The sequence below is a fragment of the Protopterus annectens genome, chromosome 3.part1 (genome assembly GCF_019279795.1).
Source record: "Protopterus annectens isolate FY-2018-M chromosome 3.part1, PAN1.0, whole genome shotgun sequence".
NCBI lineage: Eukaryota > Metazoa > Chordata > Ceratodontiformes > Protopteridae > Protopterus > Protopterus annectens.
Genome location: NC_056732.1, coordinates 856,470,755 through 856,542,843, shown reverse-complemented (window position 1 = coordinate 856,542,843; position 72,089 = coordinate 856,470,755).

Sequence of the window (72,089 nt, the reverse complement as noted above, 5' to 3'; positions counted from 1 at the left end):
ACTACACAGCCAACTAATGTGCTGTTAACCTGTATGTACAAATCCAAAGGTGTGTCCATTTAACAGTAACATTTTATACACTCTCTATCTAAGGTACTTCCACCTGTGTACTGCTTGTATGTCTGGGCCCACATTCATGCCATGTCCGTCTTTCAGATGGTGACAGATATTACATCTAAAGAATTAGTACGGATTACGTCTGGATTATGTCTTGCTGGGATGCATCGTGTTTGGCACTGCAGTTGTGAGAACTTGGCCCTATCATCAACAGTACTGGCCACTGGCCACCAAGACACAACCTTCCATGCCTACATGCTGACCACTTTCACACAATATATAACACACAACAACCTAACACATAGAACCCTGCATATTGTACACATGCAACAATCTAGCCTGCTAATTTGGCCAGCTCAGGTAATCTGTGCTTCGCTGTTGTTATACCCACATGTACATGTTACTACATTCCTACTTAGGATTGTGGGGGACACACACCTGACAACTATAAACATTTGCTATGACCGTACTGGTATTTCAGGTACTCTGTTGGCTTCCATTTCATTCTGTACAGACTAGGGGCATACCAGTGTAGTACAGTTCTTAGGTTTTACTGACCTACATTTCAGTTTCAGACTTCTTACCTTTCAGAACTAACATCCCACTGCCTGACCTGTTGCAGTCTGTCTGTATAGGTCAGGAGGGGGGGGCTATTCTCCATTGCCATCAATCAGAGACCTTAGCACAGCCTTTCTTTGTGTTCGTCTACACCTTTTTTTTGGCTGAGACTGTTGTTGTGTATGTGAGCCTTACTGACATGCATGTGTGTATGCTATGGACACAAATTTGGCCCACCACATGTCCTGCAATGGGTTTTGTCACCTTCTCTAGTACTGCCTACTATGCTGACACCAATATTTGTTATGGATTTCATGCTGTCGATATAGGTGTCTACTATCTGCTGCCATCCCATTCAGCCACCCAATTCCCTTGCATGCTCACCTCCATACCATACATACAAGTAGCAGAACATACTACTCCATTCAGCAATTGATAGTGAGAGTGACTTACCTTGTGGCTGTGCCAGTATTGAGGATGGTACTGGAGGGCTGACTGTGTTGGATGCACATAGTACACTCCCTATACATGGTTAAGCACAGGTAGTGTCATGTTTGGCATCCCTTTTACTGTATGTGTGAGTCAGAGAGAGGTGTTATTCCCTGGGTTCCTACCTTGTCAGTGTATGTGCTATCTCTTTGCCAAGGCCTGGGCATACTGGGCACACCTCCTTCTGCCTCCAGGGGCAGGCTCAGGTTGTTCCTCTGTTGAGTCACTCTGTGCCTGTGCTGGCCTTGGCAATGGTGGGGGGCTGTGTGGCCCTGCCACATGCTGTTCCTGCTGCAGCTGTTTCTACAGGATCATATTGTGTAGCATGGTACATACAATGACAATTTGGGTACATGTTGCTGGTGAGTACTGCAAAGCTCCACCGGATATGTCCCGGAACTGGAACCGTATCTTGAGCATCCCAAACACATGCTCTATTATGATTCTGGTCTGTGCGTGTGCCTCATTATGGAGTTCTTGTTCAGGTGTGTGTGCATTTCTGATGGGTGTCATCAGCCATGGCTCCAGTGTGTAATCAGCATCCCCCACTAGGTGGCCATATGGGATGTCTCCATTGGGAAATCTCTGAAACAGCTGTGTCATATGCCAGATGTAGGAGTCGTGATAGCTTCCAGGGCTGCCAGCACACACATTCATTATAATGCCCTGGGCATCACACATGACCTGGCAGTTGATGGAGGGGAAGCCTTGCAGTTTATGTAGACCCTACTCTGCTCACCGGGTGGTGCTTTGATATGTATGTGCATGCAGTTATAGCACCCACTACCTCAGGGTATTCTGCTATTTGGTGGAAGAGATGCATATTTCTGGTCAATGCCTGATGGATGTTGTGGAAATGTATGTGCTCACCGGGAAGTGCTGACATGGCACCCAAGAACTGGTGGAGTACCCTGGATGCTGATGCCTGTGAGATCCCCATCATATCCCCAGTTGGCCTTTGAAAGGTACCTGTGGCTAGTATTTTTAAGCCTACACATATGTGGGTATCCACTGGGATGGGTTCCCCTCTGTTGGTTCTGTGTGTAAGGTGTGACTGGCACAGCTCAACAATTTGCTGTAGGATGTCCCTATCCACCCTATAGCACTCCACTATCTCCAGCTCATGTAGCCCCTGGCAGGTTACCCTGGGTCTGTACACTCTTCTCCTTCGCCTCGGTGTGGATTGGTCATTAGCATCGTCATCCTCACCACCCTCAGCCTCTTCCACATGTTGATTTATGAGAGCTAAAGCAGCCCTTATCATTTTGTTGCTTTTGTTAGGTACAATTTCCCCATTTGTGTACACCGGTGGTGTAGAGTTTGTGGGAAAAAACAGAGGGAAAGGTGTTTGCAGAGTTTATAGTAGTGTGCTGGGCTGTTGCCTGTGTAAGTGGCTGGTTCTGATACATTTTAACTGCCAGCTATGCTAGTTCTCCTTGATTACCTTCCTACTGCGATTTTCCCTTCCCATTGCCTTCATGTTTAAACCCCGAGGTGTGGCTTGCAAACCCAGTGCTCAGATTTGAATGGAGTTGCTATTTCCTGTTTTTTTTTTTTTAACCCGGTGCATGCTTTGCACACCCATTTAGGCAATGTAAACACTGTTTAGCAGAAACTGGCTCTCCCTGGACATGATCACACTCTGCATTTCTTACTGGTAGATAATACAGCCTTAGACACACCCCCTGCTTTAGCTGTGCTTAGCTAAGCGCAAACACAGGCCACAGGGCTCCAGTAAGCTTTCACCATGCATGACACACCCACTTATGAAGTCATTTAGCTCTTAGATTTACACCATAGTCTTAATGCAGCCACATGTTGGGTGGAAGCTAGTACTGACGGGAAATCTGTGATTCAGTATCACTGCCCTCAGTTGCATAGGATTGACTGCTAATGCATGGTTACAAATCCAACACTCGGCCTTCCCCCTTAGCAATCACTATTCATGGTCTTGTTGTGTTATGCATGCCATTGACTATAATAACAGAATTATGATTTTGGTTTAAAAGCATATTTCCAGCTTTTCTTTTTCTTTTCGGGCCAATCCCATTTGCACACCACTGCCCTGCATTTAAACATCTGAAATCGGCCAAAAAGCAAATAACTTAATTTTTTTAATTTTGAAACTAATTTTCATGCCTATGACCATATATTTGACCTTTGGCATGCCTAACCCTTTTAATACATGCATTTGTATGAGCTGTCATGCCTCCGTTTTGTAGTTTGCAGAAATGTATTCAGCTATTGGCTGAATACATTTCTGCAGTCTACATTATTCCTGCACGGATGTCTGCCTGCTTCCTTAATCTCTAATTCACCTCATTTGCATGGTTTTCACCAGCAAATGAGGTAATTAGCATAGAGGGGCTGTGTCCATGCAGGAATAGTGCAGGAGCGCTCGTGCACGTCCCAGAAGCTCATTCCTGGATGGCACAGCAGCCATATTGCCCACAGCAGGTCTTGGACTATTCCTGCACGCCGTGCAGAGCTTGCTGAATTCCGGGGATTGTATACATTATACCTATAAAAGTGCATTTTATATTAACTATCATCATTGTTATGATTAACATAATTTACACAAATGATATCTGAATTATGTAGCAATCATTAATGATGGCTGTGTTGCCAAATTCATGTTTGTAAGTGTCATTTATATTTAATGTTTCATTCATAATAAAATGAGTCAATGCTTATTCCAATCCCCTCATTAAAATTATCTGTAAACTGGGTTCAAACCATGCATTACCTGTGTTCTTTCTCCAGACTTACTGAGATTACAACTTGTGTCACAGACATAGGTAGCTGACTGGAGCATTTTCTTCCCTCAGTACTACCTTGACTGCTGATGGCAGTGCACTGGCACCAGTTTCATTTGCACTACTGATGACAGACCTAATTAAATTTTGGAGTTTTTGCCTTCAGTAATAAACCATTGTCAAACACTGTCAAGTGGTACACAAATGCAGAAGTAAAAAAAAAAATGTAATTAAAGTAAACCAATTATCATGTGTAGTTAGCAATGAAAAAGAGGAATTATGGCATTAACCTGACATACTCTTTCTTTTAAGGTTTGCTTGTCACTTCATAACTTGTATTTCTATCATACATCACCAGGCCTTTAAGTAATGCCAATTATTGAAAAAGGGGGCACAGAACAGATTACATTAGCATTAGCTCATTTGTGATACAGCATACAATTAATATACAACTAATAATTACATAGTTTTTAAGGAAATGCATTACTGTCATTAATGGTACTTTGGAGATATGGATAAGTAATCCAGAATATATCATACATATTTCCACGTTCATCATGTAACCGATTTTCTTTTCTCACACTTTAGAAACTGCATATTTTAAAACATATATTAGCCCACAAGTTAATACTAAACAAACAAAACAATAATCCATATAATCTGAAGTTATGGGAACAGATCTTCAATATCATTCTGGCATAAAATTTTGGCTGAGAAAACCTGTCAGCTTACATCATGGGAACAGATCATGTTTTAGAAACCAATATTCTAAGATATTAACCCTGGAGGAAACAACCTTTTTTCTCTACCACTAAGAAAAAATATGAAAGCATTCATGTAAATAGTGTAAATATGTTTTAAATATATTGTTGTTAGTACTACCTTAATTATCACCAGTTTACTCTCTTGTGAGTGTTTTGTTGTGGAAAATAATGAAAAACAATGAAGAATTATTATGGAAAAAAAAAGAAACTGCATATTTTACAGTGTGTGTAACAAAACCTGTTATTAATAATAGGAATAGGTAGGTTTCTAGCAACAAAATATTTGTAACAGCAACATATTTAGCATTTATAAGTTAAAATTTAATAGTCTTTGTATGTGTGTTATGCTTTTCTTAATACCTGATTTTGGAATGTGGGTTGCAAATAGATACTCTAGGTAATGTTCTCCTTAACTAGGATTTAGTTTGATCTAATCAGTAATAGTGTGCGGAGGTGGGTACTTGTTCTAAAATGCACTTTTACGGCCCTGTTTATATTATTTGCCACAAATAGTCTGGTTTAAAATTAAACAACACGCATATTTTCCACACCTACTTTTAAGTGCATTAAAGCTGATTTGTTTAACATTGTTAAAATATTTCTGATTTTTTGTTACTGAGGATCACTTGTCTGTGATGAATTAAGCATTGTTGCTTTGGAACACCACCTGGGTTTTATGAGCTTTAGGGAATTACTGTGACTGAGCTCACCAACAAGGCTTTAAGACCACTAGTTTTTCTTTTTTTTATTTTTTTCCTCAACACTCATGGCGGTGAGGTTGGAACTAGACAGACTCCTGTGCTTGTTCAGTTTTTATATTTAGTATTTATCACAGAGTTAGGATGTTTAAATTATAACTAAAAAATCTGTGACAATACATAATCTGTCCTCATAAGTAAAATTATCAATAGTCTAGATTTAAACCCAGCATTACCTCTGCTGTATCTCCTAACTCAATGCATTCACAACTTGTGCTACAGAGATAGGTAGCATACAGGCACAACTAAGTCATAAGCATTTAGTAATAAAATTATTAAAAAGGATATCTCCTAAGTTAGTCAATGTAATCTGAAGCTCTTTGGCAACGCTGTTTTGCCTGGCACCCCCCTCAGTAAGTGCATATCAAAGTGGTAAGAGTGTGAAACAATTATTCCTGTAGTAATCATTCACACTTGCAAGTCCTTAGCAAGCAAGACTTCTTCTCAATGGTCATTCTTGTAATGACAGGGAGTGTGCACAGCAGTTTGTAGGCTCTCTCAACATGTTTATGTACTCAGCACTTTGAGCAATTTGAGTGACACATGAATGATAATAAGATGACACCTGCTTTGCATATTTACAGACTTACAAGAGTTAATCTGCACTATATAAGCTTATCATGGTGGTTAAGGCACTTGTATTGTAGTAGGGGAGACTGAATGGATCCACAGACGTTGATACTTTCATACAACTTACATAAAGGTGTGTGATGTTTATTTGCAAAACAATTTTTTAAGAATTTGTGATTGCTTAAATTATGATAGAATTGGTTAATGTCTGCAATTTGTCCATTGGTGTTGTTATAAAATGTGTAGGAGTTGTTTTTTTTTTAATGCTACGTACCTTTATAGCAACATTTCTCTGAGAATGCTAACACATGACATAAAAATGTTATATGTGTAGTAGCAATGGCAAGGTTATATTTTAGTACTATATTAAGTCTGTTGTATATGCTTGGCATCAGCAAAAGCTTATCCCAAATTCTAACCTTTTTAAATTCCTTATATTTTGATTTATATTTTGTTAGTGGTAGTATCTATTATGGACTTACACATTATTGTTATCTTTAACAAGTTTGTCATTGATTTTATTTATTTATTTATTTTTTGGTTGAGGGGACTTTTATACTATGTAAAAGTTAATTTCTGTTAAAGATGCCTGCATACAATTCATATTATTTTTGTTGTTGGTTACTTTGCTTACTTTTCTGACACATGTATTTGTTTGTGTTCTTTTTCACCCTATAAAGGGATATGGCTCCAAAGAAATCTGGCCCATGTAAATCAACATTGTCAGATGCTGAAAATGAAGTGGCAGTGCATGTGTCACACATATTAGAGTGATGTATTCTAATTTTCAGTTTACAATTAGAGATGTTGTGTAAAGAACCAGGAATGAGAAATAAAAACAAAACTATGTTAACATCAGATAGAACAGGTACTTCTTGCAGGCATTGCAAGACATGCTTCATGATTAGTGATAAGAATAGCTTGGTTCACCCCATAAATAAAAAGGAATGTATATTTAAGTTATATGTAGACTGCCATATGGAGAATGTGGTATATCTAGTGATGTGTCAGTCATGTCGCAGTTACTATGTAGGGAAAACTAATTGTAAATTGAAAATTAGAATACAAAATCATTTGTACAGCATTCGACAGAAAGATGAATGAAATGCCCTGTATGTGCATACTTCTAAGAATATGAGAATCCAACACACACTTTTAAGTTCATGGTTATACAGGTTACTCGTGAGTAGAAGGGGGACACCGTGAATGTCACTGAATGTAATGAACTACACTGGATTATAGAACTAGCAGCAAACCATCCTCCAGGGTTGAATACATTTATACCTTTAAGACCAGCCCTTAGGAAAAGGAGGGCAGTGAGATGATTAGTGGTTGTGTTTTTAAATGTATTTAAATATATTCATGAAAGCTGTTTCATTGTCTTATGAAGGGTTACCCTGAAAGCGCTCACAGTTTTATCACCATTTTACCTGTTTTTATGGAATAAAAGTTTGCACAGCCTGTTTGGACTCAACTGTTTTCTTGTTTTTTTGGCAAGTGAGTCCTTAAGGAGAGGAAGAGAGAATTTTTATTTACTGTACACACATTGCAGATGATCACTTATCACTTGGACATTACAGACAACCTGACAGTTGATAGGGTGATATCTTTTCCTTATTCCTGTTGATATACCTCCTTCTCTCAGCAGGTGGAGTTTTTATTTCTATACATGTACAGTCTACGGGCACCAGAACCTCAGTAAGTGTGTTATGACATAGAACTGTCGCATGGCTTTTGCTCTCTCTGCCCTGGGGTACATTGAAACCAGATGTGATTCCTAACATGTAATATTACGTTTAGAATTTGATTTAATACTCTTGAAATTGATGCCTATAACACACTTAATATATCCCCTGTAGATCTGTTAAAAGTACATGTAGCTACTATATGTAATGCTGCACATACCTTTGTTTCCACAATTTCCCTTCACCTTCATGTGAAGGCAGCAGAGGCAGCATATTCCCTCTAGGGTATCCATGTCAACCCTTTGCCACTGTCCAAATTCTGTATCATGATGTCCATAAGAACTCATGTGTAGTCTGATCACTTTTCTCCTTCTAGGCTAAGGTCTGGCAGCAGCACAAGCAGCACCTTGTACTAAAGCCTTTTGCACGTACAGGTTAATGAGAACAGCGATGATGACTAATGTTTTTTTTTTTTTTTTTCTGAGTGTGTTTGTGTCTGTATTCCAAAGAGTATTAGAAATGAGAACAAAATGTAGCAACACTTGTACACACATGCTTTACGCATTCCTGAATAGCTTCTTTACATGTTGAATTACTTAATCAGCATATATTTCACTTACATATACCTTCATTAGCATATTGTGCCATTTACATTTGTTTTGAAGACAACCACAGTATGCAGAGCTGTTTAATAAACACCAATTACCATACACAGAACTACGAGACATGCACACATGCTTAGCTCTAAGTGCAGCAATTCATGAATCTGGCCCTATATTTCTTTTACTCCAGAATTTAAAGTTCTATGGAAGTAATTTTTCTTTTTTTTTAATTAAAAACTAAACTCATTTCACTTACATAAAGTATGACAAAAGTCAGTGATACATTTGTGTTTACATTTTTTTCAGGAAATTATTGCTTCTTATTTCAGGGACTAGTAATGAAGTGTGCATCTTGAAAATATGATTTCCAAGCAAATGCTCCTCAAAATTTGCAGTTAACTGAAAAATTCTTATATCAGTAAATTATAATGTATGGCAGTATGTTGATGAAGTAAACTAACTAAACCTCATTTATGTAAATATTAAAGGGTCTATATCAGAAGATCGAAGTTTCAAAACTTCAAATCTGATATGGTCGACACCATATGATCAAAGTTTTGAAACTTCAAACCTTCTAACAGAGATCTCCGTACAGGATGGAAAGGGAAGATTTCCCTTTTCTTCACTATAGTGCAATCTCGGAGTTGGAATATTTAAGTAGCAGGGGGCAGGGGGGCTTGCCACCCTGTTTAGAGCATTGAAATGGTTTATTTTTGTAGGTTTTTTTGTTTTATTATATTTTCGATGTTTCAAAACTTCGATTATATGTTGTCGACTATATCAGATTTGAAGTTTTGAAACTTCAATAATGTAATGCAGAACCTTATTAAAAGCATACCATAGTAAATAAGTCTTGTTTAATTTAAATTTAAAAAGCAATTAGAGTGCCAGTAGATTGTATTACTGTTTGGCAGCTATTGAGAAGGCTGTGCGTGCAATTCAGGACATTTAGCTTTTGAATCATTATTTATATATTTATGCATTATTTGGTAAGCGTTTATAGTGATTGGATTAAGAACCAATGTCCTAAAATAACATTCTGACAATCATTGTCTAAATCTGGGTCAGGAGTTTAATGTGTTTGAGTGTCTTACCAAAATTTTTCTGCATAAAATTCAGTATTTTACTAATCATTATAAATCCATATAATCCATATTTTCTTTTTTTTTTTTTTTTATTTTTGCTTCTGTATTTTTCAGACTGCAGGAAGAAACAAGTTACATTAAATCATGCAGAAAATAGGAAAAATGACAAAAATGAACTAACAGAAGGCTTTGTATTTATTGCCCAGGACTGGTCACTATGCTAGGGATTCAATAAACTCCATTAGCCCAAAGCCTACATGGAGTTTATGTGTCTGCATGATGAGCAGTGATGCTAATTGCATATGCATGCTGATCATCATGCATACAGAAATACAAGTGATGTTTCAATGCCAGAGACCATGTAAAGCAGCACAAAGGCATACAGAACATGCAGACACGTTTACTTATGGGTAAACTTGCTCTGAGGAATTGAGTGGACAGCCACAATGATCTCCAGGGCTAAAATAAATGCAATGAATGCAGTAGAAACACATTACAGTAGGTGCACTCAGTGCAATGCACACTGCATTGACAGATTTACTTGGGTGGCTAGGGGAGCTAGAGCTTCCCCATTAGCAGTACCAGCAGCAGAGTTGCAATAAAAGCCATTTTTCAGTCCTGATTAGGTTGTGTCCAAATCAAGACAAAAAAATCAGAATATTGCCATACCGCCAAAAGCTGCTGTGGGTTGAGTCAGATCCAGCACTAGGCAACAGTGGCTATGGGAGCCCACTCTGGCCAGAAAGCTTCAACACATATTAAAAAAAAAAGTATTTCTTAGCACCTATGTGTCTTCTCTTTTAAGGAGGACCATGCGTACATTGCATGCATGCACACACACCAGCACAGATGTAAGCACATTCCACACTCATTCAGGAATTTAAACTAGCTTTCAGTTATGACTGTGTGCATGTGAGTGAGTGTGTGAGCATGTGTGTGAGTGAAGGTGTGTATGAGCATGCAAACGAGCAGAGAGAAGGTAACTATGTGAGTGTGTGTGCGTGTGTGTGAGCAGAGTGTGTTTGTGTGTGTGTGTGTGTGTGTGTGTGTGTGTGTGTGTGTGTGTGTGTGTGTGTGTGTGTGTGTGTGTGTGTGTTGTGTGTGCGTGTGTGTGTGTGTGTGAGAGAAGAGAGAAGGTGTGTGTGAGCAGAGAGAAGGTGTGTGTGTGTGTGTGTGTGTGTGTAAAAGCAGAGAGGAGTTAAGTGCGTATGTGTATGCATGTGAGAGAGAGAGAGAGAGGGAGAGAGCAGAGAGAAGGTAGGTGTGTGTGTGAGAGCAGAGAGACTGTGTTTGTGTGTGTGTGTGTGTGTGTGTGTGTGTGTGTGTGTGTGTGTGTGTGTGTGTGTGTGTGTGTGTGTGTGTGTGTCTTTGTGTGTGTGAGTAGAGAGAAGGTGCATGTGTGTGTGTGTGTGTGTGTGTGTGTGTGTGTGTGTGTTTAACATACCTCTGAACTGTCCACATTTAGCCTCATAGTACAGTCTTGGTCTGTTTCTCATAAAATGTATGGCTTTCTGTCAAATCAGAGAACTGAAGTCATTAAATAATGACATATATATATATATATATATATATATATATATATATATATATATATATATATATATATATATGGATCTAGGACACTTGCTCGAAAAAGCAAGCGTCCGAATCCATATATACCGATCACAGTTTAACGAAAGCGCTTTAATTGAAAAAGCACTTCCGTTAAACTGTGAAAAAAAAAACAAAACCACTAAGTAAATGTTTTTTCAGGAGGGTACCACCCCCCCCCACTTAAATATTCTCACTCCAAGGTCGAACTACAGTGGAGTAAAGGAATATTCCCTTACTCGTACCGCAGTGCAACCGGCACCCCACTCACATATACCCGAAATTGCTGCTTTGATGAATAGAAATTTCGGGTATGTGTGAGCGTGAATTTGACTTTCGGTGAAAGTTAAATTCGGGCAAGTGGAAATTTCTGTGAAAGTTAAATTTGCGCAAGTGTCCAGGTTTTATATATATATATATATATATATATATATATATATATGTCACCTGGTATTAAATTATATCTACTGCTTTTAGCCACCTTGCTTTGCATTTTTTTTTATTTTAGTTATTTGCTTATTGTTGTGCTATTGAGGTCCATAGTGGCATTGTTGTTTGTTGGAATAACATTTTAAACAAACACCTAAGCCTTATTTTACTACACAAGTCAAGCAACAGGGAAGACATGCAGGCTCTGCACAGAAAGCACCCCAGCCAAGAATCGAACCAGAGACCCTTTCTGTGAGCTGATAACACTAACCACTGCACCACTGTGCTATGCCGCTATAAGTAGTAATCTGCTGGAGTTTTTCAACTGTTAAATGCTATTCATCATTATTGTAACATCATGTATACAACTTTAATAATACACTTATATGCATGTGCTTACTTGTGGAGTAAATCTCAATATTATAAATGATAAACTATGCTTATGCAAAAGTAACACATTACTTTAGTTAGTAACTAGTAATAATAATACATTACTGTTTTAGAAATGTAATAAGAAGTAGTAATATATTACTTTCACTGAAAATAACTAGTAATAGTAACACTACTTTTATAAGTAACTAGCACAACACTGCTTAATTCTATACTGGCTAGATGTATTTTCTTTGAATGTACGTTTTAATGCTATTTCAATGAATGTGATTTTCAAGGGTAGAGAAGTTTACTGCCCACGCTAAATCTGTTTTCATTGTGAGACTGTATTGTTTGTTTAGCAAGTGGCTATCAGTGTTTATGCTATTTTATTTCAATAGCTGTAATCATTGTAAAAGTAAATAAGAAAACAGTATGCACATTGACAGGTTTGAACAGTATTTATAATAACTGGGGAGAAATAGCCAAGTAACGGAACACAGGAATGGCTGGAGAGAAGGCTGCTGAGGGTGGGGATAGGGGGTTGCTTCAGGATAGGCTGCTGTGGGGGGGGCAGTTTGTTACCCTGCTTAGGGCCCCATTTGACCATGATCCAAATCTGGTTGTGGACCAAACTGTAATCCTGAATAAAGCCACAATGTATGCAGCATATGCATGAGAGGTCTAAGCTGGGGTGAGTTTCCATGTTGTGGATTGCAGGAAATACGTTTTTTTATTATTTTCCTTAATCCTGGCAGGACCAAAGAAGATATTGGTTGAAGCAGATACACCTTGCCATATTTGCTCAAAACCAACAAATAACCTTCATTTCAAAGATGATTGATTTGGGAAATCAGAGTAGGATTAAATGTTTGTAATCTCTTAGTCATGAGGCAGACCTTTACTGAGATTGTAAAGAGCACCAATTTACCTAAGAAAATAGATGAACATTTATACTAACAAGCTTAAAAAATTCTAATTTTTACAATCCTAGCACATTTGTTTATGGGTGCAAAAATACATTGCATTAACTGAAGTTCCATTTCCTTGAAATGGAAATGTACTACTTACTTGTTCTTGTAAAAGCAGTTAAGATATCTTCAACCATTCTTTAAAATTATTTATTTGTCTTAATGAAGTAGTTTTATAAGTCAGGAGTTTAAAGTATTTTGTTTTTGCACATAGTTATCTGTTTATACATTCATCATTTAATCTTCTTTTGGCTTTTCCCAGTTAGGGGTCACCACAGCAGATCACCTGTCTGTTCATGATTGGCAGTGGAGTTTTACAGTGTCGAGTTGCCAGCACAACCTTCCGCAGAAGGCACACACTCACACCTAGGACCAATTAGAGTGTCCAATCCACCTACAGCATGTCTTTGGGAGGAAACCCACACAACCACAGGGAAGACATGCAGACTCCACACAGAAGGCACCCCAGCTGAGGATTGAATCGGAGGACCTTTTGCTGTGAGGCATCAATGCTAACCACTGCACCACCATGGCCTCATATCAGAAATAAAAAAAAATATTAAGATATTTTGCATTCACAGACTTCAAATCTTGTTTAATGTATATCACACATTTTAACACAGCTAAATATTTCAGTATTTTTGGATTTTTGTTTGATTTTTGGCTTGTTCTAGTTGCCTTCTATTGAGTAGTCCAAATGGAAATTTGAGCAGTCAGAAAAAAAAAAAATCCTCTAATGTGTGCCTTTTCTCTAAGTGCATTCTAGGAACACTCGAAACAGGTCAGTTGAGGCAGCTAGTACTGAAGTGGCAGACACACTGCGTCTTCTAATTTAATAAGTTACTTGTGTGCTATACTCCTTGAACATTTATTTCTTGTATCAATATTATGCGTGTAAGTATACTACAGAGTTTAAGACTGTGCTCTAGTATCAAGTTAAGTTCTGTTTCATAGCTTCACTCCATTTGTAAATTATGTGAGTCTTGTGCTCCTTGGCTGCATTAACAAGACATTGATGCCTGCTAGGCTTAATCTGCTTAATCTATGAATGAGAAAAAATTCAGCTTTGTTAGTTACCCCCACAACTCTAGAGTGTACATTCTTATTTTAGGTTATAATGTTTCTGTTTGTTTAGCTTGTATTTCTTTCCATTTATTTGGCACCTATCATTCATATAGAGGCATCTTGTAAATGCTAGCTTGCCCAAGCTTTAGTATACTCTTTTAATTAACCTTAGGGTACCAAAACTTGGCAGATATATTTGAGAAACATGGCTAGGGTTAAAAAGGACCCTGGGTTTATTAGCCTACTGTACACCTATAAACCATGAGAATCAAGTTCCAAAACTGAAGACATTTTTAAAATGTACTTTAGTTTAAATAGAAAGGTTTTAGAACAGCAAGTGGTGCATCAACAAATGCTTTTCTAACAACAACAAAAAAAGTAAAAAGTATAAAACTCTAATGTCTTGCATTATTGACTGGCTAGTAATCCTCCATGTTTCTACAGAATACTGAAAACATTATGAGAGACAGGATGAAATATTAGACAGACTCAGGGATGTTCTGAAAACCAGGGACAGTTGACAGCTATGTTGGAGTGTACTGCATATGAGGGGTTTCTGTGGATGAAATGATTGGCCCTGATGTTTGCTGTTGCAATTATGGATTTGGAGGACTAATGCATATTGAGATGAGACAGGTGGGAAATACAAGCTGTACTGTTTATGTGAAACAAAAATACATTAATGTAATCACAAACTTTTTATTCTGACAGAATCATTCCAGACACTGCAAGGGGCAATGGATATTTAGGATCTGCCTGTTGATAAAACTGCCGTTCTGGCTTTACAGGTCTAATGTTATTTTGGTGAAGCAAGGAGGAATTGTAATTGTTGCTACTGTTTCTATGAAGCAAAAGTACATTAAAGCAGCCATTATTTATTTATTTATTTTATCTTGGCAGAGTCAAATCAAGTAGTATGGATAGGTTCTGGATATATAGGGCTATATGTGGATAAAATTATTGCTTTAGTTGTTTACTTTTGTAATTCTAACTTTGCAAAACTAATGTCCATTTGGGTGAAGTAAGATGGAATGGAATATGAGCTGTGACTCTTGCTTCTGTGAAACAAAAATGCATTATGTGATAACACCCAGGTACTGTTGTGTTCTTAAACACCACTATCTTTCTAGTTGCCTGCCCCTTATGTTAATTTGATCATATAGCTCATTTCCTCTCTGCTTTTACTGGCTGGTGTGAGTAAACATAAAAATCTGAAGTAGTTAACTTCATTTGTCCATCGACCTATGGGTTATCGGATCCATATCGGATCCGAGCCAGCAGCTTCCAACAGCTAAGATCCGAGCTCCAAGCTCCTCCCCATAACCCATAATCCCCTGCTATCCCTTCCTGACCTCAGATCTAATTTGTCACGCTTCTTTCAGCAGCTTGATCAAGCTTCCAGGCATAGTGCTGTCGATTTTGTGAGAAAAATCCTTTTTCTTGTCACTTTAAACAAATAGTTATTGTGTGTGTGAGTTAGCTTAGTTTCCCACTAGCATTAACGTGTTTTTTTTCTACTGTCTAGTTATCTTTTTAGTGCCCCCCCCTCGTGTATGCGTTAGGGTGTGTGTGTGTTTTTGGACCTACTGAGTGTGTTTTCTTATAGATATGGCTGAGGCACCCAAATCCTTCTTTTCAAAGTGTACCGAGTGTGGCCATAAGCTGTTCCCAGCGGATGGCCACACTCAGTGCGTTTTATGCCTTGGGGTTGAACATCTCACTTTTGGCTGCACTATTTGCGGAGCATTCAACCCCAGGGCCCTTAAGGACCGGAGGTCAAAGCTGATTCTGGCGGGACTTCTGCCCCCGGACCCGGCTTCGTCCTTCGGTCCTTCCATGGCATCTGCCATGGCTGCGGCAGCACCACCTGCTATTCCCCCTCCCCTGGCCGGGACTCAACCTCCCACCTTGGGCCAGGAGGAGAGGGACACCAGAAAAAAGAAACACCGGATAAAGCATCATAAGCGGCGGGCCGAGGCTTCTGCATCGACTCCACCAGCCAAACGGGTTTCTCCTCCTAGGGCCTCCGAGTCTTCTCCTTCCCGGCTCTGCTTTTTGCTGGGGCCGGAGGAGGAGGAGACCCGGTCTCCTTCGAGGTCATCGAGGTGGCACTCCTGGCCCACCTCGGTGGCCTTATCAAGGTCTACCCGCAGTATGTCAGATGCAGACTTGGACCAGATGATGCGCAGGTTTCTCCAGGCCCAGCTGCAGATGGGAGTGCTTCTGTCTCCCCCCCCTCTCCGGGGGGGAGCTTGACCCCCTTTTTTGCCCTGATTGCTCCTTCTCCGACCCACTACCAGGGTTCGGAGCGTTCAGAACTGGGTAGCGTTGGAGCCTGGGGACTGTCGGCGCTAATAGTATTGGGTACCTTTGAGCCTGTCGGGTCCATTTTCTTCAGATCCGAGCTCCCGGAGCTGAGAGCTGAGCTTCGGATCTGGAGGTGTCAGTATAGCTTCGGCTCCACCTCGGTCGGAGCATACTGGCCCTTCGGATCTGACCGCTTCGGCGCTGGCTCCGATCCGCATGTCAGATCCGAGGGAGGGTCTGCTCTTGGATCCTAGGGAGAGCAGCTTTCCTTTGGCATTCAATGTTGTGAGAGGGTTTTGTCGAAGGATTCCAGGCCCCTGGCTTCAGCTACGATTCCACCCTGCACTCCCTCTCAATCGGGTCCATCTACCATCATCCGGTCCCAGGGACAGCCTGCTCAGACGTCCCAGATAGTTCCATTGCTGGAACATGATGTGGTTGGTGAGGCCTCCTTGGACAGCCCCCTCGAGGAGGTTCCTCACAAACGCAAGTGCAAGAGGAGGCACTTGGACTCCCCTGAGTCCTTGACAGAGGACACAGATTTGGAGGAAGGGGAAGGTTCCCCAAGGTCACCCCCGAAGACGTCTCCTTCGGAGACATCATGGAGATGCTTCGGATCATGGGGGGTGGTCTGCCCCAAAACCTTCCTCTGATGAGTCTGTGTTTCTGGAGGTGTTTGAAGCAGGCCCGTCTACCTCTTGGGTTTCCCCTCCCGCCGATCCCCTGGTAGACCTGATTACTGCCAGGGCATGGAAGGAACCGGACATTGTGGAGCCCATCCCAAAGAGGCCGGACAAAATTCTCAGCCCCCCTTCAGACAGGTCATGTTGGAGCAAGGAAGCCCCAGTAGATGCCATGTTAGTGGTGGCTGCCACCAAAAAGGAACTGGCCCAGGAGAGTTCTTCGGTCCATCCTCCAGACAAGGAGTCTCGGACGATGGACCATCTGGGGAAGCGGGTGTCCGCTTCAGCCACCTTTTCTGTGAGGTCGCTGAATTATATGGCACATGTCATACGGCTCCAGCGGGATCTTATCAAAGAATACGCTGGGTCACCCCCAGAGTCCATGTCGGCGGAGGACAAGAAAGTGTACTCTACCCGGATGGCCACTCTCAAATCTATCTCCAATACCTCTATGCAGTTACTGTCCCATGCCACGGAAGGGGCCACTAGAGCTAGCAGAGCGGGCATTGTCCTATGGCAACAGGCATGGCTCCATCACTGTGATTTCATGGAATGCTTTAAGGCGTCGTTCGCAAATGCCCCGTTTGATGGGTCTGCCGCGACACACTGGTCCAGAGCGAAAAAGACGGGAAGACGTTGTCTGCCATCGGAGTCCACTTCTCTGCTCCCCAGAGGTCCTTCTCCAGGAACCAAAAGGGACAGAAGAAGATGTGGTTCTGGAAGTCTCAACAGTCCTGTTTCGCTCCGGACCCCTCGTCCTTCAGAGGCAGAGGAGGACAGGGTGGACGCCGCCCCAGAGGCAGAGGGTGCCCGAAGAACTTTGGGTCCAAAGAATCTTTCTCTGATCGGCCCACGCACCAACCCTGAAGGGTTGCCCGACTGTTTCACTCTGGAGGCAGTCGGGGGCATTTCTCGAGGCACTTGGCAGCTTGGGAGTCCATTACAACAGATCACTGGGTGCTTCAGATCATATCCAGAGGCTACAAGATCCCCTTTCTCAATCCCCCTCACAGTCCCCACAGCCTCCCTGATGTCCCACCCAAGCAAAGGGAGGTGGCAGCCGAAGAGATACACCAGCTGCTAGAAAAAAGAGCAATCCAGTACATCCCCCCAGACCAGTCCGGGTCAGGCTTTTACTCCAGGTTCTTCATGGTGCCAAAAAAGACAGGGGACCTCAGACCAATCCTCGACCTGTCGTTTCTGAACCTGTCAGTAGCCAAAGAAAAGTTCCGGATGGTCACTCTTCAATCCATTCTCTCCCTTTTGCAGGAGAATGACTGGATGTGCTCCATAGACCTCAAGGATGTGTACTACCACATTTTAATGGACAGATGATCCAGGAGGTTTCTCCACTTCTGGCTGGAAGCCAGCCATTACCAATTCAGGGTCCTTCCCTTTGGTCTCACCACAGCCCCCAGGGTGTTCACCAAAGTGTTAATGGTCATAGCGGCCCACCTGAGACTCCAGGAAATTCAGATCTTTCCTTACCTGGATGACTGGCTCCTGACCGCCCCCACCAGGCATCTACTTTGCACTGCCAGGGATTACTTTCTCCATCTAGCTCCCCAGCTGGGGATTACGATAAACATCAAAAAATCTTCCCTTCTTCCAACTCGAATCTTAGATTTCATCGGTGCCAGATTGAACACCAACCAGCTTCTAGCCTTCTTGACTGTGGACCGGCTTCGAACTCTGAAACTCCATGTACTGGCCCTTCTTCAATCCCCAGCTCCCCTGGCAGAATTGGTCCCGAGGGCTCTGGGCTCAATGGCGACAACCATCAACCTACTTCCCATGGCGTGTTTAAACATGAGAGTTCTTCAGTGGACCTTACAAGTCCAGTGGTCCTTGCTGCTACATCCCCTGAACTTCCCCGTTCCTCTCAGCAGGGTATGCAGGAAAGCCCTCTTATGGTGGCTCCAGTCCCTGGACCTCCAGAAGGGGCGCCTCTTCTCTGTGTCCCCTCTTCTAGCCACGGTGACCACAGATGCCTCTCACCTCGGGTGGGGGGGCACTGCTTGGGCAGGACCGTCCAAGGCACGTAGATAGGTTATAGGTTCATACTAGGTTCATAGGTTCATACTAGGCTATCTGCCCGAGGGCATTTACAAGCCTAGCCCATAGTTTTGTGGCTTAAGCCACCCCTTTAGTATGGGGAACTATACCCATTATTTTGCTGTGCCTCTGTTGAGCAGTGACACTGAGGTAATCCCTGGGGTATATCTGCGATCTCCCATCCATTGGTCAAGATTTCTCTTGAACAAGGCCAGCGAGGTGCTCTGCCTTACATATACTGGATTTTATTCCACAGCATAGGGAGTCTTTGGGTTCGGAGAACCATTCGGAGACCTCATTGCATATCAATGTCCTAGAGATGAGAGCGGTGCTTTTGGCGTTGCAAGCACTTCAAAGCCTTCTTCCCTTGGGGACTATTGTGATCCAGAAAGACAACATGTCGGTCGTCTGGTATATCAGCAAACAAGGGGGAACCAGGTCCTATCCACTTTGTCAGGAGGCCATGAGAGTGTGGGAATGGGCTACATCCACCAACCGCTTTCTCATAGTGATGCACATTCCGGGACGGTCCAACATTTTGGCAGACAGACTAAGTCGATCCATCCTGTCACCGTACGAGTGGTCTCTGAATCCAAAAGTAGCAAAGCAAATCTTCTCCAAATGGGGTCAACCTCGCTGCAATCTTTTTGCCTCTCCTTCAAACACAAAGTGCAGTGACTAATTTGCTCTAATTCCCCCACCCGGGAAATCCCCCAGGGATGCTCTGGTGCATGTTTGGCCACCCGGTCTACTTTATGCTTACCCTCCTCTGCCCCTGATACTGACGTTTCTACAGAAAGCCAGATGGTTGGGGAGCAGAATAATTCTCATTACCCCATTCTGGCCTCGTCAAGCTTGGTTCCCATATCTATGGTCTCATCTAGTGAATCCCCCATGGATTCTAGATCCCATCCCGGATCTGATTTCTCACCCTTCAGGCCTGTCGACCCCGAATCTGGACAACCTCAAGCTCACAGCTTGGTTGATCCAGTTCCATTAATAGCTAGTACTCCCGGTATCTCGTCCCGTCAAGGCTATCCTAGTAGCCGCTCACAAGCCATCTACTAGAAGAATATATAATAGTAAATGGAAGCCTTTTTCTATTTGGGCGGAGCATCAGAACCTAGATCCCTTTACAGCCCCATTGCCAGCAGTTCTAGATTTTTTGTCAGGTTTATTCGACCAAGGTTCTAGCTCTTCTACGGTCAAAGTCCAGTTGGCCGCAATCTTTCATTATCATGTTGGCAGTGACCTAGGCCCTTTGACTTCATCCAAATTATGTAAGACCTTCCTAAAAGGCACTTTCCTACTAAGACCCCCAGTAAAAGATTCAGTTCCTCCTTGGGATTTAACTCTTGTACTTCAGTCTCTAACAGCTCCTCCTTTTGAGCCTGCAACTTTGGTGGATCTAAAATACTTATCTTGGAAGATGGCTTTTCTTGTTGCCATAACCTCAGCCAGAAGGGTCTCGGAGATTCAAGCCCTTTGCACCAAGCCACCGTATTTGGTTTTCCACAAGGATAGAGTCACTCTCAGGACCAACCCCTCCTTTCTGCCCAAAATTGCATCGGAGTCTAATATCAACCAATCTATTAATCTACCAGTCTTCTTCCCAAATTATCAGAACAAAGGTGACTACAAGTTGCATTCTCTATACGTACATAGGCAACTAAGATTCTATTTGCACAGGACAGCTGATCACAGGAAATCAGACCAACTTTTTGTATCCTTTGCTAAGTCCTCTTTTGGAAAACCTGTATCAAAGGTCACATTATCCAGATGGATTTCCCAATGTATCCTTTTGGCATATGAGAGTTCGGGCCGGCCTACACCTCAAGGAGTCCATGCCCATTCTACCCGATCAATTTCTACCTCTGCAGCTTTTCGATCTAGGGTGTCTTTGGATGACATTTGTTCAGCAGCCACTTGGGCTTCATCTCATACATTTATAAATCACTACAAGTTGGATTTTTGTTTCCAGAGGGAGAGCATCCTTTGTCTCTGCAGTGCTCCGGAACATCCTTCCATGAGGACCTCCCAAGAATCAGGTAGCTGGGGACTCTGTCCCATACGTTGATGGACAAATAAAGTTAACTACTTCAGATTTAGAAGTTATGTACTTACCATAACGTTCCATCTGAGTAGGTAAACTTCATTTGTCAGCAACCGTCCCTCCCTCCACCCCCCTAACCTATATGGATGTTCTAAGGTCTCCTGCAGTCATGGCGGACTATTTCCTGGTTAGAGTAGGGAGGTAGTTCTTGGTATTTTATGGTTTATGGATAGGCAAACTCAATCTGAGGTCAGGAAGGGATAGCAGGGGATTATGAGTTGGGGGAGGAGCTTGGAGCTCGGATCTTAGCTGTTGGAAGCTGCCGGCTTGGATCCGATATGGATCCGATAACCCATAGGTTGCTAACAAATGAAGTTTACCTACTCAGATGAAACGTTATGGTAAGTACATAACTTCTAATTATCATTTTGTGAAATCATTCCCCTTCAATTATTTAAATTTATTGGACATCCTACTCTATTCTATAGTACCAGAATACAAAAGTGTCCACCCCCTTTCAATCTATCTTGCTGTTTTAAAAATAGTGACACTCCACTAAAACTTAACTTTTAGACAGGTAAAACTTAAGCTACCTACTTTCACAACTAACTCCTCTAGTGCACACTGCAGTGTTTAGGATAAACCATTTTTTTCATCTTACTTTTAAGTATCCATTGCAAGACCACCAGTTATTGCAGAGCCCATATTCTGCCTCTCAGTAGTCATCTTGGGATTAGTGCTTCTGTTTTCTCCTGGTGAGAGAAGGAGTGCAGTTACATTATTTCCTGGAGACTGATGATCACCAAAAAGCTTAATAACTGCTTTATAGATGACAGCTTATAATCTGTGCTTATATATTCTGATCCTGGTGAGAGTAGAAGCAGAGCGCATTGATTCCTAACTCTTTCAGGTTGGAGAGTGAGTGCCTGTGCTTAACATACCTGATTGGTCTGGTTGCTATTCGAGGCATCTACAGGAAAAATGCTACAAGCCTGCAGACCCTTGCATCATCTGGGACAGGACTGTGGATCACCAAACAGGCCGTGGCCTGCTTCTCTTCTTGGGACTGGTGCAAAAACTAGATAGTTTTACTAGAACTAGACAGTTTTTTAGTTTCATCACTCAAAACTGTTTTCTTGTGCTCAGTACTTGCTCAGAACTTGTGAGCACTAAATAAACTACAAATTAGTGCAGCACTCGACTTTCCTCATGTGTCAAGAGGAAAACAATTCTTAATACTTAAATTAATAAGCACCTATCCAGCCATGTCCATGAGTCAGCTCCCGGTGTTTTCTCCTGTCCACCTGATGAATCTGGGCATCTTGGGACAATGTAGCAATTGCCTTGTGCACTGACATGCACTTAAATAGCCAAACTGGAAGACAAGCTCTCTCCAGCCAAGACTGGACTAGACAGTCAAGAGGAAAAGGTTAACACCTGCACCACACCACACTCAACACATATTCCTTCAAAACCACACATAGAAACACAAAGCAAGCACCTACATTCACAGAGGCTCTCAATAAAAATCTGCCCAAGCAACAGAGACCTCCCAAGCTGAAACACAGACAACCACCACCCCCCAACACTACCCAAATGACACATAGTCCACAAAATTACTGTGCCACTCAACCTCAGCCCATAAGGCAAAACAATGTATCCAACACACTAGTCATAGGTGACTCTATAGTCAGGCACACTGATGTCCCACTCACCAGGCTAAACAAGGAGAAAGTTACTGTCAGCTGCCTGTCGGGTGCCAGGATTCACCACATAATGCACACACTCAGGTCACTCCACAACAAGTACAAATATGACTCTGTCATTGTTCCTGTTGTTGTGAATGGCCTGAGACATACCTCCCTGGACTATATGAAAAGAGACATGGAGCAGCTCTTGAATCTTGTAGCCCAGGCATGTATGACCCTAGCCCTGAGTAGCATCCTGCCATTGGCCAGAATGATACCACAGTACAAGGACAAAATGACTGACTTCAACAATTGGCTAAGCTTTTGGTGTCATTCTAAGGGAATCCAGTATCTGTCTACCCGGGATGACATGGTCGACAAACCACAATGCTTTGCCAGAGATGGCCTGCACCTGTTGCCCCTGGGATTCTGGATAATGGCTAAGGCTCTTCCCACCCCTATAGTGCCTTTTTTAGGGAAGGTTCAAATGCCAAATTCACCACTATAACAGGTACAAGCAAGCAAACTCTGAGGGTAATGCTACTCAATGCTAGAAGTCTATACCTCAAAATGCACTCACTCAAGGCACTCCTTAAAATGGAGAACATCGACATCTGTGCAGTGACAAAGACCTGGTACAAGGCTCCAGAGGTCACCCCTGTATTACCAGGCTATAATTTATACCACACATTTTGGCTACCTAACCTGGACTGAAACACTAAAGGCGGAGGCGTGTCCATATTCGTTAAGGATATCCACACTTCCAGGCTAGTTGCTCAACATAATGCATCCGAAATTATCCAAGTGCAACTAACATTGGGCAAGACTGCAATCCAGGTTGTAGCTTGTTACAGATCCCCCACCATGCCCCAGGATTCCCACTCTTCATTTGTTAAGATACTGGAAAATATTAAGGTATAACCCAATACCTTAATTATGAGTGATTTCAACTACCCCACCATCAACTGGGAAAACTACTCATGTACCAACTCATTCGCTCAATGTTTTCTGGAATTCATAAATTCCAATGCCTTGGATCAGCCTGTCCACACCCCCACCAAGGGCAACAATATCCTGGACCTGGTCATTACCAATATGGGGAACCGGTGTTCCACGACAGAGGTCAACTCTTTGCTGGTCAGAGCTGACCACAACCTAATCACCGTAGACATCCATATCCCACCCCCACCCCCCCATTAAGGAAGCCGCCATCAAAAACTACTCCATAGCCAACTTCATGTTTCTTAAGACAGAAGTGGCAAACTTCATGACACCCATGCAGATGGAAAATAGAGGTATGACTGCTGAATCTTACACAAATGCACTGTATAAGCACATACACAAGTGCATGGATCATGCCATCCCTAACAGAATGCTATCCTTCAAAAAAAGGAAGCCAATCTGGTGGCTACCTGCCATAAACAAATTCTACAACAGAAGGAAGAAGCTGTTGCAAAAAAATAATAAAATCCCAAGATTGGAGAAAGTCCCTGGTCAGCCTCAGCAAGAAGCTGAGATTCCTCATAAAATCCTCCAAAGCCAGTTATTAAAATAAAATCACCACTGATTCCAAGGACAACCACAAAGCATTCTACAGCTATGTCAAGAATCTCAATGGCAACACTCAGATCTGTTCTAAATATACAGAACCAACTGATACTGCCAACATCCTGGCAGACTGGTTTAGTGCTAACTTTACCCCCATCTCACCCTCCAAAGGGCCCATCTTAATACCAGAAGAATGCAAAGCCATTGTAATCACAGATGAACAAGTAAAGAATGCACTCTCCATGGGACCAGACAACATCCCAGGCTGCGTACTGCATGAACAGAATGAACTGGTACCCCACCTAAGTAGCATGTTAAATCATAGCATCACCTCAGGCTATGTGCCTACTGAATGCAGCACAGTGACGTTTATCCCACTCCACAAAGGATGGACCCTGGAAGTTACCAACCCATTAGCCTTATGAGCCTGGTCTGCAAGGCCATGGAACATATCATCTTGGAACTTACAAACAAAGACATAGGTAACCACCAAACCATGGACTCCACTCAGTTTGGGTTTGTAAAAGGTAGATCATGTCTACTAAACCTGATTGACTTCTTTGAAGCAGTCACCAGAGCCATAGATGAGGGCAAGGTAGTGCATACAGCCTATCTTGACCTCACCAAGGCTTTTGATACCATCCCCCACTCTGGAATTATAGATAAGCTCACTAAACTGGGCATAAATCCCTACATCACTAGATGGGTGGCCAACTGGCTCACTGGCAGAACCCACACAATAAAAGTAGCCAACTCCAAGTCTGACTTCAGACAAGTGATGAGTGGAGTACCACAGTGTTCGGTCCTGGGTCCTCTCCTGTTCGGCATCTACTTCTCTGAAGTGCAGGCCAACACAGAAGGTCTTTGGCGAACAAAGATCGCAGATGATTGCAAACTTGGAACCATAATAGAATTACCTAATGATGTAGACATTCTACAAAAGGGCCTCAGTGACAGATGCTTGGTTTCAAAGTCATGGCCTCAAGCTCAATGACTGGAAGTGCATTGTCATCCCCTTTGGGAAAAACTCGATACCCATGAACTACCACATAGGTGGTAGCTCACTAAACAGTGAAAGTGTGATAAGAAACCTCAGGACACAGGTGGACAGTAGTCTCTGCTTTGATAACCACATCGCCACAGTAGTCAGGAAATCCTTCTATGTGGCTCACCTCATCACAAAAGGGTTCTCCTTCTGGAAAAAAGGCGGTCATTGTTCCTCTCTACTCATCCCTCATCAGACCCATTATAGCGTACAATGCCGCATTTAGCATATATCTCACAGTGCTGAGTTGCCAGCCTAACGCACAACCTTCAAAGAAGGCACACCCATTCAGGCACACACCTACCTGCATGTCTTTATGCATCACTCGACCACGGGGAGGACATGCAGACTCCATACAGAAGGCGCTCCAGCCGAGAATCGAATGGGAGAACGTCTTGCTGTGAGGCGACAATGCTAACCACTGCACCATCGCACATATATTGTTCCCACAACTTAATTTTTTTTCTGTGTAATTAGCTCCTACCCTTTTCTAAAAACTTCACTTCCAGGTCTTTTGTCTTTGTTACAATAGTAAATACTAATACAGATGATTTAGACTTTGATTTCCATTTTGTAGGCATTGCTTTTTTGACAGCCACCAGAATTAAATATAATAAGGCCTTTCTATATCTAGAGAATTCAGATCTAGAAAAAAAAAACATCCTTAGTTGCATCCATTTGTTCACCCTTTATTTCTGACAGAGTATTCTGTATGGAATTTTTAAAGTCTGGCAAATCACTGCACTTCCAAAACATATGGTCCCGGTAACCTCTTTCATCCCCATCACACCTCCAATATTTGCCATCAACCTGAGGAAAAGAATTCTTCAGAGTCTGCTTGCGGTAGTTTCCGGGATCCAAGAAACACTTCCAACCAAAATAAATCTTCTAGACTTTGTTGCATATTTGAGAGCCTTACATATGTCCTCCCTTTGTTTCCTTGTGAATTGCTTACTCGATTTCTCTTTTCAATCTTTTCTAACTTTCTCTCATTGATTCCTGTGTTTATAGGTTAATAGGTTCATAGGTTGGTACTAGGCTATCAGCCCTAGGGCCTATACAAGCCTAGCCATAACAATTCCCTGGCTATTTCTTCCCACACTATTTACTTCCCTGGACTCCTGTCTAGCAGGGTGACTGATGTGATCCCTGGGGTGAATTTTCTTTCTCCCATCCAATCATCAAGGTTCCTATTGGAGAGGGCCAAAGAGGTTCTCTGCTTGACATGCATGGCCAGTCTATTCCAGAGTCTGGGGAGTCTCTGGGTCAGGAACCTATCCTTCCAGCATGTTTTGTTTATTGTGATGACAAGATTTAGATCCCTGGAGCATGTGGCTCTGAGGGATTGGGATTTCTTTAAGTGTAGCATGTCCAGCAGTCTGGGTTTGACATGGCCTTGTATGTTAATCAGAGATCACCTCGGAGTAGACGATATGTGACAGACTATAGCTGGAGTTTTTTAAGGTGGTCAGCATAGGGCATCTGCTGTAGGCCTGTAATTCTTTTAGTGAGGTATTTCTGCGGCCTTTCCAGTTGTTGCAGATGTCTTGAGAGGTACATACCAAGTGGGGCGTTGTATTCTATAATGGGTCTAATGAGGGATGAGTACAGTGGGACAACGACCTCCTTTTTTCTGGATGAAAAGCCTTTAGTGATGAGGTGTGCCACATAGAAGGATTTCCTGACTGTTGTGGCAATGTGGTTATTGAAGGTGAGACCACTGTCCACCTGTGTCCCTAAGTCTCTTATCACACTTTCGGTGTTTAGTGTACTGCCACCTATGTGTATTCATGGGTACATATTTTTTCCTAAAGGGGATAACTATACATTTCTTGGCATTGAGCTTGAGCCCATGGCTCTGGCACCAAGTATCTGTTTCTATAAGGCCCTTTAGTAGAGTATCCACATCATTTGGGGGTTCAATAATGGCTCCCAGTTTGCAGTCATCTGCAAACTTTGTTAGCCAGAGTCCCTTAGTGTTGGCCTGTACTTCAGAGAAGTAGATGCCAAACAAGAGAGGTACCAGGACTGAAACCTGAGGTGCTCCACTTGTCACTTGTCTGGAGCTGGATTTGGAGTCAGCTACTTTTACAGAGTGGGTTCTGTCAGTAAGCCAGTTGTCAACCCATCGAGTGATGTAGGGATTAATGCCCAGCTTAGTAAGTTTATCTATGATTCCAGAGTGGGGGATGGCATCAAAGGCCTTGGTGAGGTCCAGATAGGCTGTGTGGACTGCCTTACCCTCATCCACGGCTCTGGAGACTGATTTGAAGAAGTCAGTAAGGTTCAGAAGACAAGATCGGCCCTTCACAAACCCAAACTGGGTGGGGTCCAGTGTTTTAAGGTTGCCAATGTTTTTGTTTATAAGTTCCATGATAATACATTCCATGGCCTTGCAGATCAAGCTCGTCAGACTGATGGGGCGGTAGTTTCCGGGATCCAAGATGGATCCCCCCTTGTGGAGTGGGATAATTGTAGCTGTGCGCCACTCAGTGGGCATGAAACCTGAAGTGAGGGTATGATTCAACATGACACTTAGGTGAGGTGCCAGTTCATTTTGTAGTTCATGTAGTACACAGCCTGGGAGGTCATCTGGTCCCATGGATGCTGTATTCTTAGCTTTGGAGAGTGATTTTTTTTACCTGCGTGGCCATTATTACCAGAATTGGCAATCTTCCAGCACTGAGATGGGTCCTTTAGGTGGTGAGAGGAGGGTGAAGTTGGCACTGAATATATCTGCCAGGATATTGGCAATATCCTTGGGATCAGTATATTTAATGCCATTCTGTTGTAGCTCAGAGCAGATCTGAGCATTGCCATTTAGATTCTTGACATAGTTATAGAAGGCCTTGTGGTTGTCTTTGGAATCTTTGGCAATTTTATTTTTGTAGCTATCTTTGGAGGATTTTATGAGGCTGGTAAGGGAGTTTTTTTCATCCTGGGATTTTCCTCTTTTCTGCAACAGTTTTTTCCTTTTGTTGTAAAGTTTTTTTATGGCAGGGGACCACCAGATTGGCTTCCTTATTTTGGAGGAAAGCATCTTGGTTCTATTTATTTCTATTCTAAATGTATCTGTATTTTTTATTTGTGGAGCTTTTTTCCCCGGGCCTTTGCTGAAAAAGGGCCTTTTCGATTCAGTGAGACACCCCCGGTTAACAAATGTAAAATAAATAAAATAAATAAATAAATTTGGGATGGCACGATTCATGCATGAGTGGATGTGCTCGTACAGTGCCTTAGTGTAGGACTCAGCAGTCGAACTTTCAGTTCCCATCTGCATGGGTGTCATGAAGTTTGTAACTTCTGACTTGAGCAGCATGAAGTTGGCTTTGGAGAAGTTTTTTATGGAGGTTTCTTTACTGGGGGGTGGGGGTGGGATGTGGATGTTAAGGGTGATTAGCTTATGGTCTGACCTGACCAACGATGGGGTAACCATAGGTGTGGAGCATCGATTTCCCATGTTGGTAATGATCAGGTCTAGGATATTGGAGCCCCTGGTGAAACTATGGATTAGTTGATCCAGGGCATTGGAATTTATGAATTCCAAGAACTGTTGGGCAAAGGTGTTGGTGCACGAGTAGTTTTCCCAGTTAATGGCAGGGTAGTTAAAATCACCCAGTATTAGGGTGTTTGGTTGTATATTAATATTTTCCCAGTATGTTTAGAAAGGTGTAGTGAGACTCTTGGGGCATGGTGGGGGATCTGTAGCAAGCTACAATTTGGATTGCAGTCTTACCTAGTGTTAGTTGCACCTGGAGAATTTCAGATGCATTTTGTTGGGCAACTAACCTGGTGGTGTGAATATCCTTGGTGAATATGGACACTCCTCCACCTTTAGTGTTTTGATCCTGGTTTGGTAGCCAAAAAGTGTTTTAAGAGTTGTAGCCTGGTATTGCTGGAGTGCTCTCTGGAGCCTTGAACCAGGTCTCAGTTACTGCACAGATATAGATGTTCTCCATTTTTAGGAGTGCCTCGAGATAGTGCATTTTGAGGTTCAGACTTCTAGCATTGAGTAGCATTACCTTCAGATTTTGCATGCTTGTACCTGTTATGGTGGTGGCTTTGTCCTTTGAACTTTGCCTAAAAAAAGGCACTATAGGGGTAGCAAGAGCCTTAGCCAGTAACCTGAATCCCAGGGGAGACAGGTGCAGATCATCTCGGGCAAAGCATCGTGGTTTGTCGATCAAGTCATCCCAGGCAGACAGATACTGGATCCCCTTTGAATTACACCAGAAGCTTGGCCAATTGTTGAAGTCAATCATTTTCCCTTATATTGTGGTATCATTCTGGGTGAAGGTAGGATGCTACTCAGGGCTAGGGTCATAACTGCCTGGGCCACGTGATCTGAAAGCTCTTCCATGTCTGTTTACATGTAGTCCAGGGAGGTACATCTCAAGTCATTCACTCCAACATGGACAATGATAGAGTCATATTTGTACTTGTTGTGGAGTGACTTGAGTGCATGAGTTATGTGGCGGATCCTGGCACCCGACAGGCAGCTCAATGTAATTTTCTCCTTGTCCAGCCTGGTGAGTGGGACATCAGTGTGCCTGACTATAGAGTCACCTATGACTAAAGTGTTAGGTATGTTGTCTTGCCTTAGGGGCTGTTGCTGGGTGGCACACTGGTGTGGTGAGCTATGTGACACTTTGGTTGTGAGTGGTGTTTGTTTGCATTTCAGCTTCAGAGGTCCTTGTTGCTTGGGCAGGTTACAGTTAAGGGCCTCCGAAATATTTCATATGCCCTGCTAATTATCCCCTTTTTAACAGTTTCTGTTCTAAAGTCAACTACAAACTTTACCACAGCAGGCCTTTCACTGAGGATTCCCAGCCCTTTCTTTCTCTGCCCATACTCTGATATCAATCCCTGAAGGTGAAGGCAGTCTCTAGCCTGCAGTCCAAACAACTTCTTGGAACCTTCCCATTGTATTACCTTACCCTGTCTAGTTATTTGTCTCAATTACCTTGGTTAATTTGCCATTTTCCAGTAAATTCCAGCCACTCTTGCCTATTCTGTGTTCCTCTAATTGCAGTCATCCCTATCAGCAAAGTCTTCTTTCTCCATTCTCATGTTGGTTTAGTTGTTAGAATACTTTGTGTTACTTTACGAATAGAATATTCTGTATGTCTGTTGTTATTCTCCTTCAGAATCTGCATCCAGATTCCCACCCTTTCCTTATTTCTTAAAGTTCTTCCAGCTTCATCACCATCTCTTTCTACTTTGAATTATCGTTTTCTTCCTGTGTTGTGTATATAAGCCTTAAATGTGAAGCTCTGAAAGATTCCTTCAAATCAGGTAATCCTAAACCACCTTGTTCTATTGAAAGATCAATTTCTCCCACTTGCCCCTTGCCCCTTCCAGATAAATCTTTCACCTTTTTATTAGTCTATACAACTTCTTCGATGATACATGGAGGCTGTGTGCTGATCAAATAATTGGCCTTAATTTTGTTGCTGCAGTTTTGGCTTTTCTGGACTAATGTGTATTTGGGTTAATCAAGCTGGGACTACCATTCATGTGAAACAAAAATAAATTAAAGTAACGAATATATATATATTTTTTTTTATACTGGCAGGGTAAAAATCATATAATGTAGGTAGGCAATGGGTATGGGGGCTGTCTGAGGATGAAATGATTGGCTCTACTATTTGGATTAAGCATGCTGGAATGCAACCTATAACTACTGATCTGTGAAGCAAAAATATATTAATGTAACCATTATTTTTTGACAGGATGTATGTGAAAGTAACTGAGCTTTGTCACAGTAGTGAAGTGATTAATGTTGCTATGTCACATTGCTTAATTCGCAGAGTTTTTGTCTGTTTCTCCTTCTGTGTGCAGTCTATGTATCCTTCCTGTCACTGTGTGGATTGTACTAAGGTGCTCTGGTTTTCTCCAATTTGCTTATAAGTAAGTGTGCGTGTGTGTGTGTGTGTGTATGTGTGCGTGCATGCGCAATGTGTGCATGTGTGATGTATATGCATGTGTGTGTGTGTGTGTGTGTGTGTGTGTGTGTGTGTGTGTGTGTGTGTGTGTGTGTGTGTGTGTGTGTGTGTGTGTTGTGGGCGCACACACAACTCTTCCTGATGACAATACAAATAATCAAGATTAATTATCTTTCAGGATGGCATAATGGTACAATGGGTAATGTTGCCACCTCTCAGCAAGAGCTTGTCCGGTTTGGTTCTCACCTGGGATGTATTCTTTGTAGAGTCTGTATGTCCTCAATGTTCTTGTATGGATTTTTTCTGGATGCTCTGCTTTCTATAACATTTAAAAACATGCAACAACATAGATTGGGGACTATAAATTGCCCATAGATATGAATATATGGATGTGTAATAAGAAAGAAAGACCTGGCAACATACTTCTGATTTCTTCTTTGCCTTGTAAACTCTGCAGATAGTGGTGGTTGTCCTTAGCATCACTCTAGGAGTCAGATTTGCCTAAAAAGAGAGTGTTTGAGCAAATTATATTTCAAAAATAAAATAAAAATACATCACAGAGCATCTGCACTCTGTGTTTCTTGGGACTTGGCAACACCCACACCACCAGATGTGTAAGTGGATTTTGACACAGACTTAGAAAGGTGACTCAACCTCTTCACTAGGTCTCAGTCTCAAACTAGTCATGCCCAGGTTTATACTCAGAAGGGTGTGTTACAAGGTATGTGGGAGCTGGAGACAGTGTGACCATTTTTTCCTTAATATTTCTCACTGTCAGAACTCGAGGTTTGCACAGAAAGTTACTATAGCTTATCTAGAGGTAGTGCACCATGTTGGAAAAACATAGATGTATACAGATGGCAATCCTTTGGTGGTAGAGATTACTAGGTATGGTGTTTATATGAATAATAGCAACAGTGTAAAACGTATGAGTGTAGTCACTTGTTTTTTCACTTTCATCTTGATCTGGCACCAAAGTAGTTCATAGAAGGTAACTATTTTGGGGAGGTTAGGAAGGCAAACACTGTTTCTAGATATGACTTGCGTATCATAAACATTTGTCTTTTTATTTTATTGTGAAATATAATTTTAACCGTAAACATTCCACACAATTTATTTTTTCCCTTGGTCAAGCTTTTTATTCAGGCCTTCATTGGATTAAAAGATAAAAAATCATCTCTCAAATGCATGTTAGAGAATCTAGAACCCCAAAATTTCTGGTGGCCTACCAGCTACCCAGACCTCTGGCTTAATCAGTTTATTTCAGTGAAGCATTGCCCAGGTAGTGCACTGAAAGAACCAAAGAAAAAGCTGAAGACTAAGACAAGCTATGGAAATACAGGTTGATATCTGTTAGAAAAATATGTATTTGAACATGTATAAAGTGCTAGTTTAAAAGCAAATAGTATATAATGCATTTTATTCTATTTACAATATGGCAATAAGAATGATTTTACATGCAATTGCTTGAAGCTTTGGAGCTGCAGTATATTTGAACTCTGACCCTGGCAGTAGCCAGCTCAGCAAGCTTATGTTTTTCACTAATGATTATCTGCTGGGTCAGGAAATTAAATGTATAAAGCATTGAAAATTCTTCTTCCTTCCTCTGAGATAATTGGCCTTGTGAATGTTATCAAAGATAAGACACAGCTGCTAAAGTAAAGTTGCAAGAAGAACAAAGAAGTATATTACAAGACTGAACCAACTATTGTATTCGAGCAGGCCTGAAACCTTGAAGGAGTAACATTTTACAGAAGGACATTATAACTAACCAGGTGCTTTGCAAGGCTGTATTATTCCCATGGGAAAACTTTTAAAATGTATAACATCAGCTTTTTCTTATGAATAGAATATTGTAGACCATAGTGATGTAGGTGCCCTGTGACTAACCACGTCAGTAAGGTGGGCACAGCTTGAATGTAAGACTATATAAAATTGTGTATTTCCTGCATCATGTCAGACAAAACTCTTTACTTGTATGGTTTTTTGCCTCCTGGTGTACACTAGTGAACTTTTGCATCTGAGTCTCCTGTGTTGTTATCATTTGTTTTTATTTAACAGTTTGGTCCTCCTTGAACCGGAATTCCCTTGGTAAGCTGCAGATCAGAGTGTATCGGTGGTCGAATACTGCGCAGGAGAAGTTACCGAAACAGTTCTTCTTGAAACACAAAGACCTCCGACTGAATTGTCGTTTTGAGAGGCTGGACACTTTCTGATCTGCGGCCGAAGAGCGGTCTCGAACTGGTCGACCCAGGAGGCTCAGGTAGGAAGATTTTTGCCTTTTTTCTGTTTTAGATCAGGGACTAGGTTACAGTAAATGTCATTGTCAGAGATTTGTTATACAGATCAGGGACAAAAGAAAATTACTGTATATTTTGTCAGAGATCAGGGAAACAGAATAAGGTAGGCAGTTATTCTAGATAAACTGTGTAAGGAACTGAAATACCACGTGGTGAAAAGGGTTACGTAACATTTTCTTTTAGAATGGGAAATCAGTGCACTAAAAAATCGCGAGATCCGCCCCTAACTGATGACGCAAAATATATGCAATTACAACGGACTGATATTGTAAGGTATTATACAAAATGGGTTAATAAATACGGATTTGACGGTAAATTAAACAAGATTTCATTAGTTAAACTTTTAAAACAGCTTAAATCTGACGCAGAAGGTCAGGCAAAAAAACAACAGTGATTAGGTATTCCTCAGGCACACAGGTGGATTGAGGAAGTAAACCGAAGGGAACAGAAAACTAAAAATGCAAAAACATTACTTTTAGACAAAGAGGATAATAATACAGTAATAGCGACGGCCCCTCCCCCTCCGCCCCCTCCAATGCCTTTTTCAAGATATAAAGCAGGAGGACAAGCTGGTCCACCTCCACATTATCCTGAAGTTACAAGAGCACTAAAACCATTTGTTAGAGATCCTATTGAAACTAGGTCCCGGACACGTAAAACACTTGGGGACACAGACTTATATCAAATAGGGAGAAACACACTAGAAGAGAGTGAGGAAGAAATCTGTCCACTAATCGAGGTACCAAATCCTCAGGCAGGACAGGAAGGGCAGGACCCAACTCTTCTAGTATATAGACCATGGACACTGGAAGATATTCGGAAAGCTACAGAGGGAATCCCTCATCCAAAAGTTAATTACACAAAGTTTTTACAAGATTTGCAAGGTATGAGATTAAGTTACCACTTGAATGGGGAAGAAGTAGAAAAGGTAGTTAGACAGATTGTGGGTCCAGACTGGCACATGATTTGTGGCACCTGGAATCCTCATAATGCAGAGCTTAAACCACTCCCACATAGTGACGCAGAATTAGACAACAGAGTGAAAGGTCTTACAGACCGAATTTCTGAAAAATGGAAACCTAGAGCAGATTGGACTTGCATTAACCAATGCATACAACAAGAGAATGAAACTGTAGATGGGTACTATGGTAGATTATTGGAATGTTTCAATAACCATAGTGGTATGGCTATTCCTGAAAATCAGATACATGATACCTCGTATGAACAGCAACTGAAAGATGCGTTTTTGAAAGGTTGCATTGCACCTATCAGTAGCTTTATTACAAAGCATATGATAGATCATCGAACAAGTAGGCTACAAGCCTTACTTGAATATGCCAGACATGCTGAAAGACACTTTAATAGTAAAAAGAAAAAGAAGACACAGGTCTTCACAGCTGAAGACGGAGCAGAGGTCTTTGTAGTACAGTCAGGTAAAAGGGCTAAGAAAAATACCCAGGGAAATAGACAATCTGACAAAAGGTCAGAAGATTTTGAAGAGAGAAAAAAGAAAGGTGAGTGCTTTAAGTGCGGTAAGAAAGGACATTTAGCAAGGGATTGCAGGCTAAATAAAAAGGTGACTACAGAAAATAAAGGTGATGAGGACTGACTATATGATAGTGATGAAAATCAGAAATCATCAGGGAAGGAAAACAAACAAAGGGCAAACATAAATGTAGTGGAAGGAACAGAGGAAGTGCAAGCAGATGTAGAGGATGAAGAAAGTGAAATTTTAGATTTGGCATTACTGAGCTTGGAGCTCTATTTGGCAGACACAAAACCGGAAGTTACAATTCTGGTGGAAGGAAGGGAAGTGAAATTCTTGTGTGACTCAGGAGCGTCACGAACTTTGATACACCATTCAAAGTTACCAGAATATTCTGAATCACCTGACTATATATTAGTGAAAGCAGCAAATGGACAGCTATATAGGGAGCCATGGACAGCTATATAGGGAGCCACTCTCCCATGATATAGCAATAACTGACCCTGTTTCAGGTATGACTCAGAAAAGTAAAATTGTAGTTTCTGCAAAATGTCCAGTAAACTTACTGGGAAGAGATCTTATGCAGATATTTGGCATAGCGGTAGTTCCCACTATGCAGGGTATGGAAGCACAAAGACAAATGGATACTTTTGTGGTGCGACCGGAGGGTGAAACTTTTTACTGGTACAGCCAGGACCTAGTTACGACTGGTCCAGGGGCAGTAACCGAAGAACTGATGAATGTAGCCATCAGTAAGGCCCCTTCCCTTGACACTGACCAACAGCATTTGTTACATTGTACTCTATACTACTGTAGCATGCCAGGACCTGATAAAGAATATGAGCAAGAGTTGTTCAAAAATCCTGCTAACAGATTAGTATTACGAACCTTGTATTGGGATACTGAGGGAAACAGTGTGGTAAGCTGTTCATTACCTCAGGAATTCATGACACTGTACAAATCTAATAGACTACCACATGTCAGCTTGACAAAGAATAAGGATGTGAGATGGGCAGACTTAGGAGAAAAAGTAACAAGATGGGAAAAACAAACTGATTTAGAATTATCAGAACAGGGAATACAAAAACAGAAATTGAATTGGCTAGCACAGACACATCCAGCTGTACACTTACACACTAGTGAAGACAGCTGATTAGCATTCTTATTAGAAGAAGAAGAAAAAGCCTTGTGTGATATACCAGATATTCTTTGGTCAACAGGTAAATCAGATGTAGGACTTATTCAAACAGCAGGACCAGTATCTATTACACCACAATCAGCATTTAGACCACAGAAAAGACAATACCCCTTGAGGAAAGATGCAGAGCAAGGAATCAAGCCTATAATAGCAGCATTACTCAAGGAAGGAGTACTGGTAGAATCTCTTGATTCACCATGTAACACCCCTCTATTTCCTGTTAAAAAAGCAAACGGGGAATGGCGGATGGTACAGGATTTACAAGCTGTAAACAATGCAATAATACCCAGAGCACCTACGGTGCCAGACCCACACACCTTGTTGAATGATTTGAAACCACAACAAAAATATTTTACTGTGGTAGATATAAGCAATGCTTTCTTTTCAATACCTATACATCCTGATAGCCAGTATTGGTTTGCATTTACATTTCAGGGTAAAAGATATACCTATACTCAGCTACCGCAGGGATATTGTGAAAGTCCAATGATATTTGCACAAGAAATGGCAAGCAACCTGGCAGGGTTTACTCCATCAGGAGGTAGTCAGATTCTACTTTATGTAGATGACATCTTGCTAGCAGCCCCTACCCAGCATCAATGCAGGGAAAATACAATAGCATTATTGAAATTTTTAGCAGCACAAGGACACAAAGTGAACAAAAGTAAGTTACAACTTTGGAGAAAACAGGTTAGATACCTAGGATATGTAATATCCGATGAAGGTAGAATATTAGACGAAGACAGAAAAACAGCGATTTTACAGGCACCCAAACCAGCAACCAAGAAGGAAATGATGTCCTTCTTGGGAACGACTAATTTTTGTCGAAGCTGGATATCAAACTATGCTTTAGAATCTGCTCCACTGGCTGATTTAATATATAAAACACCAATGGCAGCACAAGATGTATTACAATGGACACCTGAAGCAGAAACAGCTTTCTGCAGACTAAAACAATCGATAGCTTCATCACTAGTTTTAGGACTTCCAAATTACCACAAAAGATTTTTTCTGACCGTAGATTGTAAACAGGGATACATGACGTCAGTTTTGATGCAACAGCATGGGGATAAGCAATGTCCCATAGCTTACTATTCATCACAGTTAGATCCAGTGGCACGATCATTACCTCACTGTGTGCAAGCAGTAGTCGCAGCTGCAATGGCAGTACAGGCTTCAGCCTCAGTGGTGTTGTTCCACCCTCTCACATTGAGAGTGCCTCATGCAGTCGCGATAATTTTACTGCAAGAGAAAATAGCATATCTATCTCCTGCTAGACATCTTTCATGTATGACCATACTGCTGAGCCAACCTCATATGGTAATTGAATGTTGTACAACATTAAATCCATCAGCGTTACTTCCAACTCCTGTGGATGGCACACCGCACAGTTGCCTGCAGGAAATTGAGCAAATAACTTTGCCCAGACAAGACCTCACTGATATGCCCTTGGATGATGCCGAGGTGAGATTTTATGTGGACGGTTCATGCAGAAAGGGTCCTACAGGGAAAATCTAGTAGGGTATGCAGTAGTCACAGATACAGAGATTTTAGAAGCCCAACCCTTACAGCATAACCTGTCTGCTCAAGCAGCAGAACTGATAGCCTTAACACGGGCTTGTACTCTAGCGAAAGATAAATGTGTGAACATATATACTGACAGTCAGTATGCTTTCTCTACAGTGCATGTTTTTGCACAGCAATGGAAAAATAGGGGAATGATAACATCTACTGGCAAACCGATTAATCATGCGCAATTTATTTTGAACTTGTTAGATTCCATTCAGTTACCTACTAAAGTAGCTATTTGTAAATGTTTAGCTCATACAAAACAACAGGATGCAATTTCAAAAGGAAATGCAAAAGCTGATGCAGCTGCGAAGCAAGCAGCCTCAGACTCAGAAACTTTACTTTTAACCGAGGAATTACAACCCTCAGAGATTTTAGATTTAGAAATGTTAAAAACGATGCAGACATTAACTACAAAAGCTAAGAAACAAAAATGGGAGAAACAAGGTGCAATCCTCGAAAATGGACTGTATATCTCCAAAGAGAAAAAAACAATATTGCCGTCTAATTTATTTAGATATGCAGCTTTGTTGAGCCATAGGCAGTGCTATGTCTCATCAGGGGGGATGGTACAGTTAGTAAATCGAATATTCCAAACATATGGATTCACAAACTTTACACAAAAATTTTGTGCAGCATGTCATATCTGTAACAAACATCATGCACAAGGAGCATTCAAACCCAAGCAAGGGAGTTTTCCTATACCACCATATCCGTTCCATACTATCTGTATGGATTTCATAGAACTGAACAAATGTGAAGGGAAAAAATACTGTTTAGTAATTATAGACATGTTTTCCAAATGGGTAGAAGCTTTTCCAACTAAAAATCCAGATGCAGCAACAGTGGCAAAGGCCCTAATCAAAGAAATAATTCCTAGATTTGGCATACCGGAAAGAATCTATAGTGACAATGGGACACATTTTGTTAATCAAACGATTCACCAACTTGGGAGATTCTTTGGGATCTTCTTGAAGAATCATTGTACTTACCACTCACAGTCTGCAGGACTGGTGGAAAGGTACAATGGAATTTTAAAAAGCAAGTTGAGGAAGTTAATAAATGAAACACAGAAGAATTGGATTTGCTGTTTGCCTTTGGCACTGCTGAGCATGAGAACAGTTCCAAATGTAAAGGGTTTGACCCCCTTTGAAGTGATATTTGGAAGGGCATATTATGTGCCACAGTGGAAAGCTCTCATGCCTGAAGAACTAGAGGCAGACAGCTCATTAGCTAGCTATATGAAGAAACTGTTAACAAATAAAACTGTTTTGCAGTTGAACTCTTTTTCAGATAAAAGACAGACCAGACCGTTGGAAGCAGTGCTGACCCCAGGGTCCTGGGTGTGGTTGAAGGTCACGAAGAGGAAGAATTGGGTGAGTCCAAAGTGGGAAGGACCGTACCAGGTACTTTTGGCGATGCCTACTGCAGTCAAAGTTGCTAAGAGGTTGTCCTGGGTCCACCTGATGCACTGTAAACCAGTAAAGATTTTTCAGCTTGATAAACATTTTGTGACTGACACACAGCAAAGGCAGGATGGCCAAGAGCGAAATGAGTAAAAATACAGATCAACCCTGAAGATATTGTTTAATCATCTTGCTAACTATGCATTTATTGACTATGATTGTGATGACTTTCCTTTTGTTGTGGTTCTTCCTACATATAACCACACAAGTGAAAGTGGAGAAACATGATGAACTGTCTGTAGACTGGCATCCAAACTTTAACACATACCTAGCTATGAAGCGTGTATATGTAGAGACTATGAACATTTCAAATTGCTGGGTTTGTACTGCCATACCAACAGCATATGGAGGACTGTTGATGTCCGCTGTCCCCTTGGGGATAAATGAGACTTGGGAAAATTTACTTTTTGATACAGGTTCTGTAAGATCACAGGACAAAATTGCATTGTATTTGCCTATTACACAGAGGGGAATTGTATGTTTCTATAAGAATGATACACTCCAAGTGGGTTGGAGTAACTGTAACATAACTATATCTTATAAATGCTATATTAAAGCTAAAGATAAAGGCACTGTTTGTAACACAAATTATGATTCATATTTGAGCTTAATGACAACAACATTAAGTGATGTGCAGAGAAATCCTGTCTTGCATAAACAATTGTCTGTTATAGACAAGAAAATGTTTCATTCAGAATTAACCCACATCAGTACTAAAGTAGAAAACTGTTATTTTGTTTGTGGGAAAAAAGCATACAAATGGCTACCTGAGAATTGGTCCGGCAGTTGTTTTTTGGGTTATCTGGTTCCGGCTATAAGGCATACTGCAGAATTACCTCTAGGTAAGATACGAAATGTAAGAGATGTAGCCCGAAAACCTGAAGATCCAATCGGAAAACCTGTAAATCCAATGAGAAAAATCGAAGCTGGTTGGAAGAACCATCATTCCGTGAAAGATAAAGAAAAATTGACTCATATGGACTTGAGTGACAGTGTTATATCCTGGGCTGGAATATTTCCAGCATATGGAGCAGTCAAATCGATCTGGGAGTTGAGAAAACTGTCGAAGCTTCTCGAAGTAATAAGTAACGCAACTTTTTCTGCTCTCGAACTAGTGACTGATGAACTGAATGCAATGAGAACTGTTGTGCTACAAAATCGAATGGCTCTTGACTTCACCCTAGCGGCGAGAGGTGGTACGTGTGCGCTTATCAAAGAAGAATGCTGTGCATTCATACCAGACAATCGACACGAGATTAATGACCACCTAGAGGTAATACAGCATGTATCGGCCATGACTGAACCAGGCCCAAACCCACTGACAAACTTTTTCCAGAGTCTGTTTGGTGGGTTTTTATCCTAATGAATATTTTGATTGCTATTTGTGTTGGTCTGCTCCTATTAGGAGCACGTGTCTGTTGTGGGATCCCCTGTATGAAAAGATTAGTCAAAGATTTTGTTGATATATCTGTAACTGAAACTTTGTACCAAGACATTGAATTGGAACTATTGATTCCAGATGAAACTTTTTCCGAAATATAAACTAAATGACTTGCCTAGTTGAAAGTCCTTAAAGGAGAAGGCTAGGGGATGATATAACATTGTTTATGTTTCTGAATAGAATAAAAAGTATTAAAAGGGAGGAAAATGTTAGAAAAATATGTATTTGAACATGTATAAAGTGCTAGTTTAAAAGCAAATAGTATATAATGCATTTTATTCTATTTACAATATGGCAATAAGAATGATTTTACATGTAATTGCTTGAAGCTTTGGAGCTGCAGTGTATTTGAACTCTGACCCTGGCAGTAGCCAGCTCAGCAAGCTTATGTTTTTCACTAATGATTATCTGCTGGGTCAGGAAATTAAATGTATAAAGCATTGAAAATTCTTCTTCCTTCCTCTGAGATAATTGGCCTTGTGAATGTTATCAAAGATAAGACACAGCTGCTAAAGTAAAGTTGCAAGAAGAACAAAGAAGTATATTACAAGACTGAACCAACTATTGTATTTGAGCAGGCCTGAAACCTTGAAGGAGTAACATTTTACAGAAAGACATTATAACTAACCAGGTGCTTTGCAAGGCTGTATTATTCCCATGGGAAAACTTTTAAAATGTATAACATCAGCTTTTTCTTATGAATAGAATATTGTAGACCATAGTGATGTAGGTGCCCTGTGACTAACCACGTCAGTAAGGTGGGCACAGCTTGAATGTAAGACTATATAAAATTGTGTATTTCCTGCATCATGTCAGACAAAACTCTGTACTTGTAGGTTTTTTTTGCCTCCTGGTGTACACTAGTAAACTTTTGCATCTGAGCCTCCTGTGTTGTTATCATTTGTTTTTATTTAACAATATCATCCAGATGGTGTGGGCAGATGGTGGGTTAGGGGGTAAGTGAAATAAGAAATTACTTTTGTCTAAAGTGAATACCCAGTGTTACAAATTATGCTTATGCCTTTAATGTCTGTATGAAATTTGCTTTCTTTAATTCAGTGATCATAGCTTCATATCTGTATTTCTAAATATATAGAACATGAAAAGAAAATGAAGGATGAGTGTACCAAGATGAGAAACTGTCTAGTACTGGATAACTGCTGACATCTGTTCTTAGACAGTGGTAGCTCCCCCATCCATAGTTGTTCTGGATCCACCACTACACTGCAACATGTTTTTGGCATTCTAAAATTAAGGATTTGTGGTGCTCAACAAGGGTGCATAGAATGCAATATAACATGAATGTTAGGAATGAAAAAAAGGAACAGGACATGTGAAACATGGTAATGTACACTAGATAAGGGCGTGTCAGTGTATATACACTCTAAAGACAAGTCAGTAACATAACATTAAGCACATATGTACATAGCACAGTATGTATTGCTGGTTACACCTCCTGTGTGAGTATATTTATATCATCACACATTACAGTATACTATGTGACTGTCACACAAGGTTACATATCAGTGGAGATGATTGGTAATGATATAAACATCCTGACATGATCATTGGAGAGGACATTTAGTGAGGACAGTATATACAATAGGGGTATGTGCATATTGTGAAGGTGTGCAAAATGAGTTTCTTGAATATGACTAAAATGCCAGCATAGCTCTCAACCAATCAGGGATACATATCAACAGACTCATGGACAACATTAGACAGAAGCAGGCACAATCATGGAGAATTTTAAAATAATACCATAATTGATCTGTGACACAAATAAAATACATGATTGTGGGTTCTAATATATGTTCTGCATGAGCACACTTGTACAACTGTAATGATTTGTCATTAATCTATAAGGGGAAGTCAACATACCTTCTTCAAAAATGATCACTTTTTGGAGGTGTTAAAGGGGGACAGTTTTACATCTGTAGTTTAACTCAGGGGCAATCCTGGCTAGATTAGAAGTTTGCTTGACACATAAGCCACAATCCACACCTTCAGGAATGTAACCCATGACATCAAAGTTCTCAATGATCTGTGTATTTACTGGGTGCATCACAGAAAGATGTAACAGACATGCATCTTCTAGAACACCTTGAAGGGAAATCTGCACTGTCAACTCCTAATGGGCATGCATCACAAGAAATACACGTATGGACGGCAACATGTGTGAGGGATCACTGTGGCAGAAGTGATGCATTTGATTAAAGCATCCCTGGATACAAAGGTATTGGCCATATGGATAACAACACTTAAAATCATCAACACACTAGTATGAGTGGATTCTCTACACACAACTGTGTATTGTATGCATCTGACACATGTAATAGCAATGGATATTGTCTACAGCATATGTGTGAATTCAGAACTGATCCATTATAATTAATGTTACAGCACTATGTGAGAGTCATAACAATGCATCAGTTATGCCCATGTGCACAGAAACTCCAGCACTAAAAGGTCTAGTTTCAATGACTGAGGAAGATGTCACCATGATATTGTTAATATACCAAATAATACATAGAGCACACTTTCTATCAGCAGATGTCAAACCCAAGATGTGCCATATGATTACTGTCACCATGGCATTGCCATGGAAAATGTTATACTACCATGAAATCCTGACATGCATGCATATGTGTTCATGCAAACTATCAAGTGCTAATACTGATATGATGTACGGGCACGTCCATGACGCTGTACAGTCACACTATAGCTGTGTGTATGATACAGTTGAGCTTCATAGGTTTATAGGTGCATAGGAGAGTACTAGGCTAAAGACCCAAGATCTCATAAAAGCCTAGTCGTATGTAACATGACTTACATAATTTTCAATAGCTATGTGAACAATGCTCACTCAGAGATGTGCCTATGCTATGTTATTTATACAAACTGTCTCTATCCATGAGGGACATGGGCACAACACCAGGAGTACAATCATGATTAATCATCCATTAATCTATGTTGCACTTGAAGAGGGTCAGGAAAGGCCTTTGCTTTATGTGAATGGTAAGCATGTTCCAGAATAGTGTCTGAGAGATGTATTTATGTCTTCAACATGATTTATTATGTCAAAGGCTAGGTTACCATCCCTGGAATGAGTGACCCTGTGCAGTTTGTGTTAATGTGTCACATTGCTATCAAGGGCAGATTGTAGGGTGCCCTGTAGGCCAGACACAGATGACCCCTTAGTAGTCTGATGTAGATATAATGCAGTGACAGGGATTTACGTCTTTCTTCATATCACTTCTTATTACCATTGTACAAAAACACTGGTGTTGGTCCAACTGTTGCAGATGTGTGTTGAGGCACATGAAAAAGGGTGAATTGTACTCAGTGTGATGAGGGCTGAGTACAATGGCATTATAATGCCCTTTTCTATGGATTGCCTGCCCCTACTTATGAGATGTTCCATAGACAGAGGATTTGTCACCATTGTAGACACATGGTGGTCAACCTTCTGATTACTATGTAACTGAGTACCCAGATTACATACCACTGGGTGTACTCATTGGGGGTATGCTGTCTATATTGTAATTAGCTTGGGTATTTGCTTTTCTAAAGGAAATAATTATGCTTTTATGTTAACATGGTGTTTTTCCTTGGCTCTGGCATAAATCATTTTTGTCCATTAATAGTTTCTACAGTATATCAGTAGTGTTTGTGGATTCAATGATTGTTCATATTTTGCAGTAATCTACAACGGTGGCAAAGCAAAGGCTTTCTTAGTTAGTCTTGACTTTTGGGAAGTAAATATCGACCAGGAAAGGGTGTAATACAGAACCCTGTAGTACAGTCCTGATTTGCTGGCCTCTTGCTAGTTCTGAATCCACACCCTTTGACAGTGCATGTCATATCAGTGATCCATTTGGCTATCCACCAGCTGACATATGTGTTTATAGTCAGTTGAGACAGTTTATCTGAAATACCTGAGTGCAGCTTTGTGTCAAATGCCTTGGCCAGGTCTAGTTAGGGGGCATACACAGTCTTTCTCACATCAATGGCCTTCTTGAAGAAGTCAAACAGTTTTAACAGACACAATGTATCCTTAATGAATCAAAAATGTATTATATACACAGCTGGGAAATTACCTGTGTCCTTTTTGATAAGCTCCATGGTGATTCCTTTGATAGCCTTACAGCTGAGGTATGTCAGACTTATGGCTCTGTAATTCACTTGAGCAGGTGATGGTCCCCCCTTGTTCAGATGTATGATTGTTGCTGTACACCCTTCTGCCAGAAAATAGCTTGTCAGGAGGCCGTGGTTAAGTAGGGATCCAACTGTGTCTGCTGGGACAGGTTACAGGTTATTGAAAAGGCTACTCGAGATGTTGTCAGGGCTCATTGATGCTGTGTCATTAGCCTTAAACAGTGCACAAATGACCTGCTCTCTTGAGAAAAATGCTGAGTAATGTTGGCACATATACTGTGGGAGATGTTCAGTGTGGACAGGGTTTGAAGCTTGATCCATACCTGTTTATAAGTGTCACTGTGATGGTTGAATGACAACTGGTTAAAATGTTTGCAGGCTTCACTACAAAAAGCATGCCTTAGTAAGAAAACAACATACATAGCATCATCCCATCACAACAGTTTTCAGGAGGCATATTACTACAGCTGTTATATAAGGAACATGTAATCAAATGGCAGCAGTGACCATCAATACATTACCTCAAGTCACAGATTGGAATACACTGTTGTAGGAATGCCATACATCCACATTACAACATAGCACATGTGGGTGACATCAATATTGAAATGTGCAGTCTTCATAGGGTCATAGGACATTACTAGGCTAATGGCCAGCATCACATAGAATTTTGGCAGTTGTAGTGCCATTTAAACACCAATTTCTATATCTATATGATGGAAGATAGTAAGGGTATTGTGCTATGTGTGTATGTGTTTGATTGTATTACATACTGACTCTGTCCATACATGATTGGTGCACCACCCCATGACAGAATTAGCAATCACGCATCCAGTGGTCTGGAGCTGGCTTGCAGAGGGTCATGGAAGGACTCTTCTTCGTGATGTGTGTATGTATCTTTGAGATGACGATATCCTCCACTCTTCTGCAGAAAGGATGTTATGTGCACAGAGTGAAAAAGGTAATGTTGGATTCTTGGGGCTATATTAAAGGTTAATCAGAGTGGGGGTTGAATGAAAAGAGATTCCAAAGAGTATACAATGACCATAATACACCACCAAGCACCCACACAGCAGTTGACTGAAGTCAGATTTGAACATCATTAAACCTCTGTAGGTATAAAAGCTGGATTCCATACAATGTAAAATTAGCACAGCTGGATTTCATACAATGTAAAACTAGCACCATCACGTATGTCTGACTAACAGTATCACAGTGAACTTAATAGATGCAGATAGCATCATTGTATGAGAAGACGTTGTCTGGAGGAGTGTCTGACATAGATGGCCTGTTACATTTCAGTGTAAAACAGCCTCCAAAGATGAACATACACTCAAGTTTACCACAGTGAGATTAGAATCTCTACCTAGCTATCTACAGAACACAATACTTAACACAAGCAGTACAACACAAGTCTGACTTTCATAATGTCAAACACTTTATAGCAGATGACATAATAAGTGTCTGGTGAGAAGAAGATGGAATGTGAGCTAAATGAACACACACACACACACACACACACACACACACACACACACACACACACACACACACACACACACACACACACACACACAAGTTGATTGCATTGAGACCAGAACCCTACCTACTTATCTACAGAACACAGTACTTCACACAAGCAGGGCAACACCCATCTGACTTTCATAGTGTCAGACAATACCTTACAGCAAATTGCATCATCATTGTCTGGTGAGAAGAAGATGGTAGTAGGAGTGTCTCACATACTGTTCTAAAATAGTCTCCAGAATGTGAACTAACTAAACACACACCAAGTGCAGTGAGACTAGAACACTTACCTAGTTATTTGCAGTGAGACTAGAACACTTACCTAGTTATTTACAGAACTAACTGAACACACACATCAGATGACTGCAGTGAGACTAGAACCCCTACATAGATATATACAGAACTTAACACTTAACACAAGATGCACAGCACAAGTCTGACTTTTAAACTGTTGCAGAACACTTTATAGAAGATGCCATGATCTGTGTGTATAGGGAGGCCTGTATAAAATGGTTGTATAGGCATGTATGGCTGTAAAAAGTTTTATTCACCATGAGACTTAATTGCTGACATTAAGATTCAGACTAATGGTCTTCTGACTACACACACACACACGCACACACACACACACACACACACACACACACACACACACACACACACACACAAAACTTGACTGCACTGAGATTAAAAACCCTACATAACTAGTTACACAGGTTCCCCTTCACAAGATCGAATGGATGGAAGATCGAAATTCATAATCTCGAGACCAGAATCTCGAACTTCCATTCACTCGAAATTGTGCATGGGAGCCTTAGGTTTAAAAAAAAAGTTAACTTACCTTATTGCAGGGGGCCAAGTTCCCCTGTACCCTAGCAGTTTAAATGTGGATGTTCTGTGACTGCACTATAGCGGAGGAATGGAAACTCTTCCGTTTTGTGCTTAAGCGTATAGTGTGAAATGGGAGATTTCCCTTTCCTTCACTATAGTGCAATCTCGGAGTAGGTATATTTAAGTAGGGGGATGTAGGGGGCACAGCCCCCCATGTAGGGGATGCATGGGGTGAAGCCCCCCTGCGAAAACATTTGACAGGTGTTTTTTTTTTAATTTTTTTGTCCCTTTCATATGTTCGAGTTTCTCTAAATTTGAGATTCTGGTTTCGAGTTTATGACTTTCAAGTTTAGAGACATTCGATCATATGAAGGGAAACCATTACACAAGCTCAAGAACACAGTACTTAACACAAGAGCCACTGCACAAGTCTGAAGGTAAAGTGTTGTAGAACACTTTATAGCAGGCATCATCGGTGTATATTTGGAAGACATTATTTGAAGGCCTGCATGAAATGGCTGTGTAGGCTTGTATGACTGTAAAAATATTTGTTCTCCATTAGACTTCATTGCTGAGTGTAGGATATAGACTCATACTCTTTTGATTACCCACACACACACACTTACACATAGAGATGCACATAAAATTTGGCTGTTGTGTTAATTAAGCCCCTACCTAACTCTTTTTGCATTAGATGCAAAACAAATTAGTTAATATTTCCATCATCACTGAAGTCTGATTTTTGTTTTCCTTGTCATAGTTAACAAAAAACAACAGGCAGCATACTTAAAAACCAGTAAAAAAAAAAAGGCACTCAAGAAGTAACCATCAGATTTTATTGCAAAGAATATAAAATGTTTAAGCGCTTTCATTTAAATAAATGTTGAACTTTATCAGAAACATATAAAGTGCATAAAAAAACCCTTATATAACCTTTGCTTAAATATAGCGCCTAAAAGGCTCTTCGATTTCTTAAAGTGGTACTCATAAAGATTAAAAGCTGCCAGCTAAACCAAATAATGAAAATACAGATAGTAAAACTATTAATACTTAAACTATCTAAAAATGTATATCATAAACATAATACATGGAAGAAAAATATTACATTTCATGAAAATAATGCAAAATGATCTCACTTTTAAAACAGGTTTTAAAGAGATCAAATCATTAATGTGTTGGGGACTGGTGGAATTTAACAAAATCTGCCAATAAAATTCACTTCATTCAAGCAAGTTTTCCCAGTCCTCACTCACTGTTTCTGCTCAACTTGCTCCAAGATGGAAAAATAATTTTTTTTTAAATCTTGGCATTGCAAACTGTGCTTGTACAAAGCATTAGTGTGGATGGCCCTTCAAATAGCATAGACATGCTGGTACATACGTACCTCAAAGGGCCTACAGTCTTGCCCACATAAAAGGATGGGCAAGATGTACATAAGGCAATGTACACTTTGCCCTTTGAATTGCAATTGCACTGATCCTCGATTAAAATAAGTTCTGGAAAACCATGAATTTGTATACTGGAGCCCTCCATCACGTACCTACATTGACTACAGGAACCACACATTTTCATCCCCCATTGGTTCATAAATTCATTGCAATTGTTAACTTGCCATTCAAAATACTCTTCAAGTTCCTATTATTCCTATTAGATGAAACTGGGGAGGTACCCAACCTATCCATAAGCCCCACACAAGGGAATGCAGTGGTCCAATGTTTAGTGATATCAAACCTTAAGCTGTCAATACCCCTACTATATGGTAAAACCAGGGCCCTAGAAAGGTCACTGGATGAAGAAGGGGAGGACTGTGTGACATCATTACCACCAACTGCAACACTATTCTCAGTTGCCAAAATAGGTGTGTATCTAGTATGTCTGAGACCAGTCACATATTGCACAACAGGGTCAAGCATATCCTGAGGATAGCTCCTTTCATGGAACATAAGGTTCATTTTGTGAACCTCCTCCAAAAAAACAGAGTCATCTGAAACCAAATGACTAAGTCAAATGAATTGTCCCTTGACCAAGTTGTGCTTCTGCCAAAGTGGATGGTGGCAATCAAAGTGCAAACACAAATTGGAGTAGGTAGCCTTTCTGAAAATGTTAGACATAAACTGCTGATTAATAGAATCCTTATGTAACAAAATGTCAAAAAATGAATCACTTTGTGATCATACTAAGTAAATTTCAAAACTTCAGTAGTACTATTAAGAAACACCAAAAAGTCAGCCAGTTGTTCATTATTACCACTCCACAAAATAAATATATCATCCAAATACCTTAAATACAATTTCAAAAAGGCATTAAATGATGAATTCAACAATTTGGTGGTCTCCCATGACCACAACACCATGTTTGCAAAGATGGGGGCTGAGGCTACTCCCATGGCTAGCCCCCTATGCTGCTTAAAATGCTCGCCCTCAAAACAGACAAAGTTATTAGTAAGTACAAGGTCCATGCATTGCAAAACCAATGAAATATCACTGTTAGTCAAATTAGTTCCTTTGCACATAGCACAGTGAATTAGTTCCGTGCCCTCCATATGTGGAATAACAGAACATAAATCCTTAATGTCAATAGTGACAAGAATAACTTCTTCTGCACAGGAGTGGTAGATATCACCTTCAAAAATGAATGCAAAGAATCTTTGAGAATGTGGGTTTTGTCAACAAAAAATGTTTTAAGCCTGAAATCCACGTATTTGGCCAAGGGATCAGTTTTAGATCCCCCAGAAGCAACAATAGGTCTTAGTGGTGGGCTGCTGACAGATTTATGTAAATTGGGAATACTATAAGTTTGTGATATACATTTTTAGATTGCTTAAGAATTAATAGTTTTACCATGTGTATTTTCAGTATTTGGTTTAGTTGGCAGCTTTGAATCTTTATGTGTACCACTTTACAAATTGAAGAGCCTTTAGGTGCCATATTTATGCAAAGGTTACATAAGGGTCTTTTTTATGCACTTTATATATTTCTGACGAAGTTCAACATTTATTTGAAAGAAAGCGCCTAGACATTTATATTTTATATATAATGCTACCTGATGCTGAGGGTCCAGGTAGTGCATGGGTTGCAGAGGTAGTACTGCCAGGTTGTATCCCAGATGTGCTGGGTGTTGGTGTGTCAGTTGTTGGAGGGTAGCAGGTTGAGACACAGTGGTTGGCCTACTTCCCTGTCCTGGAAATCATATGACATCAGAATTGTGTGATCAGGAGGGGGCGTGGCCAAGGATGAACACAGGATAGCAGCAGATCTCTTCAGCTCCACCAATTTCACTGCACTGACAGGAAATAATTACTTTAAAAATTAATTTATGAAGTAATTTTCTTTCTAAATATGTTTGTTTTATCTATTTCTTGAATTATATCTAAAAAAGAAAGAAAATTTTAACAATATTCCTGTCAGAAATCACCTTGGAAATTTTCCTGTCAGTTTCTCTGTTTGAAAGGAGTTCCAGTAAGACAAATTCTCAAGATTCCAGCATCAAGAAAGAACTTCAGTCTCTGATATCTACAATCCAGCAACTTACTGCTAAGATGGATAAACTGGATACTAAAATTGATACCTTCATAGAAAAAACTACAAAACAAATAGACTTGTTACATATAGACTTGCAACAACAGAAGATCCAGATTACAGGCATAGAAGAGACTGTAAATGACATGGAAAACAGAATCCAAGAAGAGGAAATCAACATTGAGTTTTTGCTGAAACAAAATACACATCTACAAACAAAGCTTGATGACCTGGAAAATAGATCTAGCCGCAATAACATTAGGATTTTTGGACTGCCAGAAAATATTGAAGGTAACAATATTACTTCTTTTTTAACAACATGGCTCCCTAAAACTTTAGACTTACCAGAAGCATTTTCTTTTGGTATCGAAAGAGCCCATAGATCTATAGCTAATACTAACTCTAACAAAAAGTATCCTAGATCAGTTATAGTTAGATTTCTATCATCTTTTGATAAAGAGATGGTTCTTAAATCTGCTTGGGCTAAAGCTCCTGTTAAAATTAATGAGACAACTGTGCATTTTGACAATGACTATTCTTCCTTGGTAATAACTAAAAGAAAAGTTTTTCTGCCATTAATAAGGGAGCTTAAGAAAGCACAGTTTAAAACCTACCTTCTGTTTCCTGCCAAGCTAAAAATCTTCCTTCCTGATGGTCCTAAAAGTTTTGATGACTTAGACATTGCATTGCTGTTTATCAAAAAAAATAAGATTTTGGATAAAATAGAGGAAATGGAATGGGCTAGTCCTTCATTAAAGAGGTTGGCAACTGAAACTTCGTGGAAGACTTCAGAGAAGAAGAAGAGACTAAAAAACAAATGACTTGTTCTATGTTTTTTTCTTTTTTTTCTCTCTTTATTTTTCTTCATTATTAATCTTTTTAAATATAGTTACTGCATTTTCAGAAAGCCACAAATATTCTGAAAAATATTTAATCAAAGTTATTTTCTGTGTACAAAGAACTGTTTTTGTTTCATAATCAGTCAAAATATCTGAGGAACTAATAACAAGCTATCATTCAATATGTTTCTCTTTCTGACAAAGATAATTAAGGTTAGTAACTTGATACATTTTTTTTTTCTTTTTCTTCTTTTCCTTTATTTTAAATAATGACATTCTATTTAGATTATGCAGTGGGTAAGGGGTGGGGGAGGGCAGGGAGAGAAGTGTAATGAAAATATGATAAATGGAATAATAACTTATTTATTCCTTGTAAAAAAGTATATATGTTGTTTAAATGCTATTGCTAATTATACTTCCTTGATTATATTGCTTATGCTTGTTTACAAATAATTTGTCATGCTTTAATTAATAATAATTAGAACTAAATAATAGTAAATAGTATGTTTCATATCCATCTTTATTAATATAAACAGCAAGTAATATTCCACTGTAAATACTTTTTATAGCTTCCTTTTACATTTTTTTATCTTTTCTTTTACTCTCTTTTTATTTTCTACTCTCTTTTTTTCTTTTCTCTGTTCTCTCTCTTTATTCTCTTTCATATTAATATATTGACATGCTTTTGATCATACAGGTACAGTAAATAATAAGATTTGTATAAAAATTGAATTGGGGCATAAATAATTAGTTCTATTACATATTAATAACTGTGGGCTTAGTTTCACTTTCATAGAGGCTGTAATAACTTGTAAAATACTTTGTGAAGGTTTTGCTATGTTTAGCTTCATTTATACTGCTAAATGAATGTCAGTCACTTGTTTTTAACAAAATTTCCACCAGAATGTTAAGGGAGACAATTTGGGATGTGGGTTACCTCGTGAACAGTGTCCTTGAGTTGTTTTAAAAGCTTCAACACTCAGAATTCACGCAGAGAAGCTGAAAGCAGTCAATTTGAACTTTGACCCCTGAATTCACACTGACACATTGCAGATTCATGAAGAACACTCTACCAGGAAGTAGAACTGCTGCAAATGCGACTCTGCGATGGAAAATGAACTCTTTAACATTTAAATCTGAGTTATTTTATATAATTACTTACTTATTTATGTTATAATTTATAAAATATGTAAGTTATAATGATTTTAAATGATTCAGTATCTCATAGTAAGCAAATGTGATATTTTAGAAGGCATAGAAAGTGAAACATTTATACAAGTGTTTTTGAAAGTTTACTTGACTGCAGCATATTAATGTATGTAAAAAACTTATGATTTAAACATATACATTGCTATAATTCATTTGATTTATCTGCTTGACAAGCATAAATATCTTTATGACTCTATTTTGGAAGAAGTTGTCATGTGACATATTTTAAAGCAGCAGTTTAGATATACAAAATACAGATGGCTTTCTTCACAATAATGCACGTGTTTCTGAGAATTTACATAGCTATGCAGTATGATTTATAGCAATTTCTATAAATATAATATTTTATTTTACTGGCAATAATAAGTATGAGAAAAAAGCTCTGATACAAGTAATTTAAAGTCTTTTGGAAGCTGTTAACTGCATTTATATGACAGAAAATAGGTACATCTTAATATATGTAATGTCTGAACCATAATAGCCAAATCTATTGATTTAAATGAACATTAGAACTTATTTTTACAAACTTTGAATAAATTAATATGTAGATATGCCCTCCCTTTTTTTTTTTTTTTTTTTCTTTCTTTCACTCTCTCTCCCTCTCTCACATCTTTTATTTTTCTCTCTCTTCTTGGTTCCCAATATCAAGTTTATTTGAATGCTATTTGAATATAAATGTATTATATTAAATAGATGTACATAGTAGTATGAATAGTTTCTAAACGTTTCTCTTAGTTTATATGATGCTGATTTATCAAATGTGTAGTTTTGTCTTACCAGATAATCTAATTGAAAGTTGTTAATTTAAGTTAATAATAACAAGTATTAAATTGATAAGGTGGCAGCTGAGGTACTGCTGCTTAGGGTAGGGGGTTAACTTGAGTAGTATGTACTACTCTAAGTTGGAGTTTTTAACTCCAGGCTGGGTGCAAGGTTTAATCCTTACATTATTTTCTCTTGTTCACTGTTGTATGTATATAGTTCTGACATCCACAATACATTTTGTAAGCTCATTGTCACTACAAACAAAATTGAATCTTATACAAAATCCCATAAGAGATTCAATAAATACAGCTATATCTAAAGGTACACCTAAAGGAGGAGGTATAACATTACTTATTTTGTTAATTGTTATTTTGATCATAAGTTTTATATGTTTTAAAAATGCCAAATGACTTCTCTAAAAGGAATTTCTTTAAACATTAATGGACTGAATAATCCGTGTAAAAGGGCAAGCCTAATAAGATACATTAATTTACATAAGGCCAACTTAGTCTTCCTTCAAGAAACACATCTCCTGAAAAAAGATATTGATAAATTAGCCACAAACAAATATACAGTATTGGTTAGTTCAGAGCACACTCAGAAAAAAAGAGGAGTGGCTATTTTATGGAATAAAAGTATGCCCATTCCTAAAACTATTAAGTATTATCAAGATGATAAAGGAATGTTTTGTATGGTTACAATACAAAATAATGGGAAGACTTATACATTAATCAATGTATATTGGATACCTGGAATTGGTATTAATACAGTGAAATACCATCTTGATAAGATCATATCATTCTCTATAGGAGATATTATTTTATCTGGTGACTTTAATTGTATACTACATGAAAATGATACTACTATTATAGGAAAAAGGAAAATTACATCTAACGCAAAACATTTAAAGGATTTTGTTAATTCTTATCATTTAAATGATATTAATAATCAGATAGACTCAAAATCATTACCATACACCTTTTTTTCTAACAGATACAAAACTTATTCAAAAATAGATAGAGTCTTTATTTCTAACCAGATGGTAACAGAATTAATTAACTCTAAAATCATTTCATGTCCTATATCTGATCATAATTCAATTGTTTTTGAGTACATGATAAAAAATACTCACAATGTTCAGATCAAAAGGATACCAGCATACTTAACTCAACTAAAAGACTATAAAGAATATATACTTTCAGAAGTACAACATTTTCTAGACATAAATAATACTCCTGAAGTCTCCATTGTTTATGTTTGGGATGCTTTAAAATCATATCTATATGGACAAAGTATCAGATGGTATAATAATAAAAGGAAATCTTGGGATAAGGAATTGTTAGATATTCAAAGTAAATTAGACTCTTATAAACATAATAATAAAGAAAATATTATGGATAAGAAAGTCATTGAAGAAATAAACAAACTAAATGAGAAATACAAAGAAATTTTAACTCATAAAGTTAAAATAACTTTAGAGAAATACAAGTTTTTGTCTTACTCAATAAGCCCCAAATACTTACATAGACTTAAAAATAAAACAAAAAGGTTGAATAAGCAAAATCATATCAAAGAAATTTTCTCTCTAAGGAAAAAAAAAGAATGTTTCTAGTCTACCAGAAATACTAGATGAATTTAGAAATCACTTTCACAAAATTAATCATAATAACATTAACATGGAACCTAAAGATAAAATAAAATAATTTATAACTACAAACATGAATAAAAAACTTAATAAACAACAGATTAAACTATTGGATAAAAGTATTTCATATACAGAGGTTGTTACACAAATAAACAAGCTTAAATCAAACAAAGCACCAGGTAATTATGGTATTATACCAGAGATATATAAAATTCTTTCTAAAAGTACATACTCATTAATACATAAGGTTTTTATTTTGGCCCAAAATGAGCTAATAACCCCCCCCCATCTTGGCAATACACATTTATTTCGCCAATTTTAAAACCTAATAAAGACCCAACTAGATGTACTTCATATCGACCCATCTCATTACTTAATGTTGATTATAAAATGTTTATGAGTATTTTTGCTGATAGATTGAAGACAATCATCCCAGGCATTATAGATATAGATCAGACAGGCTTCATTGTAAATAGAAATACGTTTGACAATATAAGGAGAACTCTAACATTAATTGATTTTGCAAATAGGAAAAAGAAAGATTTAACACTTATTTGTCTTGATATAAGTTCAGCATTTGATTCAGTAAGTTGGGACTACTTGTTTACCTTACTGAAATGCACAAACTTCTCAGATGCATTTGTAAATCTAATTGAGCATCTATACAAAGAAGCATTGGCTTATATTAAGATAGGAACATATATCTCACAAAAAATACCCATTTTTAAAGGTACAAAACAAGGGTGTCTACTCTCTCCACTATTATTCACTTTAATAATGGAGCCTTGGGCTAATTTGATCAGAAACAGTACTGACATAGAGGGATTTGAAATAGATGAAAATACAACATCTAAAATTCAACTCTTTGCAGATGATGTTCTAATTACATCAGCAGGATCTAATTCTTCTATGCAGTCTCTATTAGATAAAATGATGAGTTTTAAAAGTATTTCTGGTTTAATATTCAATGAAGAAAAAACTAAAATACTACCTATATACACACAAAAAATGTTCTCATTAGTGATTTTACTAAATATGTACCCAATTCAGGTCAGATAACTTATCTAGGTATAATATTAACTAAAGATATTAAATCTATTATACATAATAATTATAATACCTGTCTTCTTAATATACAAAATCTTTTCAATACCTGGAATAATATGTTTTTTACTATGGAAGAGAGACTTACAATTATTAAAATGATAATATTCCCCAAGATATTATACTTAATACAATCAATAATACTCCCACCTACAAAAATAATTATCAAAAAATTAAATGCACTAATGTTAAACTTCCTATGGGCACCTAATAGACCTAGGATTGCATTAAAGAAACATACTAATAGCTGGTCTCAAGGGGGTATTTCGTTTCCAGACTTTAATTTATATACTATCTCTTCTATTGTAAAAGTTATTATTTTGTTAATAGATGAGTCATATGTTGCAAAATGGAAAGATTACTGGGAGCTAATTAGTATTCACTTCATGAAAATCTCCTTAACACATAAAAATATGATTGTAAATAACTCCATGCTATGGTTACTAAAATAATTTTGTACTTCACCTATTACACCTAAATATATAGTTAGTTACCCACTAAACATTATTATTAGTTATCGTAACTTTATATTCATGCATCCTAAATATAAGGAATGGAATTTTATTATATTCCCTATAATGTATACTCGAGGTATGCTTTTGTCATCCACTTCTGAAGGAACTCATTTAGCTACAGATAATGATCTAAAGTACTGGTATCAGTTGATATCTGATAATAAAGCTAAAAATCTAGATTTCTTAAAACAAGAATTTGATCTAAGAGAAACTTGCTGGTTAGAAGTTCAGAACTTTAGACAACATCTCATTGATAAAATTGATCTAATGTCTATAACAGTTAAAGAATCTATCCCAACACTGATTGATTACTTGATATTAAATTTACAACATAAAGTTTCTGATAAAGGTAAGCTTTCATACATACATAAAATTATCAGACAAGAAACCTTTTACAGTGTAGATACCTACTGGAATTATTTCACTTCCATTAATGGTGACCCACCAAATCAACAAGATAAACAATATATATTGGAATCTGCCTATAAAACTACGTCTTCCATTGTCTGGAGACTTTTTACATGGAAATTTTTACATAGATCCTTTTATACACCCTTGATGATGAATAAAATAAATAATAAAGATAATCTATGTAAAAGATGCAATGTAGAAATTAATGCTGACTGGGCTCATATGTTTTATGACTGTATAAAATTGAAAGAATATTGGAAGTCAATTAATGAATTTTTGCAGGCTCTTTTTTATTTCTAAATCTCTTATATTATTCAACACACCTGTACCTCAAAGTGTTAAAAAGGTTAAGCTTCCCTTGTTATGGTCTATTCTAGCAGTGGCTAGAAAAATAATAACCAGAAATTGGATTTCAGATACACCTCCTTCGTTCAATGAATTTAAAAATGTTATGACTATAGTGTGCCATATGGAATTGATGACAATAAAATCAAGAACTACTAGAAAAACATCTTATTATATTGTATGGGATAATTTACAAAACTTGTTAAAAAATCTTAACTTCAATAGCATGGTATTTTAGTTTAATTAATTGATCTGATTGTAGTGGATGTCTTTGTAAATACTTTGGTTATTTTGTTGAATGTTATAATCATATCTATTTTAATTACTTGTATAAAATTGTTATGATATTTCTCTTGTATGTTAAAAACAATAAACTTGTTTTAAAAAAAAAAGAATTGTGTGATCACACATATAAAAATAAAAAAGAGAGATAAGGAGTAGAATAAGAGAAAAAAAAAAGAAAAATATAATTAAAATCATTATATGTTACATACAATAATTTAGCACAATAAAAATATATTTTTACTTTTATGTTAACTATACTTTCTAAAAAACCTAAATAGGACTGAGAATTGTTCCAAATAATCCTTGCAATATGTTTATATTGCATTTGATTTTCAAAGTAATACAGATTTAGCTAACAACATGGCATTTATGCCAATTTTGTTATAATTAATATTGCATTTCTTTAGTATGTATTTGCTGCTTTTGGGATTTGAACTCACACCATCTAAATACAGTATTACACTTGACTCCTTCAATTACCTTGAACTACAGAATAAAGTATGCATAGCAGGTTTCACAGTTAAAATATACATGCTTAATTTGTTAGTAATGTATGAAGAGCAATAGTTTTAATAAAATAATGTTAGTTTGTGCTGCATACATACCCCTTGCTTCTCACCATTCAATATGGGCCCCCCCCCATTTTCTGAAATCTCCTGAGCTGTTGCAATAAATACGGAGAGAAAATAGAGAGGAATGTTATGCATACCAGTCTTGACTATCTACAGCTTTCTATATTAGTTAAAGTATCGTTTTCTGTATACTTTCACAACTGTGGGATGTCAGCAGTCCTAAACACATCCAGTGACTGGTTGAGCTGTCCCTGCTTGTGCTTTTTCAGATAACTGTAATGATGCCTGCATTGCTGCCCAGTGCATGGAAAGCCAGTTGTATTGGAGACAGCCTTGGCTAGACTGGAAAAGCCTCCAATCTATATTGAGGCCCAGTATAGTCCCCCTACAGCAGCGTATGGATGTAGTGCTTTAAGAGGAGTGTGATGAATATTCTTGACTCCTCCACACCCCATCTTTGAGCCCTGAATTGAGCATCATCCTTGCTAGCACGTGTCATGTGTATACAGGTCATCCAGCAACACAGTGTTTTCTCGCCAGTTCATGATTTTGCATTTTATGGCCAGTTTGCAAACCCACACAACTATGCCAATCACATTTGTGTGATGTTAAGTGGAGAGCAACACTGGCAAATAGCCAGGAAGGCAGTTTATGAAATAATAAGGATAATGTGACAGTTGGCAGTAATTTATAGCTTGTCTGTTCCTATACCTATAGTTAAGGCATGAATTAGGGGTATAAGTTGCATGACTTGACACGTATTTTTGGACTTTACACACTGGTAAAAGCAATCTGTACAATGTTGGATTCTAGCCTATGTAACATATAGAATAGATATTTTTCCACATAGTTGTTTTTTCTCATTGCCACACAATACGTACTTGTCGTACATGCTCATTAATTATATAGAAACATTAAGAAACATTAAGAGTGAGTGATGTTAAACCAGTTATTTTTTTTCTGCTGATGATGTGACGTACTGAATTGCTTGTAAACCCAGACAATGTAAACACCTCAATGACCTATTTGATAAATTTTGACAGACTTTCAATAGTGGATAACCAACCACAGACCACTCAAACTTTTTGCGAGACTAAAACCAATGGTGAGTAATACAGGAGAGTGGTTTATTTTGACCATCACCAGAGTCATTTTACAGCTTTGCAAGTTAAGCTTTTTGCTTCTAAATGTTCTTTACACTTTTTTGAAAAAGGACTCAGTCATTACTGGAATGCCATTTTAACTGAGCATTGTGAAAGTAGCGATACTCACCAAGGCTCTGTGCTAACACCCTTAACTCGCAGATAAGATTCAGGCTTGCTACAATAGTTGGAAAAAACAAATTAAACAAGGATGCAGTCACTGGGAACACATCTTAGAGCATGCGATAGCTATTATGTGTATATTAGCTTAATGTGGTCTAGCTTTTTAAGGAACAAATAAAAAAAATGTTCATTTTTTTTGCAGGGCATGTTTCAAAATATGGAAATTCTGGAAAAGGAAAACCTTACATGTCCAAACCTCCCTGTGAGGAATTTATTAAACTAATGCCTCAGAAGGTCCATGCATTCATTTTTCACAAAGTAAATTCTTCTGTATATTTTAGCTTGTCATTTGACTGAATACCAGATCATCATATATAGATTAGTGGTTTTCTGGCAAATCACTATGTAATGAAGTCACTAAATAATGACATGCATTTGAGTTTCAGAATTCATGTCCTTTAGAAAATACATGCTACCGCAACCTTTAATTCTAGCAAGCTATTGATTTTATGACTGCAATATTTAAAATCTGCCCCTATTTCCCCCTCCTATTCTTATAGGCTTTGTCCAGACTTCTTGTGCTAAGAGGTTGATAGGTATGAATTTGATACTTAAAAGATGTGCACCATACTGAATGCTTTTTAACCATTCCTGAACTAAAAAAGCTGCACTGGTGATCAAATAGCAAACTGGGTTTTATAGTACATACCTTATTGCTTCCTACAAGAGTACAGTCATTAGGAAAGCATAGTTCTGTGAATCCTGAAAGACTATATTAATCTATACAGGAGAATTCCCTATGCTTTTAAAATGAGTATACTTAGTAGTTTCAAAGTCTAATTTCTGAAATCCTGGTAAAGGTACATTATTCAAATTAAAGCTGAGGTGATTTGTTAAGCTTGACAATAAAATGATCAGCACTGAATGTGCAGAACTGGAGTTATCAAGGAGTGTTCTCAAAAAGTTATGAAAAGCAGAGTATATTTTCATGTTTATATTAATAATGCAAAAATAGAGTGTGATGCTGTCATCTTTGGGGTGATGTATGCCACAAGCAGTTGTTAGTAAAATGACATTACAGGATGGGAGAGGGTAATATGAAGACAATTTGAGATACAATTTATCTCCTGTGAAAGCAGTTAGAGCTATTACCGATATTTTAATAACTACAATACTTTCATAAAAGCTGTGTGATCTACAGGAGAACAAATGGTGCCATCTTATAAAAACATTGAGGCACACAATGTTGACGAAACATGCCATCTAACACAAATTGTTTTGTAAATTAACATTGCTTTGAAATATTGTGAGATTATTATTTGCATAACTTGCATAGATTCAGCAACGTCACTAAACAGCAGTATGTTATCCCATCACTGGAAGGCTCTTGAAGCAGTAAACAATTCCCTCACTGTTATTTTGGATCTATGTTACACAGTTAAAGAACTACAGCCTTTTTGGCATTGTAGCAAAGAAAATAAATTTTCTTTTATAAATTTGCAATATAAAATCAGCATCTACAGAAAGATGACTTTTGATAGTAATACAAGTTTATTGTTTGCTGACTACCAAAGAGATATCATAGTTATCTTTTTGTAACTCACGCCATTTATCAGATATTATAACTTAAATGGTATGTTTTCAGTAGAGGATTTACAGGAAAAGCTCTTAGAAAACAAATCATTTCCTGTCTTACAAGATCTCAGTAAACAATGTTGTTGATCAGCCTTTTGCTGTTTTGGATTAAATGAGTTAAAGTTTTTTTAACTAAATTTTTCAAAACATATGGCAACATTGTTAACATATCTGGACATTACAAAGGAATACAGCAAAGGATTTTAGAACAAACTAAGTTTGTCTTTTGTGAAGCTCATTCATTAAATATGGTCAGGTGAAATGCTGTTTGCTGTCAAGTGGCAGTTCATTTTTTTTCTTTACAGTTTATTTGCACTCTATATTTTTTCAGCCCTGAGCAGCTGGAGGAAATTTCTTAAAGCTTTCTTGGAAAGGGGAGTGTGTTAAAATTTCTCTGTCATGTCAGGTGGGAGGCACATACTATGGAAAGAAAAGCAACTGTGAAGTCTTTCTTTAAGATTTTGAATGATTTAGAATATCTAGCAGAAGTCTAGTCACAAAAGCAATGGGCTAGAAGAGAAGAAGACAATATGAATAAAATGCAATAGTCTGAATCTGTTTTTATTTTTAACCCGTGGGATGAAATTTTGTAAATGTTTCATAGAGTAAATCAAGTTCTACAAAGTGAGAATACAGACTTATAAACATTTGCAGATCTGTACAGGTCATATGCTGGTCATACCTCTTAATGTCTTAGCACAAGAAATCTGGAAAAAAGCCTGGCATAATGGGGGACAGAGCCCCCAAAATAGGGACAGATTTTAAATATTGCTCTTATAAACTTAGAACGTAGCTAGAGTAATGGGGTTTGTGTTTGCAAGTATTTTCTAAAGTATACAAAGTCTAAAACTTAAATGTAAGGCATTATTTATTGACTTCACTCTTCAGATCATCCCAGTGATTTGCCAGAAAAGAACCTCTCTTTTAAACAATTGATTTTAGTACAAAAACTAAATAAAAACTTCAAGATTATCACACTCAGGCTGCATATTATGCTGAGTAGAGAGAAACATAAAAAATTATTAGGCAATTACACTACGTATTCTTTTTCAGATCTATTGACACCTGCATCATTTAAGATGCCTCTCCAACCCATCCATAACAAGCAAAATGCTATCCCCTGCATTATTAGTTGGACCCACAGTATCTGAGTAAGAAAAAACAGGAGAAATCTCAGAAATCAGAGTGAATTTCTTAACAATTGCTGAGCCTCTACAGGCCAGCTCATCAACAGAATGGATCTGAGCATCACACTAAATAAAAACAGTGAAACAAGCCGCCTCTCTCTCAACTGTGAGAACATAATATCTTTGTGCTTCCTGACATATACCACATTATGCAAATGATTTAAAACTCCTACCACTGCTTTTTAAAGAAACATACACTTTCCATATACCAGTCTGTATTCCAATTTCTTCCAGAAGGATAGGAGCTATGAGTGAAATAGTACACTGCCTTTTGTCAGTGACAATAACAGAAGAAGGATGAATATAAGAAGGATCAAGCTTCCAAACTGCACTAAGATCATTTCCAGCCAATTTCCTTCAGTGAGCAAATAGCCTTCATTTAAGAGTCAGGGAAGAAGTACGCTGTGGCAGTCTCACAGAAAGAGTATAATGTAATAAAGTACTGATTCCTTCAGTCCAGGATTAACGCTTCCCTTTTTTCATACACTGAGATGCCATTCTGTCAGTTTAAATTTCATCAAAGGCTTAGGTTTTTACGTACCTCGAAGGGAATGGATCCCATTCCTAAACTGGAATATAATTACAGTTCAGGAGATTAGTATTGCTTCAGTCTTTGATATTATCCAAGAATGCTCTTCCCAGCACCCACAACATACTTAGATTTGCCTCCTTCTGCAATACATAACAGGTTATATGTATTAGTAACATACTTAAGTAAGATTGCAAATTATTTCTTTTAGTCCTGCTGCTCTTACTACTATTGAATCTGTATGGGCAACATTTGTTTTTGCTTGCAAACCCTGGTATATTATGACTCTGTGTCTCTCTGTAAAAAAGACCCTGCAACCTCTGGGTGTAGCAATTTCAGTGATGATATTGTAAACCAAAATGTGTGTAGTCCACTTTCTCACGTCAATATTATTAGCCTTTCTTCCTTTGGTTTAAATTCACATCAACATAACCATTCCTGCACCAAATGACATTATTCTATAAGTTTTCTTCACAGTTCACTATATATGTCATCTTGTCAATCTTCTTTCCGTTTCTCCTGGCCTTTTTTTATATTCTTTCTTTTTTGGCACTCTCAGTTGCTATCAGATTTGTGTCTGCCTCTTGTTTAACATCCATTTTCACTTTCTTCCAAACTTCTTCTGCAAAACTAAGCAAAGATGTCATCTGAGACTTTATTCTCGTTATGCTTTAGAACTTTCACTATGTTTGAATCTGATGAAGTCAGCAAATGTGGATGCAGTCCCACAATTGCAGACCGATATAGCTAGTCTGTTTCAAGAAAGCCCATACCACCTTCATAATGAGGGATGTATAATATCAGTATGTGTTGATTTTATATATCAGTTGTTAAACATCAATCATTTTTGTTTGTTTTCTGGTCCAACTGATTTAGTGCTCTTTGGAGTTAGTCAATCATATCAAAGCTGTAAGTTACAACAGTAAGAGCAAATTGATTTATACATTGAACTTTATTCTTAGATGTCAAGGTTGTTTTCAAAATTATTTTTAGTCTTCTGAAGTATTCCTTGTCACCCATTGCTCTAATTTTTTTCATGTTTTATTGACAGACATTGATCTGTTCCCAAATATTTATACATGTCCTCTTGATCAAGTTCCTTTATAACACATTCTTGCACCATGTTGATATTTTCTTGGTATTGCAGTGTTCCTTTTTTAAAATATTGCTTCTGAGATTTGTCAAGACCAATCATCATTCTTGTACCATGATACAGTGTTTACCATTCCTAATTCTACTTCCAGATCCTCATGTGATGAATAATGCAATTTTAAATCAACCACAAATAAATAAAAAAAATGAGATATTGCTGAACAGAGTTGGTTTCTGGGAGCTAAACTATAACCATAGCTTAATTTATGTTGCAGTATGAGACAACTGAGAAGCAATAAAATCTGCTAAACTTTTTTTTTCTAAAACTTTACTTTAGAAAAAAATATATATATTTTGTACTCTCCTGAATGCCTTGCATAGCTGACACCTGTAGCTATTCACCAAAATTAATACTAGGGATTTTTTTTTTAACATTCAACAACTGGAACACCCACAGAAATAAAAAAGGATACAAGGCCTAAGTGAAATGTCCTTAATGGACTGACTCAAAGCCCTGTCTCTGTACTCGGTATCCTACAGACTGCTTAGAGGTGAACTGTGTCTGGTATACAAGGCATCCTCTGATCTGATACTGACTGATGGATTTCTATCACGTCAACAAGTCAAACAGCATCAGAAATACTTGGTATAGGGATCTAATCCTCTTTTGCAATATCAACAGTATGGTTTAGAAGGACAGGTATATTTCATTGAGAATACGACTGCTCTGGAACAGACTAACCATTCGCATAAAACCAAGATCCTCCTTGTCCATATTCAAGTGCAATTTGGATCTATTTATAGGAAACAGAAACTTTACCCCAGGACTTCCCCTTGAATACAAATGGGCAGAAGCAGCTCCAAAATGCTTTATCCCATGCATTGGTCCCCTAAAACTATTACAGTATGATCCAAGTTAGTCTCATTACTGGTAATATATAATTATTGATTATGGACAAGACCAATTTCTAACCAAAATGGATAGGTTAATTCAAGCAAAAAAATTGAAAATTGGCTAGGCTTAAAATGGCCTACAAGGGCGGTTAGCCTAGTACTTACCTATGAACTTATGAACCAATGAACAATTCATATGTTCATAGGTTCATAGGTTGATACTAGGCTATCTGCCCTAGGGCATTTGTAAGCCTAGCCAGCATGTGTTTGGCTTTCACAACCCTTTTAGATTAGTAGACTGTGCCTTTGAATAGTAGGTCACAGAAGATAGCCCTCTTAAGGTTAGTTTACTGTGCCTCTGTCTAGCAGGGACACAGAAGAGATCCTAGGGGTAAACTTACGATCTCCCATCCACTCATCAAGATTTCTCTTGAAGAGGGTCAGTGAGGGGCTCTGCCTAACCTGGACTGGGATTTTGTTCCAGAGTGAGGAGAGCCTCTGGGATATGAATCTGTCCCTCCAGCATGTCCTATTTATTTCTGTGCTGAGGTTTAAGTCCCTGGAGTGTGTAGCTCTAAGGGATTTGGATTTCCTGAGGTGGAGCATGTCCATTCATTCTGGGTTGGACATGGCTTTATACGTCAGGCACAGATCGCCTCTGAGTAGGTGGTAAGCAACTGAGTAGAGCTAGAGTTTCTTTAGCTGAACTGCATAGGGCATATGTTTGAGTCCCTTGATCCTCTTGGTGAGGTACTTTTGGGGTCTTTCCAGTTGCTGCAGGTGTCGGGTAAGGTACATCCCAAATGGGGCATTGTATTCAATTATGGGCCTGATGAGTGATGAGTAGAGGGGCACAATGACCTCTCTTGATCTAGATGTGAAACCTTTCGAGATAAGGTGGGCTATATAGAAGGTCTTTCTAACCACTTTGGCAACGTGATTGTCAAAGGAGAGATTACTATCTACTTGGGTCCCCAAATCCCTAATTACTTCTTCCGTACTTAATGGATTACCACCTATGTGGTAATTTGTGGGCACTTTGTTTTTCCCAAAGGGGATGACTATGCATTTTTTGGCATTTAGCTTTAGGCCATGGCTCTGGCACCAGTTATCCATCTCTGTGAGACCCTTTTGGAGGATGCTTGTGTCAGCCAGAGAGTCAATTATGGCACCCAGTTTGCAGTCATCTGCGAACTTGGTCAGCCATAGTCCTCCCATGTTAGCCTGTACCTCAGAGAAATATACACCAAACAAGAGAGGTCCCAGGACTGAGCCTTGTGGGACGTCACTTGTAACTGGTTTAGAGTCTGACATGGCACCTGCAATTCTGGCCATGTGGGTTCTATCCCTGAGCCAGTTTGCAACCCATCTTGTGACATAGGGGTTGATATTTAAGCTGGTTAGCTTATTTATGATGCCCGAGTGGGGTATTGTGTCGAAGGCTTTTGCAAGGTCCAGGTAGGCTGTGTGGACTGCCTTCCCTTCGTCTATGGCCCTGGTAACTGTTTCAAAGAAGTCGACCAGGTTCAAGAGGCAAGATCTGTCCTTAACAAAGCCGAATTGGGTAGGATCCAGTATCTGGAGGTTCCCAATGTCCTTGTTTATGAGTTCCATGATGATACGCTCCATAGCTTTGCAGACCAGGCTAGTCAGGCTTATAGGGCGATAGTTTCCGGGGTCTGTTGTGGCACCACCTTTGTGGAGTGGGACCACTGTTGCTGTACGCCATTCCTTGAGTACATATCGTGAAGTAAGGCTGAGACTGAACAGTGACTTTATGTGAGGGTTTAGTTCTTCTTGGAGCTCGTGTAAGATGCAGCCCGGGACACCGGGCTTTTCTACATATATTTTTTTCAGTTTTGCAAGATCAAGAAGTAAAGAGTATATATTTTTTGGATTCTGGTAAACATCAAAATTTGTATAAACAAAAAAAATTTCCTATAAAATTATTTTTCTAATGATATGTATATATATATATATATATATATATATATATATATATATATATATATATATATGGATCTACCTGACTATGTCGAAACTGCAGATGAGCAAAAACGACTTCACCGACGCCAGAAGATCGACAAGGCAGAAGATCGACGGAGGAAGACACCGACGCTGAGAACACTGAGATGGGGAAAGGATGTGTAAGTATGCGGTAGTGACAGACGTTAGGGTGCGAGTAAGGTAAGTGTGCGATGTTGACGGTGTGTAGGGATAGGGGTGGGATAAGTGAGTTAGGGTTAGGGCGCGGGTTAGGTAAGGGTGCAGTAGTGATAGTTTTTGGGTTAGGGGCGGGTTAAGTGAGTTAGGGTTAGGGCGCGGGTTAGGTGAGTGTGCGATAGTGATGGACCTTAGGGTAAGGGTTTGGGTTAGGGTTGTAGATAGTTGTATATGTATGGGTTAGTGTTGGTTTGTAAGGATTTTGGTATGCTTGTGTTGTGTGTGTGGGTTTTGGATAGGGGATTTGTTTTGTTTGTTGTTATGATGTGTTGAGTGTATGAGGTGTCGTGTTTGTGAACTGTCGATTATGTGGTGTCGGTGAAGTCGTTTTCGCTGTTTTGGTGTTTCGATGTAGTCATGTAGATCCATATATATATATATATTTATTTAGATATATAGGTGTAGTAACTAAGATCACAACACCCTAATATTGACATCAGTAACATTGAGCACAAAAGTTTGATAGTACAAATGTCAGTACAGCATGTATGTGCAAGGGAAATCCTCTCTGCATGCAAAGTAATAGTTAAAAAACACAAAAACATACTTTTTGCACCCTCCAGACCCTCAAGCCACCAACACCCCTGCTAACTATATATACTGACTCAGAGATCAGACAGTCACCAAGGAAGGGGCATATTCCCCAACCCTAGAGATTGTCAGTCTTATACATCTATCAGTCATCTGCTTGGCGGGACATCAACATGTCAAACTATACCAAAAATACCTGGTCTAAGGATCTAAACCTCTTCTACAACATCAGTAGAATGGTTTGGAGAGACAAGAATGTCTCACAGAAGATATTGTTGCTCTGGAAAAGACTCCCTCTCCACATAAAACAAAGATCATCTGGCTCCACTGCATATATGCTCCATCAGACCAGCTGCTCAGGGTTTAACAGTTTCACATAATCACTATCTCCCCATTCACTTGAATACAATACCAAGCTGTGGCCATCCTTGGGGTCATGGCAGCTATCCATCTTTTGCTTTTCCGTGTGGAGGGGAAAGGCAGGTATCCCATATATGGTCTTAAAGTGTGACATCATCTATTGTGCAGGACACATCCAGCCCTACCACCTCAGGGTAATGTTTTACATTCATCCAACATTTATGCCTTGGAAGCTCCAGCCAACACTGAAGTACATGATTATAGAGCTGCTACCTGTGTGTATGCCTACTGCATCAACCTCCAGTAACCGTTGCACCTGTGGTGATATTGCTGTCACCTGTTAGCATGCCTCTGATGATGACTGTGTTTGGTCCAGTCCTCTCACTTGTGTGGACAAAGTAATGTCTGATGTACAGGGCAAAGAGTCACTGCACTACAGTGCATAATATTAATTTATTAATGCATACATCATTGTTGTTCTGTGTTATTCTTCTCATACCACTGCAGTGCACTGTTGTTGCATTTGCCTTGCATTGCATGACTCTAAAGTCAGTTCTTCTGTTGACTCAATCCTGAATCTTCTTCTGCTGTTGATACAGGCATGTTAGGCAGTATTGTGATGTTCTGCTGTTCAAACTGCTAACATATTACCATAATGTGTAACATAATGCACACCATAAATAATTGACTGCAGGCCTCAGATGTATACTGCAGTGTGTCACTAGATGTAGCCAAACAGCAGATGTATGTCTTCAAAAGTTTAACAATGCAATCAGTGACAATCAATATCTGATAGCATAGAGTTGTATGTCATCTCAGCCACAGTTTGGGGGTTTGGATATGGGTCAGCCACATAACCAAGGAATATCATACATCACCTGCTGCACAAAACAGTAGACACAATTATGAGTGGTCTTCTGCCTATATCAATGGAAACAGCATCTAGAGGACTCTGTAGCTGTCAATGTCTGTGCCTACTAGCTGGATGAGCCTGTACAAAGTCACCTATGTGAAATGCAGGTAGAAGCTGCACATGTGTCAGATATGGAAATCATGGAAACTGCCTGGATGGTGTTTTCTATTTCTCACTATTCTCTCTTTTCTTACGTTCTCATCTACCTATTTTCTTCCCATGTACATGATGAACTGAGTTGATACTTTGCTGTGTAGACTCTTAATACATTTTCCAGATGACAACAACTTGTGGCTTTGTGATGTTTGAGTTTTCCAGAGGACAACAAGTTGTGGCTTTGTGATCTTTCACTGTGCATGTGAGCATATGTGGACTCTGTTGTGCTAGCCTACCTTAGCAGTATTGCAACTCTTTTTGTCAGCATACCAGATTTTTTTATAGATGTGATACTGGGCAATAACTGTATGATTATGTATGGATAATTTCATTACCTCAATTAAGAAATACAAATAAATTAAGTAATCTGTTTATCAATTTCACTATTTATATATCTGTTTATCTATATATATATATATATATATATCTACTTATCTATCTAACTGGTTATGTTAGTGTGTCTGTGTGCATTTGTTTTATCTTTCTCTTTATAGAGAGAGAATTATGATCAGACAATTAAGGCTATAGGAATAAAGAAAATGTGAAACAAATGAGACTTTCACTGTCAGAATAAATATGGTACTTGATAAATCAGCGCTGCATGTGTGTTATTTATAGCTAAATAAATATGAGTTAATGCCACTTATTTCACCTTTATATAAAAATAATAATGAGAGTTTTAAAATTCAAAAGATGAAAAGTTTAAATGCATAGTTTAATCCATCTTACATTCCAGAGATGAAGTGTTTAATAATTTTAGACTGAAATTGAGTGTCTGGAGTGCACTGGTGAAATAAATAATAAAGCATGTGAGAGCTGACATGGATTTTTCTGCAACCTGCTTGACCTGACTCAGGTGGTAAAAAAGAATTATTAACATTTCAGCACCCCCAGATATATATACCATTTTAAGAGGGTTTCATTCTGTACTTCATAACTGATTATTATGACATTTGGATAATAACTTGCATATCAGAAAAGACACCTAGCTTTAGAGATTATCAAAATTTCCATAAAGACACTAATGCCATTCTTATGTTGTGTCAGATTAAATAGGAACTTGCATGGAAAGTGAGCAAAGGCGGAACTTTTCTAATGCATACTTATTACTGTGCAATTCCAGTAGCATCTTCCTTTTTATTAAGTTTAGTAAAAAAAGCTTATGGGCGACAGATGATGTCAACATTGGTTTATTGAACAGGAGATACAGAGATAATACAGGTGTCCCTTTACTGAACTGCCAGGAGAAAAAAATGACTGGATTGACTGAAAAAGTAAGAGAACTATCTGGATAACTTTTTTAGAACACAAAAAAGCTCTAGCTTAAGCAATTGTTTTGCAATTAATTTCAAGATGTTTTGAACATCATGAGTATGATGAGGATTTGCTTAGTACTTGTTGGTGTTAAACAGTATGTGAAATTTGCTGGATAATACATAACTGCAAGACAGAGTTATCCGTAATTCAGACACAGTAAGACTACTAGAGAACTAACTAAATATTTGTTGTAGCTAGCTCTGTTGCAAAGGGCTGAAGCCCTCACTGTAGCACAAGTGATTTGGGTTTTATTAATGTATTGGACACTGAAGTGACCAGCAGGGGAACTAGCAGGGGACATAGAGATAGAGAGTGAAATAATGAGGCTATTCTTGTCTCTCTGTCTATCAGAAGGAAGGGGCTAGTCACCAATGATACCATGCATGCCATTCATGGTAGAGGTGGCAAGACACAAGGAGATGCTTGCTGTAATGGTGGTGTTGGTGGGGCTTTGGGGGTTACATAGCTCACAAAAGTAGGTGATGTTCTTTACATTGGTTCATTCCATATGCACCATTTAGATGTCTACAACCATTTACAGGGAAACATGATCCTTTGCATCAATAATAGTAGTACTTCTGCAGTGCTTTCTCTTTGCTAGAAGCATAACAAATGGACACTGGAGCTCTCACTGCTGAGGGAACAAAGGGGGCAATATAGCAACCAGCAGGGAGGTTTAATGGTTAGAGGGGGACTGTAGCCAAAATGCATATACTAATCTTAGAAAAAACATTTTACTTTAAGATTTTTAATGGTCTCACTATGCAATGTTAACTTCAGAATGTACAAAATAGCAGGTGAGACTGCTCTTTCACTGTCTCTCAGTTATGTGATTATGTGAATTCTGCCTAAATGACTGTAAAACAATTGCTTACACCATGCTTTCAGTGCAAAACTCAGTTATGAAAGGATTACTGTACATCAACTTTACCAAAAAAAAAAAAAAAAAAACAAAAGAAAAAGTTATCTGCCTAAGAAAGAAACCGGTTCATTTGGGTGAAATGAAACAAATGAACAAATTCTTATAGCTGTTTTCATGAATGTGATGATGTAAGGTATTGCCAGCTATGCCAGGATGGTCTCACTATGCAATGTTAACTTCAGAATGTACAAAATAGCAGGTGAGACTGCTCTTTCACTGTCTCTCAGTTATGTGATTATGTGAATTCTGCCTAAATGACTGTAAAACAATTGCTTACACCATGCTTTCAGTGCAAACCTCAATTATGAAAGGATTACTGTACATCAACTTTACCAAAAAAAAAAAAAAAAACAAAAGAAAAAGTTATCTGCCTAAGAAAGAAACCTATTCATTTGGCTGAAATGAAACAAATGAGCAAATTCTTATAGCTGTTTTCATGAATGTGATGATGTAAGGTATTGCCAGCTACGCCAGGAGAAGTAGGGCAGTGGATGTGTAACACACGTTAGCACAGCTAGATGGAATTTAATAAAGAATTATATGTTATTTGAATATCAAACAGATTGTACAGATGCTTTTGTTGAAAATGGATTTGTAAAGTTACTTGTGTTAGAAATGTACCAACAGTGGGTCCTGACTGTATTGTGTGTGTGTGTGTGTGTGTGTGTGTGTGTGTGTGTGTGTGTGTGTGTGTGTGTGTGTGTGTGTGTGTGTGTGTGTGTGTTAACAGAGGATACTAGAAGAGAAGAGGTTAATCTCAGTTCCAGCTAACTTTGGAAAATAGCAAGAAATTAAATTACTGGGCCTAG